This window comes from Dendropsophus ebraccatus, chromosome 12, assembly GCF_027789765.1.
Source record: "Dendropsophus ebraccatus isolate aDenEbr1 chromosome 12, aDenEbr1.pat, whole genome shotgun sequence".
Taxonomy (NCBI): Eukaryota; Metazoa; Chordata; class Amphibia; order Anura; family Hylidae; genus Dendropsophus; species Dendropsophus ebraccatus.
This window is the reverse complement of record NC_091465.1, coordinates 77,368,663-77,429,910: the sequence shown is the minus strand read 5'-3', so window position 1 is coordinate 77,429,910 and position 61,248 is coordinate 77,368,663. Positions and strand designations below refer to the sequence as shown.

The window sequence follows — 61,248 nt, the reverse complement described above, 5'->3', positions numbered from 1 at the left end:
CTGCATATTGGTAAAAGTATACAGGAACTCCGGCGACGTACATCAAAACACCTGCGTGCCATACCTACAGCTCAGGATACACCATTATCACGTCACATACACACATTTCATGATAGAGACTTCAGCCACTTGAAAATTTGTGGCATTTGCTAAATCAGATTGGGACCACACAAAGGAGATTCGGATAAATTTCTCTTCGTTTGCTGCCTTTTTATAATGCCTCTTTATTTCATTTTATACAATATTCTATTTAAAGGGGTAGTCCATCCAAAAAAAATTTCTTTCAAATCAACTGGTGCCATAAAGTGCCAGAGATTTGTAATTCACTTCTATTAAAAAATCTTAAGTCTTCCAGTACTTATCAGCTGCTGTGTGTCCTGCAGGAAGTGGTGTTTTCTTTCCAGTCTGACACAGTGCTCTCTGCTGCCACCTCTGTCCATGTCAGGAACTGTCCAGAGCAGTAGCAAATCCCCATAGAAAACCTCTCCTGCTCTCTAGACTGGAAATAATACAACTTCCTGTTGGGCATACAGCAGCTGATAAGTACTGGAAGGCTTGAGATTTTTTAATAGAAGTAAATTACAAATCTCTGGCACTTTATGGCAGCAGTTGATTTGAAAGAAATTTTTTTTTGGTGGACTACCCCTTTAAGGATACATTGTCATTATTTATCCATTGATATAATTTTTTATCTGTTATCTTGGTCTTTGCTTTGATATTGAAGGTTAACTCTATCTGCATCATTGTCTTATCTAATTATGTTATTATATTTCTTATTGACCAATTATGTGTTACAACTGACTGTTCCTCTGGCCTCTACTTAGTCACATGTGGACATATAGATATGATTTGTCACAATGGGTACTTTCTCAGATATGTATGAGTATCTTTATGGGATCTAGAAGCATTGTACCATCTTGAAGTTAGATCATTTATTTAGATTTTAGTAATACATTCTTTCTTTGTTTATTTTCTTAACCTGATATACTTACCTGTGTGCTATAGGATGCTCCATTCCTGTGTAATAGGAACTTTTCCCTTTACTAAAGGATAGAGAGATTCAGTTTACTTAGTAATAAATTTTTCTAAGTCAGCGCGCAATACTTTGTGCTTAGTTTGTTGATGAGTGATGTAGCTTTCTAAGTTTTTGCACATGCGCGGGCGAGGCCAATGGCGCGTACGCAGTATTACTAGTGATCACTACTAGATGTATTATCACGTGACAGTGATAGGTAAGGTGACGCGGTCACACCAGGCCAAAGGTCACAGTGTCACAGTGATGTGTATAGATGGGGACGCAAACACGAGGTGATGACGTGTCACCGCGCTACCAATCCCCATTGGATGTGAGGCACACCATTCTCTATTGGTCCAAGTGGATCATTTGTGTATTGGTTACATCGCTAAATACGTCACCTATAGGGCAGGAGGTTTATGACCAGGTAGGTGAGTTCGGCAACTCTATTGGATGAGACACAGATGTTGCAGATGAATTAGGTCAGTTTCGGGCCTTCCGGGGGTAAGAGATGCACACTATTGGTGATTTGATCTCATAGTCCGCCCCCCTCCCACTTGAGAAGTGGGACTGACATAAGTTACATAAGACCAAACGACGGTAGGGACATCACCATTCGCCTTACACCTGATGATGCTTGTGACAGAGCGAAACTAGTTGTGGAGGCAGTGTTCTTTAGGTTTTAATTTCTCTGCAGCCCTATGCAATAACACCAATGAGACTGCAGCTTATTTGGTGATTAACTATATCCTATATCCACAGTATGTGGATGTTAGACACCTGACGTGATAGAACCACAGGGCTAGCAGGGTAGTGATTTTAGCCTCATGCTAAATCTATTATCGCTTTTGATTTTTATTAAAAGTTAAGTTTTATTATTATTATGGGGTTAACCTTGGTTTCAGTGGGCTTAGTGGCCCTAGGTGCCTTTCTAGTGTTTGGTTTATTTCTAGTCTGGCATAAAGGCCAAACTTAGCAATATTTTCCATCATTTTTGGAAGTGTGCACTCCCGATCTCTCAAAAAGAACAAAATGTCATCGGCATGTAATAAAAACTTATCAACGGAACCCCCCAATCAAAAACCACGTACCTCCTCCTCCTCACGAAACCTACAGGCCAAGGGCTCCAAATAAAGGGCAAATAGAAGTGGCGAGAGCGGGCAACCTTGTCTAGTGCCTCTAGTGGGCTCAAACCACTCTGTAAAGTCATTATTGAAACCCACTCTTGCCCTAAGATGACTGTACAATAGCTTAATCCATTAAATTTCTCACCAAGCCCAAATCTTCCCAAGATCTTCCATAGGAAACCCCACTCCACCCCGTCGAAAGCCTTAGTGGCATCCAATGACAGGATAGAGTGGGAGACCCCAGTTTCAAGCTGAATATTGGCAAAAACCCTAATTAAATGATTATAGATCTGTCTACCAGGAATAAAACCCATCTGCTCCTTACCATCAGGTATAGAGCCACTCCGGGCAGCTTCCGAGCCAATGCCTTGCAAATATTTTATAATCAGCATTTAATAGGGAGATTGGCCGCAGTGACTTAACCCTAAGGGGATCTTTAGTAGTTAAAATAATCTTTAGTAGGGGATCTTTAGTAGTTAAAATAATACTGGCTTCACTAATAGAGATTGGGAGCACACCACCCAGACAGATTTCATTTATTGTATCTAATAGAGCTGGCTAAAGGATTAATTCCTCTTTTATGAGAGATTTTCTATTTATTATTCAGAGCCAGTGAGCATTAAATTTAAAGCTTCTTACTGGTGGTGGCCTATTCCAGGGGCCCGTAAGAAAAACATGAGAATGGTCAGAGACCGACCTGGCCTCATAAGACTTACTTAACATGGCAATTTCATTACAAAATACCATATCAATACATAAGGCGGCGGGCACGGCTACTGAGTAGCATGAAAACACTTCTGCCGAGCTATAAAGAGATTACCTCCACAGTCCTGTCCCCTGATGTGAGCCCCAGCCTGAGGTGGATCTGCTATGATTTGGAAGGTGAGGGAGACTTCCTGGGTCAAAGTACAGTGCTGTAGACCACCTTGTGCAGACCATTGCGCCTTCCCCACTCCCCTTCCCACCCAGTACAGGGAGCTCTTACACCAAAGCAATATATATATATATTATCCTCAGTTTTCTCATCATTGTATTAAAAAAAGCTAAACTAAATTACACCAAATTTTTAAAAACCATACAATAAAGAGAAAAAAAATACCTATATTGCCATCAGGGGAATCGAACCAAAGGAAGAACTATTGTTTGTCTCTAGACAGGTGATTTACCCTTAGACCACAGCTCCAACACAGGCTAGGTAACTAAACTATATCTGATTGCAGATGAGTCCTTTATGTCCTGTATTTACACCCCTTCATAAATCTCCCCTTCTGTGTTTTTCAATCCACTCCTGATTTTAGTTGAAAAATACTTACTGAAATACCGAGCAAAAATAATGTGTGCAAACATAGCCCTAAACTGTAAAAAAGAAAAAGAATAAAAAAAAGAAAAAACATCAAGAAAAATAAATTTTTCTTGATAATGTTATATTACACTTATACAAGCTATATGATGTTATTAAAGAAATTAAATATTTTCCCCTTAAAATACAGTATAAGAACTAGGTCAGAGTTCACAAAGGGAGCAGTGACTGCAGTAACTGCATGTAGTAAATGGCAGTGTGATATGGAGACTATTATGGAGCCTGATTGTAATCTGGCTCATCAAGTAACTCCATTGCTGCCTCTCGAGAAGCACACCTCTCTCTCTCACATAGTACATGGGCATACATACTTGTATGGCGGGCTTAAAGAAAGGGGAACAACCCAGCAGCAGGACCGCTACCTACACTTTTGTGCTAGGAGGAACAGGAGGAGCACTGGCAGGCCACAAATGTTCATGTGTCTGCACAAATGAGTAGAATCCGACCATCCGCGAGGATGGTATGAGGGCCAGATGTCCACAGATTGGGGTTGTGCTCACAGCCCAACACCATGCAGGACGCTTGGCATTTGCCAGAGAACAGGATTAGCAAATTCACCACTGGTGCCCTGTGCTCTTCACAGATGAAAGCGGGTTTACACTGAGCACATGTGTGCTGCAGTCAGGCAGGGGTTAACTTAAAAAAAAAAAAAACTGTTAACTCACCTGAGGTCTGTTCCCGCGCAGGCAATGTGACATACACTGCCTGCACCGGGATCCCCGAAGCTCTCCCGAGCAGCCGAGCGTCTCATTGGAGAAGCTCGGAGATGCTCCGCTGCCGGGAGAGCTTCGGGAGAGTGACAGAGGCTTCGGGTACTGCGGGAGCCTTTGTTATTCTTTAGACGCTCGCTGCCCAGGAGAGCTTCAGGGATCTCCGCCTCAGGCAGTATACCTCACACTGCCTGCCCCAGGGGAACGGGCCCCAGGTGAGTTAACACTTTGTTTTTTTATAGTGGTGGCCCCATACAAAGGATGCGGCCCCTTTTTTAGCTCCCCCACCGTATGGGACGACCACACGGATAAGACGACCCCTGACTTCTAAGAAGATTTTTGGGACTAAAAAGTCATCTTATACGCCGGAAAATACGGTACTTCCTGCTATTGTTAGCATTCTAAAAAAATTGCACTTTATTTATTTATGCCATTCTGGATTCTCGTCTGCTTGTTCTTTATTAGGTGCAGTTTTGTTTTAAATGTTCTTTTATACCTATAGCTTTAAATTCTCACTATTTAATTCTAGTTAAACTTATCAGTCGTCTTATCGGCCAATGAGTCACGCACCCCTTGATAAGCTGCCAGCAGGATAAGGCCCTATGAGAGCTTTATAACCGAACAAGGAGACACTACCATTGTCTGTTTCCTCTGGGAGACTATAGTGGACGGAGAAAAAGAAAACGGGAGATGCTACTTGCAAAAAAATGGAGATGATATTTAAGGTAAGATATCAATTAATTTCTAAATTAATCAAGTTAATATATGTGCAGTGATTTTACTATGATTTCTGGTTACGGTGTTTTCCAGTAATGGTCTTTCTTGGACCATTACATCCTGAAATAAAATTCATCATACAATGTAACAGTGACGGCCTGGCATACAAAGAATTGGTTTGAGGATCCAGCCAATCAGGTAGGATCCCTGTATTACTCAAGGTGGCCATACATGTTCAATAACTGACTCCGGACTGGCCCCCATCCTCCCCATTTATAGGAATGTTCAGCTGTGTTCTCTATGGACAGGGGTGAGGTAAGCCTAGCCAATGAGTTCTCACTGCGACTGATCTCTCCCAAAACAAAGGGATTGGGTGGTGGTTTTCCATCATGCCTTATATCTATCTCGAGCAACATCATCTTTCCGTGATGGTCGAGAGAGCCCCATACAGCTAAGACTTAATGTGCCATTAGGTACATCACTTTCTTGTTTTTACATTAGCCGATCGGCGCCGGCGTGGGGATCCTGTTGACATGGTCCTTTTTTTGAAAGGCTGTTAGAATCAATGGAGCTGTGTCACAAAGGAGAGGGGATATGGTCATACTGGGGGGATGGCAGGCCCTCCTCCAGTGCTACGAGGCGGGCCGAACATGGGAAAAGAACAGCATCGAGCGTGGGAATCAGGCAGCCTTTCAAAAAGGTCCATGCCACCGGGATCCCCACGCTTGCACTGATCGGCTAATGTTAAAAAAAAAAAAAAAAAGCAATGTACATAGTGGTACATTTACTTTAAGGGTATGTTCACACACAGTAAGTTAAAGCTCTGTGTTAGCTGTTAAAGCTACAGTAAATACAACCATAAATCTGAGTGAAAATAAAACAATGTGTGAACGGATGAAAAAAATAATTGGCAGTGCAGTGGTGCCTTGGATTACGAGCATAATTTATTCTGCGACCGTTCTTGTAATTCAAATCCACTCTTAAACCAAAGCAAATTTTCCCATAAGAAATCACTGATATGCAGACAATTGGTTCCACGCTCCAAAAAAACTGATGAAACAATGAAAAACTGCTGAATATGTGATATCAGCATGTGGAGTATAATGTATAGTAAGTGTATAAACCTGAAAAAAACTGCAGCAGTTTGTAGATACAGAATGGAGTTGCAGATTCCCATAATGCAGGAGCGTAGTACAACAGACTATAATAGAGAAGCAGGGCTGCTGTCAGAGGTCTGTGTGGACCAATCAGGAAGTGAGAACCACAGAGCTGCGCAGGAGGACAGTGACAGAAACTTTTCTATACAGCAGTGTGAGTTGCTGTGTGTAAGTGCAGGCAAATTATAGCAGCAGTGTGTATAGCCTAGTGTAAGTGCAGGCACATTATTATAACATTATTGTGTATAGCTGAGTGTGAGTGCAGGCACATTATAGCAATAGTGTGTATAGCTGAGTGTGAGAACAGGCACGTTATAGCAGGAATGGAGAGGATGGGAAACACAAGGGCTGACAAAGACTGCAGGAAGTATGAAGAAATGAGCAGGGCAGATGTGGGTACATACATGCAGCACTCTCTGTCCGGGGAGAGAGGGGTTATAGTGGATCTGCCATGAGTTGGAAGGTTAGGGAGACTTCCTGGGTCAGAGAACAGGGCTGTAGACCACCTTGTGCAGACCATGCACCTTCCCCACTCCCCCTCCCACCCAGTACAGGGAGCTCTTACACCAAAGCAATGCTCTTAAACCAAGTTACAATTTTAAAAACTGTGAGCTCTTAAACCAAAACGCTCTTAATCCAAATTACTCTTAAACCAAGGTACCACTGTATTTTGGGGAAACAGGAGGTAATAAGGACATTGATGGTCGAATACCAAACAGAGAATATAAAGGGGTTAATATATATATATATATATATATATATATATATATATATATATATATATATATAATTTTAAAGAACAGACTTGTTATCCTCTTTCCTGTCGATAATACAACAGCAATGCTCTTGACTAGGAAAGGAGTAATTTGGTCAAGATTTTTATATGAACTTGTATTTTGTATTTTTTTCCCCCATAAAAACATCTGTTGGGTTTTGGAGGTTATTTGGGGGTCCATAAAGCTCAGGTGACCTCTGACACAAGGCTCCTCTCTGGCTCCTCAATGTCCTGCTGATCTGCACCACAATGCCTGGAATCGACATGGTGTCATTCAGCCTAGATCCAGTTACAGCAGTTCCAAAAAGCAATCGTATTGTTCTCCGTCAGTTAAATAAATAACCCAATAAATTGCCAGTATTTTTTTTTTTTACAGTACATAAACCAAATCTGAGTCACTTAACAACTATGGACACAAGTGCAATAATAATAATAATTTATAACAGTTTTATATCGGTCTTTTATTATATTCTATTTTCCAGTAACTATTCCAGACGTGTTTGATGCAGAATACAAAAATAATGGAGAACGCAACAATTTTTGTTTCCTTGGTAAATGGCAACCATTCTCAATATACAGATGAACATGCAAAAAATTATACAGTAACTGAAACAAGACAAGACAGCAATCATACATCTAATATATATGAAGACATAATCGGGGTGGTCTACTCCATGTTTTGTTTACTGGGAATTGTAGGAAATGGTCTTGTCATCTGGTTCGGCATCTTCAGGATAAAGAAGACGGTCAACGTGGTGTGGTTCCTCAGCTTGGCTGTAGCCGATTTCTCCTTTGTGTTTTTCGTTTCATTGAGAATTACACAAATTATATTAAAATATTGGCCATTTGAAAAATTTATGTGCCAACTAACCCAGTTCATACTTGACCTTAATCTGTGTGTCAGTGTCCTCCAGATCACAGTGATCAGTATAGACCGATGCATCTGTGTGGTGTTCCCGGTATGGTGTCACAACCACCGGAGGCCAAGATTGGCTTATATCATTGTCCTGACCATTTGGATAATTTCTTTTGTTCTGCCATTGCCCTTTATAATACAATCAGACGTCGCTAATATAAATGAAGTGATGATATGTATTTTAATAATGAGTGAATCTAGGTGGCTGATAAAGATAATTGTGGAGTTAGTATTACTCTTTCTTCTACCTTTCATCATCATCGTCTCCTGCTATATCGTCATTGTCTTACACTCGAAAAGGAAACGTATCTTTGCCTCTTCTCGGCCTCTTAGAACCATTGCGGCCGTCATCATTGCCTTCTTTATCTGTTTGTTTCCTGTTCGTTTGTTTACCCTTCTCATTACATTTGCGAGTAGTATGTTTGACTTTTATGGACTTTATTACACATTTTCAATCACCATTCTCCTGATAGTCTTGAATTCTTGTATTAACCCCGTCCTCTACGTCTTCATTGGTCGAGATTTCAAGGCAAAATTCTGTGGCTCCTTCCAGGCTATATTTGAAAAAGCTTTTATAGAAGAGGACAAGGCAGCGTCTGAGAGACAGGAAGGATCTACGGCTCTTCAAAGCTTACATTAACCCTACAAAGGAGATGAAGCCACAGGATTATCAGCACTCAAAATTTTATATATATACATATATATATATATATATATATATATAATTTTTGAGTGCTGATAACCCTGTGGCTTCATCTCCTGTGGCTTCCCATTATAAGACACACCTGGTGATAAGACAACAATTTGAGTTTGTCAATGAGTTTGTTTCCGTTCATTGTGTAGCGTTGGTGATGTGTAACTGCAGCTTAGCTCCCAACTTGAATGAGAGCTGAGCTGCAGTTACAGCTGTGTAGTGCTATAGGCAAAATGTATCAAGTTGCCAGATTGTTCTTTCCAGTCTGACACAGTGCTCTTTGCTGCCACCTCTGCCCATGTCAGGAACTGCCCAGAGCAGGAGAGGTTTTCTATGGGGATTTGCTGCTGCTCTGGACAGTTCCTGACATGGACAGAGGTGGCAGCAGAGAGCACTGTGTCAGACTGGAAAGAATACATCACTTCCTGCAGGACATACAGCTGCTGATAAGTATTAGAAGATTTTTGAATAGACGTAAAAGACGTATCTATATAACCTTTCTGCACCATTCTACCTAATTTCTCAATATGTTAAGAATAATTATATTTAATTGTGTTGTGCAAGTTGTCGAAAATGTATTACAGGATTGTTGCTTATGGATACTAGTGGTCAGTTCTTAGCCCTACATTTGGTAAAGAAATGTGTAATAATAAAATGTTCTATGTTGTATTGTTAAAAAAAATAGGGGTTTATGTGATTTGCATTGCATTGTGTTTTTCGTTATCATTTATATATATTGTACTCAGTGTCCTAGAATTTTGGAATTAGAGTTGTGGATAACTGACATATTGTTCAGCAGAGAGATACATTAGGATTATGCTACACATTACAGGAACCTTGTAGGGGAACCACACGTGGAAAGCTTGTGCTCTTGTGCTTTATTTCTGTATTTCATTTAGTGTAAAAAGGAAAACATTTGTGCTACAATATCGGCACTCAGTGCAAGTCTTTTCCTGGGCGTCTGCCCGGCATGGAGCAATGGGGTCCGGACTGCCACCTCCCAGTGTGACGAAACCCCCTCCACTGTGTCATGCAGCTCCATTAGAATCAATGGAGCCGCATCACAGAGGGGAGGGGACATGGTAAAAAAAAGTGATTTACCTGATGATACATTTGCTTTAAATGTAGTTTTATAAGATCTGTGGCATAGCTATCATGTAGGCAGACCATGCAACTGCTACAGGGCCCAGGGTAAAGCATGGCCCAGGGTACCACTTACAGCTACCCAGCAGCCAGCAATCGCAGGAAATCAGATATCAGTATGACAGCTGATTTCCTGCCGTAACTGCCAGGGCAGAAATTTACTGCTGCGGGTAGTTTGCTAGATGGCTGGCAAGATTTCCTGCAAGCTGTAACTTCTTAGGAGCTCCGGATCGCCCATGTGATGGGAGGTTATCAGAAAACACAGGGATGAAGCAACTTAGAAAAAGAAATAAATGTATTGAATCCGACTGTATCAAGCAGAAGAGAACACCTGGGATTTAGCAAGAGTCCATCAGTCCTCTCCTCTAAGCGGTGGCTTCCACTGGATCCCACAGAGGTGCTGTGCTCCCACCAGCTCCCCTTCTCTCAGATCCTTATAGATCTTCTCCCTTCCTGGGACCCCAGGATCTGGCTGCAGCCTCAGGGCCTGGCTCCTTCATCACATCACAGCCAACTGCCCCCTGTGTTCTGGGTTCTTCGTCTTCTGGTCCGTATGTTGGGGGTGGGGTGCATAACCTACAGCCCCCTGCTATAAATTACCCAGCAGAAGGTGATAAGAGTCGATGCTGCCCTGCCCCCTTCCTTCTTCTCCAGACTTCTTTTCTCTGGTTAGGAGTCCACAGCCAGGTACATTGTCACAGCCCCCATTTTTTTGGGACATATAAATAACGCTCATACAGATGTAGCCAGGGTTAACATGATCCCTGACACAGCAATTGTGTCAGGGTGCTGTGTTAAGTCAATTAGAGTGTCGAGTTAAATGCGTCATTGTGATCAAGTTAACACAGGCTACATCTGTATTTATCAAACATGGTGTACAGTGAAACAGGCCCAGTTGCCCCTAGCAACCAATCAGATTCCACCTTTCATTCCTCACAGACTCTTTGGAAAATGAAAGGTGGAATCTGATTGGTTGCTAGGGGCAACTGAGCCAGTTTCTCTTTACACCATGTTTGATAAATCTCCCCCAAAGTGTTTACTTACCGTATTTTTCGGACTATAAGGTGCACTTAAAATACTATGATTTTCTAAGAAATTGTAAGTGCGCCTTATAGTCCAGTGAGCCTTATATATGGACCGGGACAGCTCCGGCCTCCATGGCGGAGATAGGCTGCTGAGCTCACATCTCCCCGCCGCACAGCACAGCGCTCCCTCACCTGGACTCCCGGCCCATGGCTCCGCAGGCCTGTCCTGCTGTCCCGCTCTCCCGCTGTACCTCTCTCCCGTTGTAGCGCTGTACTGTTCTCCCGCTGTCCCGCTCTCCCTGCTCACCGCAGCCCAGATACAGGCTCAGGCATAGGCTTCAGGCATAGACTTTCATCCAATAGCGCCACCTAGTGGCCGGAGGTTATAGAGCAACACTGTACTGTACTGAGGCTCCTAACTATGGTGGTCACAATGCTCCATGCAGAATTCTGCCAACTTCTGCCTATCCTGCATTGTGCATTACGGCCACCATAGTAAGGAGCTTCAGTAAATACAGTACTGTGATCAGCAGGTGACATAGTAAGGAGCCTCAGTAAGTACTGTGATCGGCAGGTGACTTACGTTTTTCGTTCATGCAAACTTATACACTATAATGCGGTGCGCCTTATAGTCCGGTGCGCCTTATAGTCCGGTGCGCCTTACATATGAACCTAGATGGCTTAGCAGGCTAAAATTTAAGGTGCGCCTTATAGTCCGGTGCGCCTTATAGTCCGAAAAATACGGTATATGTCCAAAAGCAGTGCTGGGGGCATATAGGAGCTTTTCTTTTTTATAGCTATAACAATGTTTTTTACCTGACTGGTTCCCTTTAAGTTTTGTGTGGCGTTCTCCTTTAACCCCTTCAAGACCTGGCCCAAAATGACCCAAATGACCGCGCCAATATTCATTTTTGCGTTTTCGTTTTTTTTCCTCCTCCCCTTCTAAGAGATCTAGCACTTTCATTTTTCTATCTACAGGGCCATGTAAGTGCTTGTCTTTTTTCAGGAATAGTTGTACTGTGTAATGGCGTCTTTCGTTCTACCATAACATGTATGATGGAACCCCAAAAATATTATTTATGAAAATATAACTACAACTCCCAGCATGTACTGACAGCCTGTGACAACACTACATCTCCCAGCATGTACTAACAGGCTGTCATTTGTATAAGAACTTTCAATTTACACTAGGTTAAAGTTTACAAAGGGAGCAGTGCTGTTGTTAAAACAGAAATTACAAATGTGATAAGCAGTAAAAAAAAAAAAAAATACTGTTCAATAAATATGTATTATTGCTATAACGCAGTATGTGTAAATAAAACAGTTAGAAATATGACTGTGTTTCTGCTATTTCTTATGGATATACACAGTTGCTATTGCTCTGTCTAAAACACCCCTTTAACTGCATGTAGTAAATGGCAATGTGATTTGGAGACTATTATGGAGACTAATTGGAATCTGGCTCATCAAGTCAGCCCATTGCTGCCCCTTAGAGAAGCACACCTCTCTCTCACATAGTACATAGGCATACATACATACATACATACATACATACATACATACATACTAGAGATGAGCGAGTAGTGAAATATCCAAAATCTCGAAATTCGATTCAAACAGACTGCGATGTTTGACTATTCAATCGAATATCGATCTCTATTAAAGTCTATGGGAGAAAAAATGCTCATTTCTTAGTGACCTCCAAATGGTCGAATTTCCGTTTCCAAGTCCACAATGACACATCAGAAATTGATGCAAACACCTCTGGAATGCAACTAGGACAGCAGGGGAAGCATGCCTGGGTGCATCTAACATGCCCAAGTTGCAATATTGCACCACTATCAAAGCCTCTCAACAATACACTCCAAACACAATATATGGCGACAGGTGCCAGGTGTTTTACTGGGCAATCAACTACTGCGACAATTACTAGCTAGGACACAATAGTCTGACCCAAGTCTATGCAAGATAAATGTAAACTGCGTGACTGCCTGTCTGTGTCACTATCTGATATTCTGCTAGACAGTCTATGCACTCTTAATAGAGGAAGCAGCTATATGCTGTCTGTGCTGTGTAGTGGCCCTGATAAGGGCTTTTATGGACTCTCCTGCCTACAATCTTCTAAAATCCTCACTGTCCCTACTCCAAAATCCATACACTCAACTACCTACAACACGTACACTGAAGGAGGAAGTGGATACACTGCAGCCTATTCTTCACAGTGAGCAGCAGCTGCTTGCATGTCTGTAAGAATAAGCTGATGTGCTGGTAGCCAGTTAATTTGCTGATTATCCGCAGACATGTTGTGCTTTGTATAGTTGTAGCCCTAAAAAGGGCTTTTGGGCTTTTCCTACCTACAATCATCTAAATCCGCACTGTCCCTACTTTAACCTCTCTCCCTGACTACCTTCAAGATGGCATCTCATGACGAGCCAAGTTCTTATACTCTGAAGGTCACATGAGTAAGCCAGCCAATGATTGTAGATGCTGTTCTCACGATGCTAGCATGCTCCTAGAGCCTGTCAAAATCCTTCCGCCCCCCATGGTTAATTGCATGAAAAAGGCGCCAGGCAAGGGGGCTGGAGAAACAAATTTTTACAGTGTTTTCGGTCGGATGTACTGTTGTCTGCACCCGAAGCGCATATTGATAAATGTTCCCCACAGAGTTTACAAGATACAAAAAATAATAGGTCTCAGGGGAAGCAAATTGTCCAAGCTGTGGAATGCGTGATTGGTCCATATGTTATATGACTTTCATGAACTTAACTGGCGGGTGTATTGGACGTCACTAAGAAAGTTTTCATTGCTGTTCCCAAAGTTCCCAGTGTGCTGAGGTTGCCATACCAGACCCGCAAAACCATAGCTATAAACTGGTTATAGGTCAACTGTCCCACCCTAGCAGAATATACTGCTAGAATAAATCGTGTAATTAGACTTGAACTTAGAAAATTTTAACTCTTTTGGGGCAAGTGGATCGATATACAAAGGATACCCAGTGGCATCTTATCGCAACTTTGCAGAGGTAAAAATGGCAGGTGATTAATCTGAGGTCAAGTTGCTGATGACCTCATAGTGGTTAACCCTCACGGCATTACAGAGTACAAAAACAGAGGGCCAGGGAGCTGTTTAGATGAGCCATCTCAGAAGGGAGGAAAGAGATCAGAGCGAGACAAAAAAAAAACAGCTCACATACAGTCATGGCCAAAAGTTTTGAGAATTATACAAATATAAAATTTTACAAAGTCTACTGCTTCAGTTTTTAAAATGGCAATTTGCATATACTCCAGAATGTTATAAAGAGTGATCAGCTTAACAGCAATTACTTGCAAAGTCAATATTTGCCTAGAAAAGGAACTTTATCCCCCAAAACACATTTCAACATCATTGCAGCCCTGCCTTAAAAGGACAAGCTAACATAGTTTCAGTGATTGCTCCATTAACACAGGTGTGGGTGTTGATGAGGACAGGGCTGGAGATCAATTTGTCATGATTAAGTAAGAATGACACCACTGGACACTTTAAAAGGAGGCTGGTGCTTGGCATCATTGTTTCTCTTCTGTTTAACATGGTTATCTCTAAAGAAACATATGCAGTTATCATTGCACTGCACAAAAATGGCCTAACAGGGAAGAGTATCGCAGCTAGAAAGATTGCACCTCAGTCAACAATCTATCGCATCATCAAGAACTTCAAGGAGAGAGGTTCCATTGTTGCCATAAAGGCTCCAGGGCACCCAAGAAAGACCAGCAAGCGCCAGGACCGTCTCTTAAAAGTGTTTAATCTGCGGGATGGGGCTACCAGCAGTGCAGAGCTTGCTCAGGAATGGAAGCAGGCAGGTGTGAGTGCATCTGCACGCACTGTGAGGCGGAGACTCTTGGAGCAAGGCCTGGTCTCAAGGAGGGCAGCAAAGAAGCCACTTCTCTCCAGAAAAAACATCAGGGACAGACTGATATTCTGCAAAAGGTACAGGGAGTGGACTGCTGAGGACTGGGGTAAAGTCATTTTCTCTGATGAATCCCCTTTCCGATTGTTTGGGACATCTGGAAAACAGCTTATTCGGAGAAGACGAGGTGAGTGCTACCACCAGTCTTATCTCATGCCAACTGTAAAGCATCCTGAAACCATTCATGTGTGGGGTTGCTTCTCAGGCAAGAGAATCGGCTCTCTCACAGTCTTGCCTAAAAACACAGCCATGAATAAAGAATGGTACCAGAATGTCCTCCAAGAGCAACTTCACCCAACCGTCCAAGAACAGTTTAGCCATCAACAATGCCTTTTCCAGCATGATGGAGCAAAGGTGATAACTAAATGGCTCAGGGAACAAAACATAGAGATTTAGGGTAGGGATGGTCCGAACCTGCAGAGGTTCGGGTTCGTATGAACCCGAATGCTCGGCATCAGATTCCCGCTGTCTGCCCGCTCCGTGCAGCGGGTGGATACAGCGGGAGGATCATCTGGAAAAATGGGATACAGCCTATGGCTATGGCTGTATCCCAATTTTCCAGGCGGTCCTCCCGCTGTATCCACCCTCTCCACGGAGCGGGCAGACAGCTGGAATCATTGCTGAGAGTTCGGGATCGTACGAACCCGAACCGAAGCAGGTTCAGACCATCCCTAATTTTGGGTCCATGGCCTAGAAACTCACCAGATCTTAATCCCATTGAGAGCTTGTGGTCAATCATCAAGAGACGGGTGGACAAATAAAAACCAAGAAATTCTGACAAAATGCAAGCATTGATTGTGCAAGAATGGACTGCTATCAGTCAGGATTTGGTCCAAAACTTGATTGAGAGCATGCCAGGGAGAATTGCAGAGGTCCTGAAGAAGAAGGATCAACACTGCAAATATTGACTTGCTGCATTAACTCATTCTGTCAGTATAAGCTTTTGTTACTCATAATATCATTGCAATTATATTTCTGTATGTGATAAAAACATCTGACAAACACACATGAAAACCAGAGGGCAGCAGATCATGTGAAAATATAATATTTGTGTCATTCTCAAAGTTTTTGGCCATGACTGTAAACACAATATTGGCAGATTGAGCAAAAGGCCAATGCACATTAATACCACCCACCAGTACCTGTGCGCCTAGATGACTCTTCTGATTGTCATCTGGATGCTTATGATCTGGCCACCACATTTGGTATATTAGCTGATGAAATATCCACTATGACCGCAATAGAAGCAGAGTCCATTTTGTCTTCAATGTTCTTTACGTGCCAGGAAGATTTTAGCTTGGCCCAGTTCTGAGGGTTCCTCCAGGTTGACCATAGGGTGAGAAAAATAGGCAGAAACTCAGAGAAGACAGAGGGAGGAACATAAATGACAGAAGAGTGGTCTTGGCCTGATCTAATTTGACCTGTCCGTCAAGGCACAGCAGACACAATTAGCAACTAAGCAAAAGGGATAGGTAGTACAGGGAGAACTAAAAAATATGGAATGGATAACTGAAACAAAGACAGAATCAAGGAGCACTGAAAAACCTGGAGTGGAGTATTAAAATCTAATCTAAGACACAGAGGTCGTAACTTCATCCTAGAGAATGGCACTGATGCCTTTTCCAGCATGGACATGACAATACAAATTTTTTTTAGTCTTTTTTTCCCACCCATGGACATAAAGGTTATCGTTAACATGCTTAATACTTGTCAAGACAAGGTACTTAGGAATCCCAAACCACTATATCAACACCAAAAAACAGCTCTGTACCATGTGAATCCGCCATATTGCTTCCCAGGTCTTCTGAAAAACTACAACATGAACATGAAATTAAAAGGAGATGCTTTCTTTCCCCCCCTGTGGACTTGTTACTTATGTTGAGCTAGCACTACCCAGCCACCCTTTTAAACCCAAGTGCAAATATCTGAAACCTGGTTGGTGACGTGCCGATCAGCTTTTTACTATTTTTGGCTTTCTAAAAAAAATACACCTCATTTTTTTATGCCATTCTGGATTTTTGTTTGCTTGTTCTTTATTATGCGCAATTTTGTTTTAAATGTTTTTTTTTTTGTTTTTTTTTTATGTATATGGCTTAAAATTCTCACAATTTAATTCTAGTTGAACTTATCCGTCATCTTATCAGCCAATGAGTCACGCACCCCTTGATAAGCTGCCAGCAGGATAAGGTCCTATGAGAGCTTTATAACGGAACAAGGAGATACAACCATCGTCTGTTTCCTCTGGTAGACGAAGGATGAAGGAAAAGAAAACTGAGCTGCTACAAAAAATGTAGAAGATATTTAAGGTAAGATATCAATCAATTAAGATGATGATGATGATGATGATAATAATTGCAGTGATATTACTATGATTTCTGGTTCCAGTGTTTTCTTTCTTTCTTGGACCATTACATCCTAAAATAAAATTCATCATATAATGTAACAGTGATGGCCTGGCAGACAAACAATTGGCTTGAGCATCAAGCCAATCAGGTATTACTTAAGGTGGCCATACACCTTCAATTTGCTCCGGACTTGCCCCCATCCTTCCTATGGACAGGAACATTCAGAACGGCCAAGCGTTCCTATTAGAGATGAGCGAAGCGGGTTCGGGTTCGAGTCGATCCGAACCCAAATGTTCGGCATTTGATTAGTGGTTGCTGCTGAACTTGGATAAATCTGGAAAACATGGATACAGCCAATGACTATATCCATGTTTTCCACATAGCCTTAGGGCTTTATCCAAGTTCATAAGCCACCGCTAATCAAATGACGAAAGTTCAGGTTCGGATCGACTCGAGCATGCTCCAGGTTCGCTCATCTCTAGTTCCTATGTTCTCTATGGGCAGGAGAGGGGTAAGCCACAGCCAGAGAGTTCTCACTTTGATCAAATCTCTTCCAAAACAAAGGGGTTGGGCAATGGTTTTCCATCACGCCTGACCTCTATCTCAACCAACATAATTTTTCCATGGACGGCCGAGAGAACCCCATACAGCTAAGACTGATGGATACCTTAAAGTCAATGTGCCTAATGGTATATTCGATTTAGGGGATGTTTACACACAGTCAGTTAAAAGATAAATACAACCATAAATTTGAGTGAAAATAAAACAATGTGTGAACAGATGGAAAAATTGGCAAAAATTGGCAGTATTTAGCTAAAAAAGGTGGTAATAAGGGCACCTTCATTATATGGACGGTCAAAATCCATATGCCGTTATTCCAGACGTTATGTGCACTGGCAACCAGTTTCCTACTGAAAAAACAAAAAACAAAAAAAAACAACCTTTATTGTACGGTGTGTGAACATAGCCTAAGACTTAGGACACGGACCACTGACAAGAAGATATTTCAGCACTATTTCTGCATTATAGCATGTGAGTTGTTATCAAGATATAATTCAGTTCATACTAGTATGCAGAAAATGTTTTCCTATAGCTTTTATGCCTACATCTTATAAAGTAACAAATACTGTCACAGCAGAATATATAAAATTCTTGTTAATTTTGGTATCACCATGCCCATGGCAATTTGGTAAACACTATGTAAAAGAGGATGGGAGGGTGGAGAAAGTATCATGAAAGTTACTATTTTTGTTAATTCTGAGCACCAAAAAGGGAATATAAAGGGATAAAAAAAAAAACACATATACTTCCAAATTGTACACAATGTAAATTAGGGCTTTGCTTCGGAAAGTACTCCAGCTGATAGGGGATCAGTTTTTGTGGTTAAATGGTTACATTAATTATCTGGGTCTCTTATTGTTATTTATTTTTTCTTTTAGGTAGAAAGTCAAAATGGATCCTGCTGGCTTAAACCTGAATGACCTTGATGAAATTCTCGATTATAACAAGTAAGTTTCTATACTTCATGCTTTAATATTTAAAGGGGTATTCCAACTTAAAACTAACTTGTACAAGTAAAATATTAGGGGGGTCGTTGTTTTGAATACAGCAGTGGGTACGGCACATGACTCGTAGAGTAGAGCGCTGTACTCGTCTCTCTCCGGTGGCTCCATTCATTCTCTATGGAGCCACCAGAGAGAGAAGAGTACCGCACTCGGCTCTTTCCGGCATCTCCATAGAGAAAGAATAGAGCCACGGGTCACAAGTAGAGATGATCGAACAGTGGGAATTGTCAGGTTCGATCGAACTCGAACCTTCGTCATTTGATTCCCGATGCCTTTACGTTCCGACGGGAAGGTGGAGAGAGCCCGAGTACCACCTGGGAAACAGGGATACAGCCTATTACGTAGGCTGTATCCCTGTTTTCCAGGCGGTACTCGGACGGTCTCCACCTTCCCCACGGAATGGTAAGGCATCGGGAATCAAATAGTGAAGGTTTGAGAAAGTTCGAGTTCGATCGGACCTGACAATTCTCAATGTTTGATCATCTCTAGTCACAAGCCATACCTGCCGTTTTGTTCAAAACGAAGCAGCTGGGGGCTGATATAGATATTGCCAGGGAGTACTCCCTCGCGATCTCTTACTTGTCCCCCTACTTGTCCCCCTAGTTTAAGTTGGAATATCCCTTTAACAGAAAATTAGGTTCGGCTCGGCACTCTTCTGTTATCAACTGCAGCAGCCGAAAGCAAACGAGTGCCGATCTCATTGATCTTTGCTGTATAAGTATACAGCAAAGATCTCAATGAGAGATCAAAGTGTATATACTAGAAGTCCCCCAGGGGGAATAACCCTAACCCCAGGGGGAATAACCCTAACCCCAGGGGGAATAACCCTAACCCCAGGGGGGAGTAACCCTAACCCCAGGGGGAATAACCCTAACCCCAGGGGGAATAACCCTAACCCCAGGGGGGAATAACCCTAACCCCAGGGGGGAATAATCCTAATCCCAGGGGGGCTTCTAGTATATGTGTAAAAAAAAATAAATGAAGTGTTGGCATTAGTAAAAAGCCCCCTCCCCTAATAAAAGTCTGAATCACTCCCCTTTTCCCATGTTTGAAATAAAAGTAAATAAATAAACATGTTTGCTATCGCCGCGTGCGTAATCACCCAAACTATTAATTAATCACATTCCTGATCTCGTACGGTAAACGGCGTAAGTGCAAAAAACATCCCAAAGTGCAAAATTGCGCATTTTTGGTCGCAACAAATCCAGAAAAAATGTAATAAAAAGCGATCAAAAAGTCGTATATGCGCAATCAAGGTACCGATAGAAAGTAAACATCCTGGCGCAAAAAATCACACCTGACACAGCCCCATAGACCAAAGGATAAAAGCGCTATAAGACTGGGAATGGAGCGATTTTAAGGAACGTATATTTGTTAACAATGGTTTGAATTTTTTACAGGCCATCAGATACAATATAAGTTATACATGTTGTATATCGTTTTAATCGTAACGACTTGAGGAACATGCATAACAAGTCAGTTTTACCCCAGGGCGAATGGCGTACCCCCCCCCCCCCCCCCCCCCCCCCCCCCAAAATAAAAGAAATGTGTTTTGTTTTTCAATTTCACCTCACTTTGAATTTTTTTTCTGGATTTGCAGTGTACTTTATGGAAAAACTCAGCCCGTAATTGCAAAGTACAATTAGTGATGCAAACAATAAGGGCTCATGTGGGTTTCTAGGTGGAAAAATGCAAGTGCTATGGCCTTTTAAACACAAGGAGGAAAAACCAAAAATGCAAAAACGAAAATGGGCCCTGTCCTTAAAGGGTTAAGCTGATGTCCACACGTAGACAAAAACGACATATACATCTCAGACAGAGGGTCACAAAATAATGTTAATGTAAAAGCTTGGTAATGTCACTCCATAGAATCAACATTATGCTAAGTCTAGAGATACATTAAAGCGACTCTGTACCCACAATCTGACCCAACCCAAACCCCTTGTACCTTCGGATAGCTGCTTTTAATCCAAGATCTGTCCTGGGGTCCGTTCGGCAGGTGATGCAGTTATTGTCCTAAAAAAATAACTTTTAAACTGGCAGCCCTGTACCCAACGGCCGTGGCCTACAATATCTGTGCCCTAACTTTGCTTCCCTCCTCCCCACCCTCTTCACGGCCAGAGGGCCACAGGGCTGCAAGTTTAAAAGTTGTTTTCTAGGACAATAACTTCCTCACCTGCCAAAGGGACCCCAGGACAGATCTTGGATTAAAAGCAGCTATCTGAAGGTACAAGCGGTTTGGGTGGGGTCAGATTGTGGGTACAGAGTCGCTTTAAAGGGAGTCTGTCAGCTACTTCGCTGGCTATTAACTGGTGGTAAAAATAATATCAAAGACCAGACCTGATCAGGGTTCACACAACTTAGGAAAAAGTGGTTGTCAAAAAATAAATAGAACAAGGAACCCAAAAAGATTCTCTTCTTAAAAAAAAGAGGTAGTATAGAGTATAGGGGAGTGACCTAGCACCATAATGTGACCGTAATGTTTTTTCTTAGTCTTCCACTTGTACTTCTTTGTATACATACTCAACACATTAAGTTCTACATATTTCCTGACCCAAACTGTTACCCTATCATGTCTTTTAAGGTCATCTTACGAAAACTACTGGACCAGTAACATAACTTATTCTACTGATTTTTATGAAGAAGACAGTTTAAAAGCGATAACAATTATTTTATACAGCATCATTTGTGCTCTCGGGACTATCGGCAATGGATTGGTGATCTGGATTGCCGGATTCAGGATGAAGAAGACAGTCAGTGCCGTGTGGTTCCTCAATCTGGCCATTGCGGACTTCCTCTGCTGCGCGTCTCTTCCTCTACGAATTGCAGAGTTGGCTTTCGTTTATGAACTCTCTGGATTTTTTTGTATATTCAGCATTGTTCTGTTCAATCTTAACATGAGCGCCAGTGTTCTTCTCTTGACCGCCATGAGCATGGACCGCTGGGTGTCTGTCGTGTGGCCATTTTGGGCTAAATTTCATAGGACACGTAAACTCGTGAGAATCACTACCGCTATAATTTGGCTGCTGAGTCTGGTTATAACTGGTTTATTATTTTATTTATACGGATTCATTTTTAGCGAGTTATCTGAATGGTGTATATTTAGCCACCATGGCGATCACAGTGCCTATATACTTAGGCAAAAACAGACCATACAACTGATCAGGTTACTTATAATGTTCCTGATGCCTTTTCTCATCATCTTGATCAGTTATATTATTATTTTTTTCAAACTTATGAAAAGTAAGAGACCCCAGAGATCTCAGAGGCCGTACAGGATAATCACAGCTGTTATATTGTGTTTCTTCATCTGTTGGCTTCCATATTACATCTGGCCACTAACACCCCTGTATGAGGAACACGTCATTGATTTTTATATAGTTAATACTATTATTATTAACCTAGCTTGTCTTAACAGTTGCATCAATCCGATCATTTATGTTCTTATGGGCCAAAAGGTAAATCCTGGATTCTGTCGTTCTATCCCGTCCAGGCTTGAAAAAGCCTTAACTGAACAACCTAATGATCCATGGAGAGGACAGGAGGATTATGAGCAGACTTGCACTATGGATGTATAAAATATATTTCTATTTTTAATATAAAAACGTCTTAAAGTGTTACTGTTGTTTAAATGTTTTTTTTGTAGAAATCAATAGTAGAGGCGATTTTCAGAAACTTTGTAATTGGGTTTATTAGCCGAAAAATGCATTTTTATCATGAAAAAGCAGTTAGAAGCTCTCCCTCCTGTCTTCATGGTTCTCTTATGCAGAGGGGAGGGGTGGGGGTAGATGAGGCACCAAAACAGGACAACAGTTAATTTACAGCTACATCACCGGGTTATCTCCTCTGAAGTCAGCACTGACCTCTCTGACCTCTGAACAGCAGCTCTCACACAGCCCCCACTGTGCAATCCTTTGTTCTCTGCTCTTTGCTGGAGACTAATCTCCACCACTAGTACCTGTCAGGCTAACCATTACAGTACTGCTCGACTTTTAATACAACCTGCATGTTCTAGGCTGTACCAATAGGGTGCAGACCTCATAATTCCAATGATCCCCACCTCCCCACCCCACCCCCTAATTTTTAAAAATCTAAAAAAAAATTCAATTAAAAAACAACAAAAGAAAAAAAAACAACAACGTTAAAGAGATGGACTTTTCATTTATATTATGTTTGTTTTTTAAACCGATTTTGGGGGTAAATTGTAATGTTTTCATATAACTATTCATGTTAAAAAAAATTATCTTTTTGGGGAAGGGTTGGGAACATGTTGATTTTACGTAAGTTGTATGTAAGATTGCAAATATATATAAAATTATCTTAAAAAATTCATGTTGACCCACGAGGTTAGCTGAATCACCTCTTTGTTATCAATATCTCATTTAGGGTTATGTCTATATGTCATGTATGTGCATAATGGCTTGGGCTTGTAAATGGATGTGACACATTGCACACATGATGATACATTGATAAATTGATAAAATACAATATATTCCAAATACAACAAACAAGCTTTGTAATTCTTTGCATTAGGGTACGTCAACACGTACCGGATCCGCAGCGGATTTCTTGCTGCGAATTTGCAGCGAGACCCGCTTTGGATCCTGTATTGTGAAGGTGAATGGGTCCCATACACAATGCGGATCCGGTACATGTGAACGTACCCTTAGACTATATCAATAGCATTGCTATAGCTCTATTAAGTCAAATTAATATATCACACACTGTCAGTGAACATAAATGGGTGCCATATTGTGGCGGGAAAGAAAAGAAGACCCTATTTGTTTTATTTAATGTTGCATGAGCATGTTCTATCGAGCAAAGTGCTTGATCAAGCAACAGGTGTCAGGAATGTGCAGTAGCCTGGTGTGAACTGGGCCTGGTTTTTATTTTTTGTCTTACACACGCCCTTGTCTTTCAGCCTCCTGGCAATGCAGAAGTTACACTGCTCACTGCTAGCCTTGATCGCTGTAGCTAAGCAGTGTTTTTGATTGACACATGCCTCTGCCTTTCCGGAACCTTACGGATCAGAGCGTCGGTCCAATGGGGCTCTTGATCCTCATAAATGAAAGCAGTGGCCAGTCTCTCATTGCTGGCTGTTAAGGTTCATACCCTGATCCCTGCTTTCCCTGTCTACTTCTGTGATCCCCGTTCCTAATTCCTCTGCTTGCTGGACCTGTTACCTGACATCCCGCCTGACCTTTGACTATCCGTTTGTTCTCCGATTTTTTTCTGCGTTGCCCGTTTGGTTCTGACTTCGCTTGTTGATTTTCCTTTGTTGTGTTTGTCTGTCTGTCTTGTTCTGTGTTTCACTTATTCAGTATAGGGAACATCTTCATTGTTGTCCGCGGCTGCATAGAGCCGGATGAGGCAAGTAGGTAGGGACAGTGGGTGGGTTCAGGCTCAGGGCCCACTGTCTTGTCCCTACCTCCCCATCCTGACAACGGGCTTCTCATCACTGCTCAATGCTTAATTGTGCACATTGTGTGTTCGGGTCAAAGTGCAAGTCTTCTGCATGTTTGATTTATTTATCCAATAAACAAGCAGTGATTGTCCAGCTGCATCAGGTGACCTAGGTCTATATAAGCCTGGATCACCTGATGCTCCACTCAGATATTCTCACACAACCCCTTCCATGCTGGGGTGGGCTCAGTGCATTCAACACAGCAGATGAAGCAGGATGAATGGAATCCCCACTTAACCCCTTGGATGTCAGTAGGTTCTCTGTTGAGAAGGAGTGGGTTGAAATTAGCCTCCTGGGACCCGGTGTGTGGTGTATTCTCCTTTAACTGCACTCAGCTGAGGTGGGACAAAACTGCTGTAGCCGCTGACTGGCTAAGCTGAAACTACCGAAGTCTCCACTCAGCCACTGGTTGGATGATTTTAGCGGTAGGAGCTAAAGATAAAAGATGCTGCTGGGAGAATTTAACCCCCCTCCAAACAGAGCACAGTGTGAGCTTCAGGGAGTTAAATGGGGATGCTATGTATCTCCACTTAACTCCCTAGAGGTGTGACTGTAACTTTTAGGACCCAACAATTTGGGTCCCCACTTTTTTCAGGTAAGATTTTGAAAGAAAAAAGTTAAAATTACAAAGTAAATAAAGTAACAGTGAATTTAGCAATGCACTTTCCAGGCCTATTGCAACTTGAAACCACATTCATCATTCAATGTCACAGGCTCTGCCCATGATGCAATGGGCTAGAAGATTAAGCTAGTGGACATGAACATGGCGGGGAAAGAAAAGTCTGAAATGTTCCTGAAGTTGGAACGTAGCCTCTAAGTGTAACTATCGTCTTTCACTGGGGGCAGGATTTTTATATACTAAAGGTTCTCCTCCATGGGGCAAACATCAGGGAAATAAGATAGTTATTGCAAAGGACCCAGCACACATGCAAATGTACACTGTTCATATTAGAACATAGTCAGATGTGAAGACAAAGGATAATCCATTAAAATTCCATGATGGATACAATGAGTTATTTACAGATAGCTGGTTGATAAAGGTCCTGGGGACAGAAACATCCCCAGGATTGGGTATGCTGGTATTGTGAGGGGGGTAAGCATTATGGGAAGGTGGCATCAACAGGCTCCCTTACCCCGCTGGGCGCCTTCTTCTCTCGGTTTCCGGGTACATCATAGCCCGGGTTGAATGTTACAAGCAGGAAGGATTAAGCCCGTTCAGCCAATCAGTGAATTCAGTGGTGTTCTTCCCCTGTTACTGACTGGTTGAGCGGGGCATCCATCAACTCGGGTCCATGAAGATGATGTGGGCAATGGTACAAGTGAATAGAACTTTTTGTTCTCCCACCCCCAGCCCAGAATAATTTACTTTGCTCCACGCCGAACTCCTCCTTTAACCTGGTGGAGTCGAGTTCAGTTGTTATAACCACCTTAAGGCCATGTTCACACAGCATATATGTCCGGCCGCATATTTTCACTTCCGGACATATACGCGTTAAACTCCGGCCGGGGATTTATGCTACTTGCGGTCGGCTACGTACAAAGCGCAAACTTATACCCGCTGTCTACTTACGCTTCCCGAGCGCCCTACGTAGCGATCTGACAGCGGTCTTTTACTTGGAAATCTTCGCCTAGCCCCGGACACCCCACAGAACCTTTTGGATCGGCACAAAAAGCTGTAAAATTTAAGAAATCACCACTACGTACGGGACCGCATGTTACGCTATGGGCGTAAGTTACGGCATTTTCGTCCTCAAACGATGGTCTGGCTCATTTCTTACGGCGGCGCATACGATCCTCTCATAAGTTCGTACGTAGTGTGAACTGTGCGGCCGTAGATCGTATACTTTCCATTGTACGCAAACTACGTAAGCCTCCGGCCGCTTATTCACAGGACGAGCTACGTCCGGAGACTTACGTAGTGTGAACATAGCCTAATACTGTAATCATTTAGTGGATTACATTACTAGCATTAATGGGATTGCTAATGTCAGTAACCGACAGTGATTACTGGCCCACTTCATACTCCCCCTCCGCTGCCTGTCTCTGATTCAGTCTGTTCCATAATCATAAGGCAGGGTCATAATCGGGAACAGAAAGTCCCGAAATCATTTTATTTCTACTAAAAAATTATGTAAACTAAAAGTGAATTAAAAACTAAACCAATAAAAATAAACCTGCTGAGATGAATCTAGAGAAGAGAAAATCATAAACCAATGCAGTGCAAATCCTTTTTTTTTTTTTCTTTTTTTGCTTATCATTTTTTCCCCTCTAATTTTCTAAACTGTAAGAACTCAAATCAATAGCAAAAAAAACAACAACCCGTGAACGTATTAATAATTAAATGTAATTTCCATTCACAACCTGGGTCACGGGTTGTGCCATTTTTTGCAGAAAGTAGCCGTGCCTTTTCACATCCTGAATAGCCCCTTCAAACTACAACATAATCATTTGAGAGGACTGTCTTCCAGGGGCATGAAGGTTATTGTTTTACATGCCTAATACGTATCAAGCCAAGAGAGTTAGGAATCCCAAGAGCCTATAGAAACCCCAGAAGCCAGCTCTGCACCATGTGACACCACAATATTGCTTCCTAGATGTACTTTTTGCTTTAAATTTCCATTCAGGTCTAATGTTTAAATTCTTGCTATTTCTTTCTGGTTAATCCTATCTGACATCTTATCATTCAAGGAGTCAGGCGCCATATGATAGGCGGCCAGTAGATTATAGTCCATTATAAATCCATTGTCTGTTTCCTCTGATATACTACAGTGGCTGAAGAAAAGGAAAGTGTGATTTGCTACATGCAAAAATAGTACAAGTAGTTTAAGGTAAGAAACCAATTAATTTCTAAATTAATCAAGTTAGGTAATCTCTGTACAGTGACTGTACTACATGAACTGTACTGCTATCTATGTGTACTACATGTACTGTACTGCTGTCTATGTGTATTACACGTCCTGTACTTCTATCTATGTGTACTACATGTACTGTACTGGTATCTATGTGTACTACATGTACTGTACTGCTATCTATGTGTATTACACGTCCTGTACTGCTAACTATGTGCACTATATGTACTGTACTGCTATTGATGTGTACTGCACTGCTATCTATGTGTATTACATGTCATGTACTGCTATCTATGTGTACTACATGTCCTGTACTGCTATCTATGTGTATTACATGTCCTGTACTGCTATCTATGTGTATTACACGTCATGTACTGCTATCTATGTGCACTATATGTACTGTACTGCTATTGATGTGTACTGTACTGCTATCTATGTGTACTTTACTGCTATCTATGTGTATTACATGTCATGTACTGCTATCTATGTGTACTACATGTCCTATACTGCTATCTATGTGTACTGTACTGCTATCTATGTGTATTACATGTCCTGTACTGCTATCTATGTGTACTACATGTCCTGTACTGCTATCTATGTGTACTGTACTGCTATCTATGTGTACTACATGTCCTGTACTGCTATCTATGTATACTACATGTCCTGTACTGCTATCTATGTGTATTACACGTCCTGTACTGCTATCGATGTGTATTACATGTCCTGTACTGCTATCTATGTGTATTACACGTCATGTACTGCTATCTATGTGCACTATATGTACTGTACTGCTATTGATGTGTACTTTACTGCTATCTATGTGTACTGTACTGCTATATATCTGTACTATATGTCCTGTACTGCTATCTATGTGTACTACATGTCCTGTACTGCTATCTATGTGTACTGTACTGCTATCTATGTGTACTACATGTCCTGTACTGCTATCTATGTGTATTACATGTCCTGTACTGCTATCTATGTGTATTACACGTCCTGTACTGCTATCTATGTGCACTATATGTACTGTACTGCTATCTATGTGTACTACATGTCCTGTACTGCTATCTATGTGTACTACATGTACTGTACTGGTATCTATATGTACTACATGTACTGTACTGCTGTCTATGTGTATTACATGTCCTGTACTGCTATCTATGTGTATTACACGTCCTGTACTGCTATCTATGTGCACTATATGTACTTTACTGCTGTCTATGTGTATTACAAGTCCTGTACTGCTATCTATGTGTATTACACGTCCTGTAGCGCTATCTATGTGCACTATATGTACTGTACTGCTATCTTTGTGTACTACATGTCCTGTACTGCTATCTATGTGTACTGTACTGCTATCTATGTGTACTACATGTCATGTACTGTTATCTATGTATACTACATGTCCTGTACTGCTATCTATGTGTACTAAATGTACCATACTGCTATATATGTGTGTGTACTACATGTACTTTACTGCTGTGTATGTGTACTACATTAACTGTACTGCTCTCTATGTGTTCTACATGTATTGTACTGCTGTCTTTGTGCACTACACATACTGCTCTCTATGTGCACTACATGTCCTGTACTACTATCTATGTGTACTACATCCTGTACTGGTATCTATATGTACTACATTTCCTGTACTGCTATATATGTGTACTACATGTACTGTACTGCTGTCAATGTGTACTAAATGTACTATACTGGTATATATGTATACTATATGTACTCTACTGGTATATATGTACTAAATGTACTATACTGCTATATATGTGTGCTAGTTGTACTGTACTGATATTTATGTGTACTAAATGCACTGAGTTGCTATATATGTATACTACTTGTACTTTACTGTTGCCTACTTGTACTACATGTACTGTACTCCTATCTATGTGTACTACATGTACTGTACTCCTATCTATGTGTACTACATGTACTGTACTGGTATCTATATGTACTACATGTCCTGTACTGCTATATACAGTATGTGTTATATATGTGCTGTACTAATATCTATGTGTGCTAACAGGCCCGTATCTGCCATGAGGCGAAGTGAAGTCTTCGCCTCAGGCGGCAGATAACACAGCCCTTGAGGGGGGCAGCATCAGCGTCCTGTGTCCTTATCATTACAACTAGTTACGGCTCAGTGCCCAGCCGTGTTTCCTGTCAGTTGCCTCATGAGAAGCGCTGAGGAGGCACTGGAAGCCTCGTATTCACATCACATAAGACATAGATATAGTGTCTCCTGCTGTTAACCCTTTCAATAATGCAGAGTTATTATACTCTGCATCACTTACACACTGTAGAAAAGACGCTATATTATGTCTTCTCTGCACTGCCGAACTCCGAGCTGACCTCAGCACAGTGCAAGAGTCGGAGAGGAGGCATAAAAGTCATGTTCTGCTCTGCTGTTAACTCTTTCTGTATAGCAGAATGTAAGTGATGCACAGTAATACTCTACATTCTGCAGTACTGAAAGAGTTAACAGAGCAGCCCGTTTTATGGCTCTTCTCCGGCTCCTGAGGTCAGCGGTCAGCAGTTGCAGATTGTTGTTTGTTTTGAAGCTCTCAGGGGGCCCATAGTGGCTCAAACTGTTAAAAAATCTGGTCACCGCACGGCGCACACTGTTATCTATAGTGCTGTCCTATACACACTGCACACTCTGTTATCTATAGTGCTGTCCCATAAACACTGTTATCTATAGTGCTGTCCCATACACACTGTTATCTATAGTGCTGTCCTATACACACTGTTATCTATAGTGCTGTCCTATACACACTGTTATCTATAGTGCTGTCCTATACACACTGTTATCTATAGTGCTGTCCCATGACATGGGAAAAATGATCCCTCTGTAGCCAATTTCCCAAAGCCCTTCTCCACCTTCCTTTTCCCCAGAAATGAGACACCGACTCCAACCTTTGGAAATATTTGGCCACAGCAGCCAATTTTATTATTAACAAAATAACACAAAACATAAATAACCATTATCTGAATATACATATAATATATCAATGAAAACTAACTGTCCGGTACGGGAGGGAGTCCTTGAAGCTAAAATATATATAACCGGCCACCATAAATTGCACTATTTATCCTAGAGATAAACATCTTATAACTATTCCTGCCCCCAGCCGGTTACCACAGGCTCAGGAGCCCATATTCCAACTACATTGGCCGATTACCCATAACACCCGACTACTCCCCGGGACACCACCCTGTCAGGAGCCCAATATCCTCTAATTAACCTGCTGATCCTCTAATTAAACGGGGGGTTCACCCTCCCTCGTGTACCCCCTTTGTACATTTTTGCCAACTCCAAGAACCCCCTAACCCGCCACCCGCTGCTATGACAGTGACCATTAAGCCAGAACACACATCCCCTCACCCCCTTAGTAATCCAACCATGAGCAACCCCCAGCCAACAAGATCCGTCCGAAGCTACTCTTCAGGGAGGGCGGGCGGGACTCTTCAACCACCGCTCCTCGTGTGTTGTCCTGTTCCTCAGTGGGGAGGTTTATAAAACCTCCCCTCCCACTAACTCCACCCCCACCCTGTTCCCGCTCTCTCTAACGGACTGTCCCCCACCCCCTATTAACCCTTACGCTCCATTTTCCCTGTCATGCCGGCCTCCCTAAACTGCGTTGCGTCCGGCCTTCTCTTACACACTGCACACACTGTTATTTATAGTGCTGTCCTATACACACTGCACACTGTTATCTATAGTGCTGTCCTATACACACTGCACACTGTTATCTATAGTGCTGTCCTATACACACTGCACACTGTTATCTATAGTGCTGTCCTATACACACTGCACACTGTTATCTATAGTGCTGTCCTATACACACTGCACACTGTTATCTATAGTGCTGTCCTATACACACTGCACACTGTTATCTATAGTGCTGTCCTATACACACTGCACACTGTTATCTATAGTGCTGTCCCATACACACTGCACACTGTTATCTATAGTGCTGTCCTATACACACTGCACACTGTTATCTATAGTGCTGTCCTATACACACTGCACACTGTTATCTATAGTGCTGTCCCATACACACTGTTATCTATAGTGCTGTCCCATACACACTGCGCACTGTTATCTATAGTGCTGTCCTATACACACTGTTATCTATAGTGCTGTCCTATACACACTGCACACTGTTATCTATAGTGCTGTCCCATACACACTGTTATCTATAGTGCTGTCCCATACACACTGTTATCTATAGTGCTGTCCCATACACACTGTTATTTATAGTGCTGTCCTATACACACTGTTATCTATAGTGCTGTCCTATACACACTGCACACTGTTATCTATAGTGCTGTCCCATACACACTGTTATCTATAGTGCTGTCCCATACACACTGCACACACTGTTATTTATAGTGCTGTCCTATACACACTGCACACTGTTATCTATAGTGCTGTCCTATACACACTGCACACACTGTTATCTATAGTGCTGTCCCATACACACTGCGATGCTGCACTGTGCCTGTCCTGGATCTTCTCTCCCTGACTATTGCTCTGAGGTCCCTGTAGTTTAGACTGCTGTCAGGTCACAGGATAGGAGACTCAGCTGAGGCATTAATCATGTTGAATGGGGGGACCTGGGAGTGCTGGAGTTCTTGTATAGGGAATGTGAGGGGCACTATGGGCACATGGTGATATTACAGGGAATGTGAGGAGCACTATGGGCATGGTGATATTACAGGGAATGTGAGGAGGGCAGGGGGCATGATAATCTTGTAGGGGGAATGTTGGGGAACAGTGATATGATGCTGAAATGCAATTTTTCAGCTCATTCAAGAACAGCTGCTAGTACTGCTTCATTTGTGTCTTGGTGTATTTCTGCTTATTTAACATAAAAATAGAAAATCGAGATTTAAATCGAGAATTGTCTCAAAATTAAAAAAAAAAAAATCGAGATTTTATTTTTTGGCCATATCGCCCAGGGGGGTGGTGGGCGCTTTGTCAGTTCTCGCCTCAGGCGGCAGAAAAGCTAGAATCGGCCCTGTGTACTAAATGCAATGTGCTGCTATATAAGTGTACTTTACTGTTGTCTTCCTGTAATACATGTACAGTACTTTAATATTAATTTATTTCTAATTTCAAATAGATTTCTTTGTTCAGTATCCAAACTAAATCTGGGGAGAAAACTGTCATCTGAACTATTGTCCAGCTGAGAGTTATTTAGGTGTTTGGACACCAAGGCTCACAGGAGCGAGGATTCCTATCATAACTAGAGATGAGCGAACCTGGAGCATGCTTGAGTCCATCCGAACCCGAACGTTCGGCATTTGATTAGCGGTGACTGCTGAAGTTGGATAAAGCCCTAAGGCTATGTGGAGAACAGTGGCCCAGAGCTCCTGCACAGTGACATCCTCCCTCTCCAGGCGGCTGGTGTGCTCAGCTGCATAGAAGACACACCGGCCACCTTGGGAAGGAGGATGTCACTGTGATGGAGCTGGGGTCATCTCCGATACACTGGCATCCCCCAAGTCCACCCCCAATACACTTTATACTTAGCAACAGTCCAGTGCAGGAGGAGAAGGAGAGCAGCCCCCTAGCTCCTGCTTAGTGACATCCTCACTCTTCAGGCGGCCTCCGCACTAAGTTGCTTGGGAGACGTGCCAGCTGCCTGGAGAAGGAGGACGTCACCATGCAGGAGCTCCGGAACTGCTCTTCTTCTCCTCCTGCACTGGACTGCTGTAAAGTTTATTGGGGGATGCACTTGGGGAATGCTTGTAACGCCTGGAGTAGTGGATCCACTGGACCGGCACCAGCGATGGCACAAACCTCACCAGGGAGCGGAGTCTAAGGGGCCGCTGGTTTTCACCAGAGCCCGCCGCAAGGCGGGATGGACTTGCTGCGGCAGGCGACCCCCAGGTCGCTACCCCTGGCTTGGTTGCTGGTGACGGCAGGCGAGGCGTGGCAGGAGCAGTAGGCAGGAGATGGCACTGGCAAAGGTCTGCAGGTGAGAGCGCACGTGACAGGCTGAACGCAGGAACAGATGGAGTGACAGGGAAACAGGAACCAGGAACAGGGACTAGGGACCGGGTAACGGATAGGACTCAGGAACAGGGACTGGGACCAGGTAACAGATAGGACTCAGGAACAACAGGGGGCTGGGCCAAACGCTATGGGAAGCATGTAGAGGCTCCAACCCTAAGGACAGGGCATGCTGGGATTTATAGGGGAGTGATTGGGTGCAACTACCAATTAGGAGCGCACTGCCCCTTTAAATCTGAGACAGCCGGCGCGCGCGCGCCCTAGGAGGCGGGGACGCGCGCGCCGGCCGGCACAGCGGAAGACAGGAGCGTGGAGAGGTGAGGCGCCCCCCGGGGCCGAGGTGACAGCAGCGCCGGGTCCCCGACTATGGACACCGGCTGCTGCATAGGGCAGGTAGCGGTCGCGGCGGCGGCCCGGAACGCGGGACGCCGCCGCGGCCGTAACAGTACCCCCCCCCTTTGGCCTCCCCCTCTTTCTTGCCTGCAAATGGCACAGGAAGCCACAAAGTCTTTGACATCTTGGGATAGGCTGGGCCACCAGTAGTGGCGAGAGATCCGTTGGCCGGTCTTACGGACTCCCGGGTGCCCGGCCTCCAACGAGGAATGTCCCCAGTTCAAAATACCTCTTCGAAGCGCAGGGTGAACATGAGTCTTTCCGGGGGGTACTCTCTGAAGAGTGGAGGTGACGACTGGTACTAGGCGATCAGGCGGTATAACGTGGCAAGGGACCTTCTGTAAGTTCTTCCGGTGGTGAGAGGACACGACCTTAGTCTTGGGTACGGGGAGAGGGTACACCTCGGCAGAGAAGGCATCCGCCGAGTCTTGGTCTTCTGCCGGTAGGCCGGATAGAGGCTTGGCCGGGACAGGAAATGACATAATACACTTGGTCTGAGGTGACTTGAGACACTGGTGGGAACAGTCCTGACCCCAACTGAGAATCTCCCCGGTTCTCCAGTCCAGCTGAGGGGCATGTTCTTGTAGCCACGGGAGTCCCAGGAGGACCGCGGGGGAAGAATGGGGCAGGACGTAGAAGGATATCTCTTCTTGATGTGAAGGACCCACCTGGAGGACTAAAGATGCGGTCTGGTAGTACACACGGTCGGTAAGAATTTCGCCCGTGACCGAGGAGATAGTCAGGGGCCTGGCTAGTCGGGTCACGGGTAGCCGCCATCTTTGGACCAATGTTGCCGCAATAAAACTGCCTGCTGAGCCAGAATCGAGGAAGGCAGTAGTCTGATGATTTTGTCCTGAGGGAGTCCGGATGGAAACAGGCATAGACAGACTTGGAATGGTGGCATTCGCACCTAGGGACACCTGTCCCACCGGACCTAGGTGCGAGCGTCCTCCGGATGTTTGGGGACGTAGGGAACATCCCAGCCGGAAGTGATCGGAACCACCGCAATAGAGACAGAGATTCTGCTCCAGGCGCCGGATTCTTTCATCAGGCGTCAGGTGAGCCCGTTCCACCTGCATAGGAATCTCAGGAGAGGGCTGGGACATCGAAAGGTCAGGATTCTGGAAAACCGGCGCCAGCTGGGGGTGGCGACGGGAATGGGTTAGTAAATGTTCATGCCGAACCTCCTCCTCCCTCTCCGAAAAACGAGTATCAACTCGGGTGGCCAGTAGAATGAGTTCGTTCAGGGAGGTAGGCAGGTCTCGGGCAGCGAGCACGTCTCTCACTCGACTAGACAGGCCCTTCTTGAAGGTGGCCAACAGGGCGGCCTCGTTCCAGTCCAATTCAGCTGCCAGGGTGCGGAACTGGATGGCGTAGTCACCGACAGAGGAGCTGCCTTGAGAGAGGTTGAGGAGAGCAGTCTCGGCCGAAGAAGCACGGGCAGGTTCCTCAAAGACGGAGCGAAACTCGAATAGGAAGGCCCGGAGATTGGCAGCAACAGGATCATCACGGTCCCACAGTGGCGTGGCCCAGGCCAGGGCTCTACCCTCTAATAGGCTGATGATGAAAGCCACTTTAGAGCGCTCGGTGGAAAACTGACTACTCAAAAGTTCAATGTGCATGGTGCACTGAGTCAGGAATCCTCTGCACAACTTAGAGTCCCCAGAGTACTTGCTTGGGAGAGCCAGTCGGAGTGAAGAAGCAGCGTCAGGAGATGGTGTGCGCTGGGCAGTAGTCTGCTGCTGTAAGGCGGCAGTGAGTTGCTGGATCTGCTGTGACTGTTTCTGGATTTGTTGAGCCTGTTGCGCGACCACTCTGGCGACGTCACGGAGATCTGGCACCTCGCCGGGATCCATGGTTGGAGCCTACTGTAACGCCTGGAGTAGTGGATCCACTGGACCGGCACCAGCGATGGCACAAACCTCACCAGGGAGCGGAGTCTAAGGGGCCGCTGGTTTTCACCAGAGCCCGCCGCAAGGCGGGATGGACTTGCTGCGGCAGGCGACCCCCAGGTCGCTACCCCTGGCTTGGTTGCTGGTGACGGCAGGCGAGGCGTGGCAGGAGCAGTAGGCAGGAGATGGCACTGGCAAAGGTCTGCAGGTGAGAGCGCACGTGACAGGCTGAACGCAGGAACAGATGGAGTGACAGGGAAACAGGAACCAGGAACAGGGACTAGGGACCGGGTAACGGATAGGACTCAGGAACAGGGACTGGGACCAGGTAACAGATAGGACTCAGGAACAACAGGGGGCTGGGCCAAACGCTATGGGAAGCATGTAGAGGCTCCAACCCTAAGGACAGGGCATGCTGGGATTTATAGGGGAGTGATTGGGTGCAACTACCAATTAGGAGCGCACTGCCCCTTTAAATCTGAGACAGCCGGCGCGCGCGCGCCCGAGGAGGCGGGGACGCGCGCGCCGGCCGGCACAGCGGAAGACAGGAGCGTGGAGAGGTGAGGCGCCCCCCGGGGCCGAGGTGACAGCAGCGCCGGGTCCCCGACTATGGACACCGGCTGCTGCATAGGGCAGGTAGCGGTCGCGGCGGCGGCCCGGAACGCGGGGCGCCGCCGCGGCCGTAACAATGCTGTGGGGGATGCCATTGTATTGGAGGTGACCCGAGCTCCTGCACATTAACACCCTCCCTCGCCACCTGGGCATCACCATGCAGGAGCTCAGGGTCATCATTCTAAGAGGGCCCCCTGAAATGCTTGGCAAGGATTCCGTCTCTGGCTGCCACTTCCTGGTTTAGAGCAGGGAGTCCTATCACTATGACGGGAATCCCCGCTCCTTTACAGTAAGAAGTGGTGCACCGCTACTTACTGCTTGCCTTCCAGAGCTGATTGTGTTCAGGAACAGAGGTATTACTGTACAGGTTAAAAATTCAGACCACAACCGATCAAGGGAACAAGCAAGGAGAATATCCAAACTTTTTTGTAATGAGAATGCCCATAAAAATTTGTTCAAACATATTTGATGGGGATGAAATAAATGTCCTTAGTAAGTACAGGGAAGAAAGAATATGCACAGTATCTCTCACACCTCTTAAGCAAAGAGATATCCCTTCAAGTCAAGTCTCGCTCAGTCAAGGAGCCTTAGAACATTGACTGGAGATTTTATGCCAAGCCAAACTATCTCTCCAAAAGGAGAGATAGTTTGGCTTGGCATAAAATCTCCAGTCAATGTTCTAAGGCTCCTTGACTGAGCGAGACTTAACTTGAAGGGATATCTCTTTGCTTAAGAGGTGTGAGAGATACTTTGCATATTCTTTCTTCCCAGAATTCCTAGTGGAGCAGCAATGGTCTGTAAGTCTCCACACGTCCTTGAGACGGGCTCTCCTTAAGGAGAGTCATTACCCCTTTGATCTTAGTAAGTACAGTCAAAGTGAGTAGATGGTATTATTGAATATTGAGGGATTGAGGAAATGTATTTGTTTCCATAGGAGATAGGGGATCAATTACTGTGGTTAAATGACATAATATTCTGTGTTTCTCATTTCTATTTATTTATTTTTCCTTTAGGAAGAAATTCAAAATGGCTTATACTGAGTCAAATAACTACTACAAAATTCCTGATTACAACCGGTAAGTTTAGGAAAATAATGTTTGGATCTATTCATGTCTCCACAAATAAGCCCTTCTACTGTCCTGTTGGTTTCACCGTACAGACATTTTCACCCATAGGGCATGTTCACACTGAGTAAAATAGGCGGAATTACACCTGCCTCTGGGTGTCATAGCATCTCAATGGGAGATCACGCGTTCTTTCGCAGCTGTCGCTCTCCCATCAAAGAAGTGACATGTCACTTCTTTGAGCAGAGGGCGGCGGCTGCGGAGGAGCACGCGCTCTCCTATAGACGGGCTATGGGACACTGAGACAGGTGTGATTCGGCGGCGGAAAGTTCTGCTGCGGAATTCCGCCTGTTTTACTCAGTGTGAACATACCCTTACTTTTCTTTCAGTTTTATTAAGGATGCCAATTTCTCATGACACCCTTTCAAGATGATATGATGACATGCTAGAAAAGTGCAAAAGTTTCATTAAGGGTATATGCACACTACAAAAATCACACGGGTAACTTGCCACAGATTCCACCACATACCTCCCCCCACCCCACCCCCGTGCTCCCGATTCACTCTCTGCCCATCCCATAGACTCCATTCTATGGTCAGGCAGATTTTGCCTTCTGCTCAAAGAACTGACATGACAATTCTCTGGGACGGACGGCAGAATCTGCCTGCGCATAGAATGGAGTCTATGGGACGGGTGGAGTGTCAAGCAGGAGCGCGGGGGGAGCGGCGGAATCCGCGGCAAGTTATCCACATCATTTTCGTTGTGTGCATATACCCTTTCATAGCAATCACTGGATGACCACAAATAGAATAACACAACATAGATATTTCACATGATAATCTGACTCTACTGTATGTATTTGATAAAGATGGATACAAATGTTTCTACTTAAAAAAAAATGCAAGAAATTGGTGGCAGCAACGAAGACATGATCAGGGTCTATTCAGCATAGAAAAAAGTAGTCATGAAGTAATAAATAGAAATGTCCTGTTCTCGAAAGGGCGAGTACAGAGTGTTGGTTGGGGTGACTTAGTACCGTGTGGTTTTTGCCTCAGCTTTCCACTCATACTTCTTTGTATAGATACTTATGAAGCTATACGTTTTTCATGCACCAAACTTCTACTCTATTATATCTTTTTAAGGTCAAAAACTGTGTACACAAAGTTTGATGATCAATACAGTTTAGAGGAAATGACAATTACTTTATACGTCATCATTTCCGCTCTTGGGATTATCGGTAATGGATTGGTCATCTGGATTGCCGGATTCAGGATGAAGAAGACAGTCAGTGCCGTGTGGTTTCTCAATCTGGCCATCGCGGACTTCCTCTGCTGCGCTTCTCTTCCTCTACGAATTGTAGAGATGTTTTCCTATTACCCAGACTCAGAATTTTTTTGCATATTGAGCATGATTCTTTTCAATCTCAACATGAGCGCCAGTGTTCTTCTCTTGACCGCCATGAGTATTGACCGCTGTGTATCTGTCATGTGGCCATTTTGGTCTAAAGTTCATAGAACACATAAACTTTTGAGAATCACAGCCGCTATCATTTGGCTGCTGAGTTTGGTCGTGACTGGTTTAATATATTATTTCTACAAATTCATTTTTCAAGAGTTTTACGAATGGTGTACATTAAATCCCTATGACTGTCTAGATGCAAATAGCTGTACACTAAAACAGAAAATACAACTGATCAGGTTATTTATAATGTTCCTGATCCCTTTTATGATCATCTTGATCAGTTATGTTATGATTTTCCTCAAAATTATAAAAAGTAAGAGACCCCAGAGATCCCAGAGGCCGTACAGGATCATCACCGCTGTTATATTGTGTTTCTTTATCTGCTGGTGTCCATATTACATCTGGCCGCTAACACCCCTATATGAGGATGCAATTGAATTTTATACAATTAATACTATTATTATTAACCTGGCTTGTCTTAACAGTTGCATCAATCCAATCATTTATGTTCTTATGGGCCAAAATGTTAATTCTATATTCTGTCGTTCTATTCCCTCCAGGCTTGAAAAAGCCTTAACAGAACAACCTTAAAGTGACTCTGTACCCACAATCTGACCCCCAAATCGTTTGTACCTTCAGATAGCTGCTTTTAATTCAAGATCTGTCCTGGGGTTCATTCGGCAGGTGATGCAGTTATTGTCCTAAAAAACTACTTTTAAAACTGCAGCCCTGTGTCAGGTTGGCATGGCCTAGAGTACGTGTGCTCTAGGCTTGCACTGCCTCTCCATCCCTCCTCATTGCCCTTCTCATTATTAGGAATGCCCCTAGAACATTTTCTCCTAAACATCACCTGTGTGAACACTGCACATGAGTGGGATCGTTAAGGCACCTTTGCAGTGTTCAGACAGGTGATGAATAGGAAAAATCCTGCCTGGGGCATTCCTAATGATGAGGAGGGTAAGGAGGAGGGATGGAGAGGTGGTGCAAGCCTAGGGTACACATACTCTAGGCCATGCCAATTTGGCACAGGGCTGCAAGTTTAAAAGGTTTTTTTTAGGACAATGACTGCATCTTCTGCCGAATGGACCCCAGGACAGATCTTGGATTAAAAGTAGCTCTCCGAAGGTACAGGCGGTTTGGGGGGTCAGATTGTGGGTCGCTTTAATGTTCTATGGAGAGAACAGGAAGATTATGAGCATGGATAAAAATAGACCTTTTTTTTGAAGCTGTTGAAACTTCTTTCAAAATTTTACATGATATAACGGCAAAGTCCAGTGAAAATAATAGTTTTCCAGGACACAGGGGAAAACATAATAAAGAAGTTCTGCTCACTTCTCCCCGTGCCTCTGTAGCGCTGCCTTACTGCTCCGGGACTCCCGCCGGGTTATGAATCTCCTTTAGCAGCAACGTCTACACCTGGCTGATGGATTGCCTGCTCAGCTAGCCAGTGACTGGGGTGGAACGCGGCTCAGTCACTGATTGTCTGATGGGGCAATCCATCAGCTTGGTTGGGTATTTTCCTATGATGACATAGGAACTCAAGGGGAAATGAGTTCCGGCAGGGTGTCCTAGAGCCTGTGACACAGCACTTCGGGCATGGGGAGAGGTAGATTGTCCTAGTTTAATATGTACCCCCCCCCCCCTTTTATTTTCACCAAACTTCTCCTTTAACCACTTATTGACCAATGATGTTTATTTTCGTCATTGGACCTTTAAGGGGTATGGAGAGAGGGCTTAGCAATTGAGCATGCTGCCTACCCAGCTATTGGTGACTAGGTCCACCACTAATACCTGTCATTGCCATGCTGGTTTATTACCCATTAAGATTCCACTTATTGATGCAACCTGTCTGTGGCAGGCTGTAGCACAGAGAGCAGATCTCATGACTCAGTGCTGTACAGATGTACTGCATTGATCTTTCTGAGCAGTATAATGACTGCTCAAACAAGTCCCACAAGGTGAATAAAAAGGTGTGAAAATAATAAGAGGTTTTAAAAATATAAAATCCTCCTCTTAATAAAATGTAAACTCCCCCCCCCCCATTTTCTAAATAAAAAAGGTTAAAAAGAAAAAAACATAAATCATAATGTTATCAAAATCTAGCGGTGGATGGTGAGAATGTAAAAAAAACATACAGTACCAGTGGCCAGTCTAGTGTTTTGTTCTTCTATCATACTCAGTCAAATATGGATTATGATGTGATTAAAGGTCCAAACTAAAAAAAATATGGTGCCAATAAAAATGAAAGATTATGGTACAAAAAAGAGCTAAGAGCTCCCATTCAGGCTCCGTAAATGGAAATTTAAAAAAAAAAAAAGTTATAGGGGCCTGAAAATGTAAAAAAAAATAATTAAGAACATTTCTTATATTTAGGTACAACTTAGGTATCGCTGGAATTATACCAAAGTGATAATACAGATTACAGATTACAGATAACATGTCAACTTTACCATGTAAACATGTACCATGTTACAAAGCATATCTGATCCGCTACTAAACAAGCCCCCATACTTCTCTATAGATCGAAAAATTAAGAGTTATGGAAAGGAGACATAAAGAAAAATGTAAAAACTGAGATTTCCAGTGCTTAAATGGTTAAATTCCCATCATGTTTACCTTGGAAACCTATTTGACAATACAATGGTTATGTTTTTTGTACGACTATCTATATTTAAAAAAAAAAAAAAAAAACGACCAAAAGAGCACATTTAATAGTTCAATAGTCATCTCATTTACCGGCTTTACCGTGTAGATTGGGGCAAAATCATCTCATCATAATTAATGTCTAATTTTGGGTTATATCTATATGTAAGGTATGTATATAATGTCTGGGGCTTGTAGCTGTATATGATGCATAGCACACATTATAATGATACTGTATATTGGTGGCATGTTGATGGATTGTAAGGAGCATGCACCTTTCTGCTACATACAATAAACCAAAATAATATAAAAGTAATTTAACATGTATAGATTTTTTTAAAACAAGAAGTCCATGTAATGTGATGTGTGTTCAGCATGGGCCAATCAGGAAGTGAGAACCACAGAGCTGTGCAGGAGGACAGTGACAGAAACTTTTCTATACAGCATAAAGCTAAGTGTGAGTGCAGGCACATTATAGCAGCAGTGTGTATAGCTGAGTGTGAGTGCAGGCACATTATAGCAGCAGTGTGTATAGCTGAGTGTGAGTGCAGGCACATTATAGTAGCAGTGTGTGTAGCTGAGTGTAAGTACAGGCACATTATAGCAGCAGTGTGTGTAGCTGAGTGTGAGTGCAGGCACATTATAGCAGCTATGTGTATAGCTGACAGTGTTGTTTTCTTTTGTGTGCAGAACTATTCACGTCCCTAAAATGAGTACATCTGTGGGCTGTAGATACATGTGATTTGCCTCTTCCTCTTCTTTCATCTGTTAATGGCTTAATTACAATTCTTTTGCATACATTTGTACTGTGGGCTGTGCAATCTTAGTGAATTCGACAGGGCAATTTAGGACAGGCGTACTTGTACTTCATGTTCCCCATTGTAAATATTTTACAAGAACATCTACTTGGATATAGGGACTAGTGAATATCCAAGATTAGTAAATTTGTATATGACTTACTTATTTTTTTAAATCACTTTTCGCCTTTCCATGGTTATAGAGGTTATTATTTTACATCCTCAGTACTGATCGAGACAAAGGACTGAGGAATCCCAAGAAACTATACCAACACTAAGAGCCAGCTCATCCCCATGTGAATCCTTGACTCCGTCATATTGCTTTCTATATTTTCTAAAATGTTTTCTTATTCATGCCATTGTGGATTATTGTTCTTTATAAGCTGCAGTTTTGCTTTAAATATTCATTTTTTGTTTATGGCTTTTAAGTTCTCACTACTCATTCTAGTTGAAGCTATCAGTCATCTTATCAGCCAATGAGTCATGCACCCCTTGAATAACTGTGAGTAGAATATGGTCATGTGCCAGCTTTATAACCGAACAAGGAGATACAACCATCGACTGTTTCCTCTGGTAGACTATAGTGGATGGAGAAAAAGAAAACGGGAGATGCTACGTGGGGAAAAAAAAGTAAAAGAAGTTTAAGGTAAGATATCAATGAATTTCTAAATGAATCCAGTTAAATAATATATATGCAATGATTTGTAAAGTTACAATATGCAAAAATATTCCCATTTTAACTAATCCATTTTTCATTTATTTATTTGTAAAATCTGAAAACAATTCATTTCTAATTGATCTGTTTCTCACAATTCTACATCAGTTTACACATTTGAGGAACCTTGCTCTTAGTTTTTCCTTAGTCCCGAAAACCGTGTAGCAGAGTTCAGCAGCTACAGATAATTTTTAGGTTAAATCATTATTTGAATTCAGGATATCAAAAATACTTTGAGGCATTCCTATAATTTAGAAGAAGAAAAAAAAACTACTAAGTCAGTGTTCTCACTGCCATGCTGTGTCAGGCAAAGTGTTTGGGTGGTTCATATCCTACCTCTGCTTTAATGGTTCCCTGTGTTCTCCCCGCCATGATGTGTCAGGCTATATTTTGGGGTGGTTCATATACTACCTCTATTTTAATGGTTCATTGAGTTCTCACCGCCATGCTGTGTCAGGCTAAATTTTTGGGTGGTTTATATGCTACCTCTGTTTTAATCCTTCCCTGTGTTATCACTGCCATACTATTGCCCAGAATTTGGCGCAATGGTGCGATTAGGCAGCCTCAGAGGCGTCTATGCATGCTGCCCCTGCTTTTTCCTGTCCATTTCTGTGGTGTTTCCATCATTTTCTGAGGTTGACAGGTTTTCACACGACCTTCCCTCTGCCGAGCTTGAGTCCCCTGCAAAAATGCTTGAGTTTTCCATTGACTTCAATGGGGTTCGTTACTCGAAATGAGCACCCGAGTGACGGGAAATATTTGTCTCGAGTAACGAGCACCCGAACATTTTAGTACTTGCTCATCACTACTACTGACATGTCAACAGTTTTTATTGGTTTGAGTGTTAAGATCCCAACTGATCAGGGGAATGAGCTGGGAGAGTATAAAAAGTTTTTTTTTAATGACCATATAAATTTGTTTAAACATCTTGGACAAAATGGTGATGCAATAAATATCAGTGTATAATAAGTATTAGTGTATTAATGGGGTAAGGGTAAAATAAAATAAAAATAAAATAAAATTATCTGTGTTTCTTATTTTTCTTAATTTTTCCTTTAAATAGAAAGTTGAAATGGATCGTGCTGGTTTAAACCTGAACGTCTATGATGAAATTTTCCATCACAACCAGTGAGCCTCTATACCTCATGCTTTAATAATTAAGAGAAAATCAGGTTTGGATCTATTCACGTCTGCACAAAAAAAAAAAAGAGAGAGAGATCAGTAAGATAATTCCATCTATTGTCCTGTTTGTTGCAATGCATAGATTTTTCACTCTTACCTTTCCTTCAGTTTTGTTAGATTGGGTTCACACTACGTTTTTGCAATCCGTTTTTTGCAAAAAACTGATGAAAAAAAGCAGCTGCGAATGTGTGCATCTGTTTTCATCCGTTTTTCCATTGACTTCCATTATTTAAAAAAACGGATCAAACCGGATCAGTTTTTTTTAACGGACACAAAAATGAGGTCGACCACGTTTTTGTGTACGCTAAAAAAAAGTCTCCGTTTTGATCCGTTTTTTTTTTCTAATGAAAGTCAATGGAAAAATGGATCAAAACAGATGCACACAGTTGCATCCATTTTTTCATCAGTCTTTTATCCATTTTTGGAAAAAAAAATAGAAAAAACTAAACAAAACAGATTGAAAAAACGTAGTGTGAACCCAGCCTAAGAATGACAATTTCTCATGCAACCTTCTGAAGATGATATGATGTCTGTTATTAGAGAACCCCAAAAGTTAAATTTACATATTAATTACCGGATGTCCACACATAGACTAACACAATGTTATGCATTCTGCATAGCGATCACCGCCAATGCAGAGTTCTTCCTTCGCCACCAGCTTCTTTTGTGTATATTTACTTATCACAGCAATTTTTTGATTCATTGTTGCTGTTTTATATTTTAGGCTATGTTCCCATGCTGTAGAAACAATGGTTATTTCATGGGAACGCCCATTGTTTAATGCTCCCTCTGGACGAAATAATAATCATGACCATTAATTCTGGCAGTAGATAGTGTAAAAAAAGCGGCTGTTCATGCTGAACAGATATTGTTTATACAGCGTGTGAACATAGCCTCAAACATAAAACAGCAACAATGAAAACAAAAATATGCTGTGTTAAGTAATTATACGCAAAAGAAGCTGGCGGCAAAGGAAGAATAATAATTATAGTACACTAACTGTATAAAAACAACATGGTTCCCAAAGGATTAACATAACCCCCTGGGGGCCAGACTGTCAGTTTTTGAGGTTGTCAGGTAAACCAGGCATCCTCTGCACTTTGGGCACCTGGTTCAAGGCTCAAGTCTCCCATTGACTTCAATGGGGTTTGTTACTCAAGCACTCTAACATTATAAAATGCTCAACTTGAGTAACAAAAACTTGAGCATTTTAGTGCTCGCTCAACGCTAGTCACTACCCAAAAAAAGGAAGGTGGGGGATGGTGCCAGGAACCCTGATGAAATAATAACTAAAACAAGGAGCCCTAAACTATCCTATTCTCAAAAGGGCGAGCATAGAGTATAAGGGAGTGACTTAGTAACCATAATGTGTTTTTTGCCTCAGTTTTCTATGTTTCTTTTTTATAGATACTTACGAACCTTTATATTTTTCATGACCCAAACTTCTTTCCTGTCATGTCTTTTAAGGTCATTTGACATGGACTATGAAACAAATAACATAACTGTTTATAGAAGTTTTGATGAAAAAGAGAGCTTTGAAGATCTAACAATTATTTTATACAGCATCATTTGTGCTCTCGGGACTATCGGCAATGGATTGGTCATCTGGATTGCCGGATTCAGAAGGAAGAAGACCGTCAGTGCCGTGTGGTTCCTCGATTTGGCCATCGCGGACTTCTTATGCTGCGCTTCTCTTCCTCTACGAATCGCAGAGATGGTTTTCTATCTCTCATACGATATGTTTTGTTTATTAAGCATTATTCTATTTAACCTTAACATGAGCGCCAGTGTTCTTCTCTTGACGGCCATGAGTATTGACCGCTGGGTGTCCGTTATGTGGCCATTTTGGTCCAAAGTTCATAGGACACATAAACTCGTGAGAATCACCGCCGCTATCATTTGGTTGCTGAGTTTGTTTATTTCTGTTTTATTGTTTTTTTTATATGGACTCATTTTTTATGATGTTACTGAATGGTGTATATTTAGTCCCCTTATCAATGTCGGCACCCATATCTGTAAGCTAAAACAGACCATACAACTGATCAGGTTACTTGTAATGTTTCTGATCCCTTTTTCCATCATCTTGATCAGTTATCTTACAATTTTCCTTAAACTTAAGAAAAGTAAGAGACCCAAGAGATCCCAGAGGCCATACAGGATAATCACAGCTGTTATATTGTGTTTCTTCATCTGTTGGCTTCCATATTACATCTGGCCGCTAACACCCCTGTATGGGGAAAATGTCACTGAATTGTATATCGTTGATATTAGTATTATTAACCTGGCTTGTCTCAATAGTTGTCTTAATCCGGTCATTTATGTTCTTATGGGACAAAAATTGAAATGTGGTTTCTGTCGATCTATCCCGTCCAGGCTTGAAAAAGCCCTAAGTGAGCAACCTAATGATCCATGGAGAGAACAGGAGGATTATGAGCAGCCTCACACTACAGCTGTATAAAATATATTCCCTTTTTTTCAACACATCTAGTTTATTGAATTTTTTAAAAGAACGAGAAAACTAAAAATTACAAAAAGGATAAACAGGGAAGGGGGGGGGGGGTATAAACAAAATGAGAGGAAGAGTGCACATGGAGGAAATATCCGGAGTATGTCAGAGATATAATATCCCCTGATGCTGCAGGGAAAAACAACCAACTACATAGATAAATGTAGAAAATATTTAGATAATCAGATAATGAAAATTCTGACAAAAAGGTATAGAGCTAAAATAAATATATAGACTTACAGGGCCACCCTGGTGTTTCCCTATTTAGGTCCCAAAGCTCGCAACAGAGTGAGGACCTGAGGGACTACGTATCAGGGTGGTTTGGTGCTCTCCCCACTAGGAGGCACCCCTTGGCAATGGGCTTCCTTCTCTGGAGAGAGGGATATCTGGCTATTCCCGTGTTTTGAGACTCGTAACTGAGGCTCCACGGACCCCTTTTTTGCATATTCAAATTTTGTATGGGACAATCAATGGAGACTTGTAAATGAGTACTCCATTGGAATTTTTCCCTGTTCTCCCTGAGTTCAGTGATTGTTGTGTTTTGTTGGTCTATTTATCAATGCCCCAGTAGCCAGAATCCTGCTCCACACTGACGAGGGGCAAATACCCCGAAACTGCAGTCTGTGGATGAATGCCTAGCCTTAGTAACCCTTGTCTTATGTCGTTATACTGGCCACAGAGTTAGACTTTGACTCACAGGGGCCACCCTGGTGTTTCCCTATTTAGGTCCCAAAGCTCGCAACAGAGTGAGGACCTGAGGGACTACGTATCAGGGTGGTTTGGTGCTCTCCCCACTAGGAGGCACCCCTTGGCAATGGGCTTCCTTCTCTGGAGAGAGGGATATCTGGCTATTCCCATGTTTTGAGACTCGTAACTGAGGCTCCACGGACCCCTTTTTTGCATATATATAGAGTTATAGCTAATCAGTACACTAAAGCAAATAAGCAAATACAACATCAGGGAATTGTAGGCATCTGTACTATCTGTCCCAAGTCTACTACTACACTTGTAAAGTATTTTCCTGTTTTCAATATAGAAACACCCTAAACTTTAACATGATTTAACCTCATAATAGTCAATGATGTTTATTTTCCTCATTGGACCATTTAGTGGGTGTGGCAAGAGTTTAGGGATTGAGCCTGCCGCATACTAAGCTTTTAGCAGCTAGGGGCCACCACTAATACTTGTCACAGAGCTAACCATTAAGATGCCAACCTGTCTGTGGATGGCTTTATCAATAGAGCACAGATTTAAGACAGTACAGATGTAGTGCATTGATCCATATGATCAATCCAATGTTTGCCTTCGAGGTGTCCTAAAAAGTGTAAAAATAATAAATAAATATATAAAAAATAATCTTCCCTAAATAAAACTCAACGCCAGTCCCATTGGGACTATTTGACTAACATGAATTTTCTTCTGTACCTGTTGCAATAAAGTACTTTTGTTCTCTTCTTACAGTATACACTCTGGCCGGGAGTCCTAGCGGCCACAGAAAAAACTGCCATGTCAGTTTTGTGTGGCCACTATTCATTGAATAGCGGCCACACAGAACTGTCAGTTCACACAATGTAAAGTGCAGCTTCGGCTGCACGCTCCATTGTGGGCTATGGTGAATTGGGATACGGGCGCACACGGATGTGCCCGCATTACAATTCAGCACAAATGAGGTTCATCCAGGATGATCTTCACTGACATTGGCTGTTCTGTGACCCGGCTGGGTCACAGAGCGGCTTGTGGTTTACAGTGTGTGAACCCGGCCTTATTTTGGTAATCATTATAATAATAACAATGAGTGAAACCATCTCAAATTTCCTAAATTACCTTTTTTTTTTTTTTTTTTTTACTTCACCTCACAAACAGTTGCTCAGTATATTGTTGTATATAGTGAAGAGTGTTGTTACAAAGAATAGTTTGCTTGGGGGAAAAACAGACCCTCCCATACTGCTCTTTAGATGGAAAAGTGAAAGAGTTATGGCTTCTAGAGGAAAGTGCAATATATAAATAAAAAATTTCCAGTGCTTAAATGGTTTTAAAAAATGGCATTTCATTCACATGATGTCTTTGTAAACCAATTTTGGGAATAATATGGATGTTTTTCTATGACTATTTCAAAAAAGAAATTTCATGTTGACCAATGGAGAACAATCACAAAGTATCTCTGCAGCTTTGCTATGTAGATTGCGGCAGAGTCAGCAGAATCATCTCATTATTATCATTGTCTAATTTAGGCTAATGTCTGTATTTATTGTGTGTATATAATGGCTGGGACTTGTAGCTGGATATGACACGTAGCACACATCATAATCATACTGTACATTGGTGGCATGTTAATGTTTATCACAGCTTCCAAGTTTCATGTTGACCAATTGAGCACAACTATATTTCATTTAGCAGCTTTACTATGTAGATTGGGTCAGCAGGATCATCTCAGGGTAATGTCTGTATGTAATGTATGTATATAATGGCTTGTGCTTGTAGCTGGATATGACACATAGCACACATTATAATGATACTGTACATTGTTGGCATATTGATGGATTACCACAGTGTAAACACCAATCAGCCTTTTGCTACAAAAAATTATTTCAAATTGATATAAAAATCATTTTAAATTTTATTTAAATTTAAAAATTTATTTAAATTTTTTTATATATTTTGTAAGTATTATATATTTATTATTTAGTCATTTCCTTTCCTATAGTTTGTAAAAATAATTATTCTAAGTGAACTCTATAAAAATTTCCAGGGTTTTGAAATAATAATGTAAATTTATCATTAAAAAATACTCCAAATACAATGAGAAATGTTGGTAATTCTTTGCATTAGGCTATAACAATAGTATTTCTTGTGAATTGCTATATCAAACACTGTAAATGCACAAAAGAGAAAAGAGGGGGATGTATTGGAGAAAGTAAAGCACACCCCATTCATTGGGTCTCCAAACTGCCGCCCTCCAGCTATTGCAATTCTAAATTTCCCATCATAACTGGACAGCCGAATCCAAAGCTGTAGCTGTCCGGGCATGATGGGAATTGTGGTTTTGCAACAGCTGAAGGGCCGCAGTTTGGAGACCCATGCCCCATTTGTTTAATCCTTTTAAGTCAATAACTTACACTTACTAAGATGGGTGTTTAGGATGCATTCACACGTACCGCATGGCTCCCCTTGCACGGCAGCACTGATTGGCGGAGCGACGGGAGCCGGGAGCTTCACACACAGCGGCAGCGCCGAGCAGGTAATGTATGCTCCGAGATGAGGGCTGCGGGCTGCCGCCGGCGGGGGAGGTTAAAGGGGCCGGCTTACATAGCCGCAGTGGAATGAAAATTCCGCTGCGAATATGTAACCCCCATACACCTTCACACTACCACGATCTGCAAACTTGCAGCGTGAAATCCGCTGTGCATACGGTACATGTGAAGCTACCCTAAAGGTTTCCATCCATGGGGCAAATATCAGGTGCATAGGATGATTATTGCCCCCCGTAATAGACCCAGTGATTAGTCAATGAACAACAATGATATCTGACCCTGATGTTTGACTCCACACACTAGAACCGCAGAGGATTTCACACTACGAATTTGCAGCGAAATCGGCTGTGGATCCATTGCCTGTTCATCCCTATGAGAATACATATTCGCAGCGGGATTGACATCCTGCCGCGAGTGTATAAGTTAACCCCCCCCCCCCGCTGGCCGGTTCCCAGCTAGACATCCCACTCCCACTATGTAGCTTCTCTCAGTCCTAGCATGGCTTCTGGCCTGGGACCAGTATTGGTTGCCACCATGTCACGTCACCACTCAGACCTGCATCCTGCGATAGGAAACTTTGAGCCCTACAACTCTGAGCAAGTCACCTGCTGAGAATGAATATTGTTTTAGGTATAAGGAAACCCAGGGTGTAGAACTAGAGTAACACTGTTTAACCCTTGAAACTCCAGTAACCACCAGCAACTGCCTCAAAGTTTAAAGTTTTTGTACCTCCATGCTTTTAGTAAAGTTACCTATTTGCATCACACTTCTTGACTTTCTTGGCTTCATCTGCACCCTACCGACATCAAGTGCACTCCCACCTTCCAATCAGTGAGCATAACGTATGAGGGTGAGGAACCTCTACTCCACAGACATCTGTGACCCTCCTATCACTAAACTGCCTATGGAGCACAGCATTTCCCTTGTAAGACCCTTAAGTCTCAATGTGACTGTTTTATGCAGCTGACAGTCTACTACAGCTGCATGACCACCACTATTTCCCCAGCTTACACTCTGGGTTGTTGAACTGGTTCCCTTACCACCAAGGCTACCAGTGTCACTACTACCACCATCACCCTAGCTATGCAGTTCAGACATGTCTCTCTACCTGATCTTCATCTTCATCTTCATCATCATCACAGTCACAGTCTAAGGCTATGTTCACACGGGGTAAGAGACCGGCTGTTCTGTGACCCCGGCCGGGTCACAGAACGTCCGGTCTATGCCCGGATCATCCCAGCCAGTACTTAAGTACAGTCCGGTAATCTTTCCGGCCGCAGGGTTCTGATGCGGGCGCATCAGCATGCGCCCGCATCAGAACCTCCCACAGCACACAATGAAGCAAGCGGCCGGAGCTGCTCTCTTCATTGTGTGAACTGACAGGTCTTTTTGCGGCCGCAATTCATTGAATTGCACCCGCAGAAAACTGACATGTCAGTTACTTGCAGCGCCGCACGGGATGTCATCCGGAGCGTATGCGATGTGTATACGCACCGGCCAGGATCCCATACAAATGTAGCCAATGTTCCACACAGCATAAAGTACGTAACAGTATTTTTTCCTAAAATACTGCCCCCCCCCTCACTTCCCTCAATAGGGAACTGTGGGAAAAATCACCAAGAACATAAAGGACATAATGAATGGAACTGGACTAATACTAGTGAGTAAATTGCTGGTGATACTGCAGCTTCTACTTCTACCAGATACATTTTAAGTGAGAGAAGATACGGCAATGGTGTTTTCTCTTCTAGCTTTCATACCCTTTACTTTGTTACTCTGACTTTTACCATTTTATTTCAGACTGAAGCATACCAGTGCACATTGCTACCAACAACAGGATTTAAAATGCCACTTGGCCACAGGCTGAGGTATAATGTCAATGTATGAATGTCTGCTTAACTTTGAACAATACAATTTTGGGTGGCACAAATAGCTATATGGAAAAACAAATGATGGTCACATGGCTACCAGTATGGGCTGTCAAGAAGAGATTTAGGTAAATAAATTGCTTAAGGTCCCCATACACTTTGCACTTCTGTCGTCCGAATTTGCCGCGGTGTGTTCGGCCATCAGTATAAAGTGTATGGGGGCTCTACGATACTTCACCGACAGATGATGTCACTAGATATAGTGGTTGGATATGATGGAAAATCTTTGCCCAAACCCTTTGTTCTCAGAAAAATAAGCCACCACTAAAGCAGTCTGGAGGTGAATTACCCCTCCCGATAGAGAACACAGAAACATTCAGCCGTGTCTAACATTCCTGTGTATGGGGAGGTCGGAAAAGGATATTTGTTCAGACGACAGTTATTGAAGGTGTATGGCCAATTTTAAGACTCCCAATAGCCCACATACACATAGAACCAGTATGAACCCATCTTACTGCTCAGTAACTTCTCTAACAATTATCACTTTTTATCTGTATTGTTATGTGTAGGATTGCTTTGGGCGTTCATAAATGTCTATGGCTTTAAATTCAGAATCTGACATCTAATCGACCAATGAGTCATGCGGCACTTGATAAGAATACAGTCCCATGAGCGCAGTATACTGATACAAGCAGATTATACGTCCTCCTCATTGTTCTGTGGTAGACTATGCTACATGCAGCAAAGAAGAGGTGACACCATGTCTATACAAAGGTAGGAGAAAGGTTAAGGTAAGAGATCAATGCATTTTTTTTAAATTAATTAAGTTAAAAAAATTTTGTACCATGAATTCTTAATCTTTTTTGCTTTCTGTTTACAATATCTTTAACCCCTTCAAGACCGAGCCCATTGATGCATGGATGTCCGGCCAAATTAGTACAATGTTCCTCCTCACCTTCTAAGACCCATAACGCTTTTATTTTTCCACCTACAGGGCTGGTTGGGGTGTCATTTTTTACACCATGATCTCTAGTTTTTATTAATATCATATTGGAGAAACATAAATATTTTGATTGCTTTTTATAAAAAAATTTCTGATATATCATTTAAAAAAATCAGCAATCCTTGTGTTTTTCTTTTTTTTTTTTTTCGTTTATACCATTTATTGTGTGGGAACAATAATGTTATATTTTAAGAGATCAGACTCTGATTTAAGAGATCAGACTATGATATATATGTTTATTTGTTTAAAAAAATATATATTTTTGTTTTTATAATGGGCAAGGAGGTATATTAAACTTTTATTGGTTGGGGATTTATAAGTTTTTTTTTTTAAATACTTTTAAAAACTTTTTTATTACACTTTTTTTAAAACAGTTATATTTCACAGTAAAACTTGTAATCATTAGATTGCATAAACTGATCTATGCTATGCCTTAGAATAGCATAGATCAGTGTTATCATCGATCTATGCATAGAGCCTTGGATACTGTAAACCTGGTTGAATTATACTGATCAGGGTATTTTTACTTTTTTTTTTTTACCAGTCCTTTATATTTTAGGTAAAAAGATAAAAGAAAGAAATGGATTATGACGATTGGAACGTGAATCTCTCTGACATAACTCTCGATTACAACCAGTAAGTTTATATTCCATATTCTTTATTAGTCTAAAAAAAAAATCAGGTTAGGATCTTTATGAATGAAGATAACTGTCATTGACTGTATCACAGACTCTGTTAGACAACTGGGTGTTGGCTGAAGAAAGCCGTATGTTTAATTGTAAAATGTGTGGACAGTAAACCACTTATTCTCTCATATTCTACGGCCGTGTCACAGAACAGCCGATATCAGTGAAAATCATCCAGTGTGCGCCCGCATCCCAATTCACCATTGCACACAATGGAGAGCGTGGCCAGAGCTGCACTCTCCATTGTGTGAACTGAATATGAATTGCAAATTGCAACAACGGCCGTGATTAATGCAGAAGGTATGTTGTATGAACATAGCCTAAGACTGTCTTTGAGATGGATCGCCACAATATATACACTGTTTACCCATTGAGCACATATACATATATATTGTGGCGATCCATCTCAAAGACAGTCTTAGGCTATGTTCATACAAAGGCGGTGCCAGCGATAAACACTCCCGTGACCAAAAGTGCTGAAATATATTCAATAAGAAAACAGCAGCACTCCAGTGGATACATTTAAAAAAAACATGGAGACCTACCACCACCATCTGGCCATATGATCGAATTTGCCCCCTGCCTTCCATGTATACCCCTAAAAATAAGGGTAACTTTTTTGAAGCTATAAATTCATCATAATCTGAACATCTCTCTATCATGTTTTTTCAGGTCATTTTACAAAAACTATGAGACAAGTAACACAACTTACAGCAGCTTTGGTCTTTCAGACATTTTTAAGAAGACAACAGTTACCTTCTATAGCATCATTTTTGTTCTTGGGATTATCGGTAATGGATTGGTCATCTGGATTGCCGGATTCAGGATGAAGAAGACAGTCAGTGCCGTGTGGTTCCTCAATCTGGCCGTTGCGGACTTCCTCTGCTGTGCGTCTCTTCCTTTGCGCATGGCAGAGTTTATTTACCCTTACACATTTCAACAAGTAATTTCTTGCATTTTGAACATTATTCTGTTCAATCTAAACATGAGCGCCAGTGTTCTTTTCCTGACCGCCATGAGTATTGACCGCTGTGTGTCCGTCACTTGGCCGTTTTGGGCTAAACTTCATAGGACACATAAGCTCGTGAGAATCACTGCCGCTATCATTTGGCTGCTGAGTTTCCTCCTAAGTGCTTTTATATTTTACTTCTATGGATTTTTTTTGGGTAATTTGAATGAATGGTGTTTATTCTCTTTTATCTTCATAGGTTATGACCATATCTATAGGATTCCTGTACAACTGATCCGGTTACTTATAATGTTTGTCATCCCTTTTCTCATCATCTTGATCAGTTATGTCATCATTTTCTTCAAGATTAAAACCAGTAAGAGACCCCAGAGATCCCAGAGGCCGTACAGGATCATCACCGCTGTTATATTGTGTTTCTTTATCTGCTGGTGTCCATATTACATCTGGCCGCTAACACCCATGTATGATGAAGACAATGTCCCATTCTATGTATTATATGTTATTGTTATTAACCTGGCTTTCCTTAATAGTTGCATCAATCCGATCATTTATGTTCTTATGGGCCAAGACATTAAACATGGATTCTGTAGATCTATCCCCTCCAGGCTTGAAAGAGCCTTAACAGAACCACCTGATGATCCATGCCGAGGACCCCAGGATGTACAACATACTCACAATACAGATGTATAAAATATATTCCTCTTATCTATGTGGGCCTGCTATAAAGGAGTTTCACATGATTTTCAAAGATGAAAATTTGATCTCCCCCTATGTCTATAAAATTTCCAGAGTTCTGAAATTATAATGTAAATTTATAATTAAAATATATTCCAAATACAATGAGAGATGTTGGTAATTCTTTGCATTAGGCTATAGCAGTGCTTCCCAACCTTTTCCACCTCTGGGCACCCCTACTAAATAGTGTTCTACAAAATAAGAGAAGTGTCATACAGTGACTCACCAGTGACGTCTTCTTTGATCTGAGGCGTCACTTTCCCTTTTCCTCTCCATCCGGCCCAGACCTCCATGATGATTCTTTCCAGATACGTTTCAACTTTTCAGAACCTGCGAGTTAAAAATTTAGGCTCCGCACATTTCTAGCAACTTCCTTTCCTTTCTCCCCCCAGTAGGCTCCCATAGTAACTGCGCTGTGTGGTGTTATGTGCAGTAAAGCGAGTAGGAATGTGGGATGCCCCCTGTATGTAGGATCCCCTGCTGTGCCCCCTGTATGTAGGATCCCCTGCTGTGCCCCCTGTATGTAGGATCCCCTGCTGTGCTACCATGAGCTAATAATGCCCCCAGAGGTGGCCCCATGAACTAATAATGCCCCCAGAGGTTCCCCCATGAACTAATAATGCCCCCAGAGGTGCCCCCATGAACTAATAATGCCCCCAGAGGTGCCCCCATGAAGTAATAATGCCCCCAGAGGTGCCCCCATGAACTAATAATGCCCCCAGAGGTGGCCCCCATGAACTAATAATGCCCCAGAGGTGCCCCCCATGAACTAATAATGCCCCCAGAGGTGCCCCCATGAACGAATAATGCCCCTAGAGGTGCCCCCATGAACTAATAATGCCCCCAGAGGTGCCCCTATGAGCTAATATTGCCCCCAGAGGTGCCCCCATGAGCTAATAATGCCCCCAGAGGTGCCCCCATGAACGAATAATGCCCCTAGAGGTGCCCCCATGAACTAATAATGCCCCCAGAGGTGCCCATATGAGCTAATATTGCCCCTAGAGGTGCCCCCATGAGCTAATAATGCCCCCAGAGGTGCCCCCATGAGCTAATAATGCCCCCAGAGGTGCCCCCATGAACTAATAATGCCCCCAGAGGTGCTCCTATGAACTAATAATGCTACCAGAGGTGGCCCCCATGAACTATTAATGCACCCAGAGGTGGCCCCCATGAACTAAAAATGCCCCCAGAGGTGGCCCCCATGAACTATTAATGCCCCCAGAGGTGCCCCATGAACTAATAATGTCCCCAGAGGTGCCCCCATATACTAATAATGCCCCCCGAGGTGCTCCCATGAACTAATAATGCCCCCAGAGGTGCCTACATGAACTAATAATGCCCCCAGAGGTGCCCCCATGAGCTAATAATGCCCCCAGAGGTGCCCCCATGAACAAATAATGCCCCCAGAGGTGCCCCCCATGAACTAATAATCCCCCAGAGGTGCCCCCTATGAACTAATAATGCCACCAGAGGTGCCCCTAAAAAAAACCCATCCTACTCACCTAATCCGGGCTTTGTGGCTGCAGGCAGCAGGCTCCTCCTCTTCGGGCTCCATCTTGCGAGCCGCAGGGACGGGACCTCAGCTACGTCACATCATCACGCCTGCCGGAGAGGTCATATTCCGGCGTCCCATAGGCTGCTGGTATAAAGTGCCAACAGCCTATGGGAGGGAATGCAGGAGCAGGACGCTGATAGGTCCTTCTCCTGCATTCTGCTCATTTTAATGTTGGAACATGGAACATTAAAGCAATCTGTGCATCCCAAGAAGCTGCGCGGCCGCAGCTTCTCGGGATGCTTAAAGAGACAGTGCACATTTCCCACCGGGATCCCGCGGCACCCCTGGCGGGTTTTCCCGGCACCCCAGTGTGCCGCAGCACCCCGGTTGGGAAACGCTGAGCTATAACAATAGTATTTCCAGGGTGAATTACACTGTCAATGAATAAAAGCGGATGGGGGGGGCAATTGTTGGGAAAGAAGAGCAGACCCCAATTGTTTAAAGCGGTTATCCGGTGCTACAAAAACATGGCCACTTTTCCCCCTCTCTTGTCTCCAGATTGGGTGGGGTTTGAAACTCAGTTCCATTGAAGTAAATGGAGCTTAATTGCAAACCACACCTGAACTGGAGATAAGAGTAGGGCAAAAGTAACCATGTTTTTGTAGCACTGGATAACCCTTCTAATCCTTTTAAGTCGATCACTCACACTTACTAAGATGGTGTGAAAGGTGTTAAATATGTGCAACCACACATAGGATTCAATAGATTCTAGAAGTGATAGAATCTGCTCAGCTAGATGTAATGCAGCCTTGTGTACCACAGTGAGAGATAGGGAGAGATAGGACTCAGTAATGCTGGGTTTACACGAAGCGATAATTCACCCAATTGATCGTTTAACGATTTTGAAGCAACAATTTGGTTTTTATAACGATCGGAATTTAGACTAATAAACCGTTAGAAAATTCATAAGAAAAATCGTTATTGCAATCGTTTTTAAGATCGCTTAGGCTCATCTTTGAAAGAATGTTTACACGAAGCGATCTGTGAATTTTAAGCGAACGACGAACGACGATTTGAGAACATGTTGAAAGATCAAAATGAACGATTTCTCACTGGTCGCTTGATCGTTTGCAGTGCTTACACGGAAAGATTATCGCTCAAATGCGATCGTTATTGCGCAAATTTTAACAATAATTATAATCGTTTCGTGTAAACGCAGCAAGCAAGTGCTGCTCAACTGCATCTCATTGTCTCATGGCCAGTGCATCAGATTCAGCAGCATGCAACATGGGACAGAATTGAACATACAGGGAGACATAAGAATTCTCTGCATTAGAGGGGTTATCCAGCATTAGAAAAACATGGCCGCTTTCTTCCGGAGACAGCACCACTCTTTTCTCCAGTTAAGCTCCAATCACTTCAAAAGAACTGAGTTGCAAAACCTGAGCCCGTACTGGAGACTAGAGTCTTGCTGTCTCTGGAAGAAAGTGGCCATGTTCTTTTCACTCTGGATAACCCCTTAAAAAAATCTAGGGGTGACATACTGAGACACAAAGTAGAGACAAATAGCAAAGCAGTTATGCTGAGTGCAGTAGTACACCAGTGTGTGACTACAAGGTGTCAAACCTGTTTCTCCTCCCTAAAAAGGACTATTTTGGGACGCTTTCCAGCAGGCCATCTGCTTAACATATTTTTGGCCTTGTTTTGGGGTCCGAAACCGAATCTTAAAGGTAAAATTTGTACCAGACGATCTGAACTTTTAAAAATTTGGCTCATCTCTAATTATGTTATATGAAATAAGTCTTTGCCATCATATGTGGTTATTTTACTCATTCTGTATGTGACTACAAAGATACCCTAAAGGTTTCCTTCCATGGGGCAAATATCTGGTACATAGAATGATTATTGCCCCCTGTAATAGACCCAGTGATCAGTCGAATAACAACAATGATACCTGACCCTGATGCTGATATCTGACCCTGATGCCGATATCTGACCCTGATGTTGATATCTGACCCTGATGTTGATATCTGACCCTGATACTGATATCTGACCCTGATACTGATATCTGACCCTGATGTTTGACTCTAGCCTCTGACTGTTACACGGGAAGTAAAAATCAGGACGGGTGTCATCACTAGCCAACCAAGCTAAGCTTCACAAGGACCATGTAACTTCTCCCAGTCCTTGAATTGCTTCTGGCCTGGGATCAGTATTGGTGGCTGCCATGTCACGTCTCCGCTCAGACCTGTATCCTGCGATGGGAAACTTTGAGCCCTACAACTCTGAGTCAATTACTGAGGATGAATATCGTTTTAGGCGTAAGGAAACCCAGGGTGTAGAACTAGAGTAACACTGGTTAACCCTTGAAACGCTAGTCACCACCAGCAACTGCCTTAAGAACTGTTTGGTGTTTTTGTACCTCCATGCTTTAGAAGAGGTTGTAATGTTTAAGGAAAGTTACCTATTTGCATCACACTTCTTGACTTTCTTGGCTTTATCAGCACCGTACCGACATCAAGTGCACTCCCACCTTCCATCAGCGAGCATAATGTATGAGGGGGAGGAACATCTACTCCACAAACATCTGTGACCCTCTCATCACTAAACTGCCTACGGAACACAGCATTTCCCTTGAAAGACCCTTAAAGGAGAAATCCGGTGAAAATTTTTATTAAATTATTGTATTGCCCCCCCAAAAGTTATACAAATCCCCAATATACACTTATTACGGGAAATACTTATAAAGTGCTTTTTTCCCTGCACTTACTACTGCACCAAGGCTTCACTTCCTGGATAACATGGTGATGTCACTTCCTGGATAACATGGTGATGTCACTTCCTGGATAACATGGTGATGTCACGACCCGACTCCCAGAGCTGTGCGGGCTGTGGCTACTGGAGAGGAGGATGGCAGAGGGATGCTTAGTGTCCCTCCAGTGCCCTGTGTCCCTCAGTGTCCCCCTGCCATCATCCTCTCCAGCAGCCACAGCCCGCACAGCTCTGGGAGTCGGGTCGTGACATCACCATGTTATCCAGGAAGTGACATCACCATTTTATCCAGGAAGTGACATCACCATGTTATCCAGGAAGTGACATCACCATTTTATCCAGGAAGTGACATCACCATGTTATCCAGGAAGTGAAGCCTTGGTGCAGCAGTAAGTGCAGGGAAAGAAGCACTTTATAAGCATTTTCAATAATAAGTGTATACTGGTGATTTATATAACTTTTGGGGGGCAATACAATACTTTAATAAAAATTTTCGCCGGACTTCAATGTGACAGTGTTATATGCAGCTGACAGTCTACTACAGCTATTTTACCAGCTTACACTCTGGGTTGATGAAACCGTTCCATTACCACCAAGCTGTCCAGTTTAGTTATGTCTCTCTACCTGATCCTCATCATTATCACAGTCTAAATGCTAATAATTATCACCCATATCATCAACAGGACTATCTTGAATATCTACTTTAGCACCCAGGATGCTATAACAGTATTTTTTTTTATTAAAACATGGCCCCTCAATAGGGAACAGTGGGACAAACTACCAAGAATATAAAGGACATAATGAACAATGCTGGCCTGCTACTAGGGGGTAAATTGCTGGTGATTCAGTACCTTGGGATTCTGCCAGATGCATTTTTATTCTTTCTTATCATTTTATTTCAGACTGAAGTATAACAGTGCTGCTACATACTTCCTTGACATGGAACAATAAAATTCTTGGTGGCATTAATAATCTGATATAAAACAATGACTGCACATTGCTACCAACAACAGGATTTAAAATGCCACTTGGACACAGGCTGAAGTATAATGGCAATGTATGAATGAACGTATAAAACTGAACAATACAATTTTGGGTGGTACAAATAGTTACATAGTTACATAGTCAATACGTTTGAAAAAAGACACATGTCTTTAGCTAGATGGCTAGATGGAAAAAAAAAATGATGGCCACATTGCTAGCAATATGGGTTGTCAAGTTAAAATTGGGATAAACAAAGGGCTTAAGGTCCCCATACACTCTTCACTTCTGTTCTGTCATCAATATAAAGTGAAAGGGTGCTCCTCCGATACTTCACCGACAGATGAAGTCAGTAGATATAGGGGGTTGCATGTGATGGAAAATCTCTGCCTGCACCCTTTAATCTCAAAAAAATAATACACAACTAAAGCAGTCTGGAGGCAAGTTACCTCTCCCCATAGAGAACAAAGGAACATTTGGCCGTCTCTAACGTTCCTGTGAATGGCGAGGTCGGGAGGGATACCTGTTTGGTCGACGGTTCCTGAAGGTGTATGGCCACCTTTAGGACTCCCAATAACCCACATACACATGGAACCAGCATGGACTCATCTTACTGCTCCATAACTTTTCTAACAATTATTATCACTCACTATTCTTATTGGTATTGTTATGTATAGGATTGCTTCGGACATTCATAAATGTCTATGGCTTTGAATTCAGAATCTGACATCTAATCTACCAATGAGTCATGCGGCACTTGATAAGAATACAGTCCCATGAGCGCAGTATACTGATACAAGCAGATTAGAAGTCCTCCTCATTGTTCTGTAGGAGACTATGCTACATGCAGCAAAGAAGAGGTGACACCATGCCTATACAAAGGCAGGAGAAAGATTAAGGTAAAATATCAATAATTATTTTAAATTAATAAAGTAAAAAATATTTGTACCATTGTACCATGAATTCTTAATTTTTTTTGCTTTCTGGCTACAATATCTTTAAACCCTTCAAGACCGAGCCCATTGATGCACGCATGGCCGGGCCAAATTAGTACAATGTTCCTCTTCGCCTTCTAAGAGCCATAACACTTTTATTTTTCCACCTACAGGGCTGGTCGGTGTGTCATTTTTTGCACCATGATCTCTAGTTTTTATTAATTTCATATTAGTAAAACAGAAGATTTTTTATTGCTTTTTATTCGTTTTTTTCTGATATATCATTTTAAAAAATCTGCAATCCCGGTGTTTTTTTTGTTTTTTTTTATTGGTTTACGCTGTTCACCGTGCGGGAACAATAATGTTATATTTTAATAAATTCGACAATTCCGCATGCTACAATATATAATGTGTTTTTTTATGTTAAAAAATATATTTTTTATTTTTATAA

The 61,248-nt window shown here is 42.5% G+C and overlaps 5 protein-coding genes and 1 pseudogene across 5 annotated transcripts; all 6 read left to right on the top strand.

The window, feature by feature from the left end:
* The first annotated feature begins 7,382 nt into the window (after nt 1–7,382).
* LOC138769459 (chemerin-like receptor 1) lies at nt 7,383–8,417 on the top strand. The gene has a single exon (XM_069947959.1). The coding sequence runs from the start codon at nt 7,383–7,385 to the stop codon at nt 8,415–8,417; it is 1,035 nt and encodes a 344-aa protein (XP_069804060.1).
* An 8,288-nt stretch (nt 8,418–16,705) lies between these two features.
* On the top strand, nt 16,706–38,849 carry LOC138768779 (N-formyl peptide receptor 3-like). Its single transcript, XM_069946736.1, has 5 exons — nt 16,706–16,888; nt 18,367–18,435; nt 26,645–26,784; nt 36,747–36,809; nt 37,940–38,849. The coding sequence occupies exons 4-5, from the start codon at nt 36,760–36,762 to the stop codon at nt 38,847–38,849; spliced, it is 960 nt and encodes a 319-aa protein (XP_069802837.1). The 5' UTR covers nt 16,706–16,888; nt 18,367–18,435; nt 26,645–26,784; nt 36,747–36,759.
* Nucleotides 18,380–22,184, top strand: LOC138768780 (C3a anaphylatoxin chemotactic receptor-like). The gene is made up of 2 exons (XM_069946737.1): nt 18,380–18,435; nt 21,077–22,184. The coding sequence occupies exons 1-2, from the start codon at nt 18,380–18,382 to the stop codon at nt 22,068–22,070; spliced, it is 1,050 nt and encodes a 349-aa protein (XP_069802838.1). The 3' UTR covers nt 22,071–22,184.
* A 3,362-nt stretch (nt 38,850–42,211) lies between the features above and the next one.
* Nucleotides 42,212–46,071, top strand: LOC138768778 (C3a anaphylatoxin chemotactic receptor-like). Its single transcript, XM_069946735.1, has 3 exons — nt 42,212–42,328; nt 43,477–43,541; nt 45,063–46,071. Exons 1-3 carry the CDS (start codon nt 42,212–42,214, stop codon nt 46,051–46,053), a joined length of 1,173 nt encoding a protein of 390 aa, XP_069802836.1. The 3' UTR covers nt 46,054–46,071.
* Nucleotides 46,072–51,944: 5,873 nt separating this feature from the next.
* Nucleotides 51,945–54,641, top strand: LOC138769827 (N-formyl peptide receptor 3-like). The gene is made up of 3 exons (XM_069948521.1): nt 51,945–52,011; nt 52,783–52,859; nt 53,582–54,641. The coding sequence occupies exons 2-3, from the start codon at nt 52,804–52,806 to the stop codon at nt 54,567–54,569; spliced, it is 1,044 nt and encodes a 347-aa protein (XP_069804622.1). The 5' UTR covers nt 51,945–52,011; nt 52,783–52,803; the 3' UTR covers nt 54,570–54,641.
* Nucleotides 54,642–58,369: 3,728 nt separating this feature from the next.
* The window catches only part of LOC138768777 (C3a anaphylatoxin chemotactic receptor-like), a 5,531-nt pseudogene continuing 2,652 nt past the window's right edge, over nt 58,370–61,248 (top strand).

What these genes read in the sequence shown, in the direction of transcription:
- LOC138769459 (XM_069947959.1), top strand. Translation starts at nt 7,383, where the DNA reads ATGGAGAACGCAACAATTTTTGTTTCCTTGGTAAATGGCAACCATTCT.
- LOC138768779 (XM_069946736.1), top strand. Translation starts at nt 36,760, where the DNA reads ATGGCTTATACTGAGTCAAATAACTACTACAAAATTCCTGATTACAAC. An exon ending in AAAATTCCTGATTACAACCG is followed by an intron (nt 36,810 to 37,939) that starts GTAAGTTTAGGA and finishes TATCTTTTTAAG; the next exon opens with GTCAAAAACTGTGTACACAA.
- LOC138769827 (XM_069948521.1), top strand. Translation starts at nt 52,804, where the DNA reads ATGGATTATGACGATTGGAACGTGAATCTCTCTGACATAACTCTCGAT. An exon ending in ATAACTCTCGATTACAACCA is followed by an intron (nt 52,860 to 53,581) that starts GTAAGTTTATAT and finishes ATGTTTTTTCAG; the next exon opens with GTCATTTTACAAAAACTATG.
- LOC138768778 (XM_069946735.1), top strand. Translation starts at nt 42,212, where the DNA reads ATGGTCATGTGCCAGCTTTATAACCGAACAAGGAGATACAACCATCGA. An exon ending in TGCTACGTGGGGAAAAAAAA is followed by an intron (nt 42,329 to 43,476) that starts GTAAAAGAAGTT and finishes TCCTTTAAATAG; the next exon opens with AAAGTTGAAATGGATCGTGC. An exon ending in GAAATTTTCCATCACAACCA is followed by an intron (nt 43,542 to 45,062) that starts GTGAGCCTCTAT and finishes ATGTCTTTTAAG; the next exon opens with GTCATTTGACATGGACTATG.
- LOC138768780 (XM_069946737.1), top strand. Translation starts at nt 18,380, where the DNA reads ATGGATCCTGCTGGCTTAAACCTGAATGACCTTGATGAAATTCTCGAT. An exon ending in GAAATTCTCGATTATAACAA is followed by an intron (nt 18,436 to 21,076) that starts GTAAGTTTCTAT and finishes ATGTCTTTTAAG; the next exon opens with GTCATCTTACGAAAACTACT.